Source organism: Phyllostomus discolor, chromosome 5, assembly GCF_004126475.2.
Source record: "Phyllostomus discolor isolate MPI-MPIP mPhyDis1 chromosome 5, mPhyDis1.pri.v3, whole genome shotgun sequence".
Lineage (NCBI taxonomy): Eukaryota > Metazoa > Chordata > Mammalia > Chiroptera > Phyllostomidae > Phyllostomus > Phyllostomus discolor.
Genome location: NC_040907.2, coordinates 62,937,187 through 63,009,275, shown reverse-complemented (window position 1 = coordinate 63,009,275; position 72,089 = coordinate 62,937,187). Strand labels below are relative to the sequence as shown.

The 72,089-nt window shown below is 40.1% G+C and overlaps 1 long non-coding RNA gene across 1 annotated transcript; it reads right to left on the bottom strand.

Annotated features, from left to right (window-relative positions):
- Nucleotides 1-16,534: 16,534 nt before the first annotated feature.
- Nucleotides 16,535-21,800, bottom strand: LOC118500439. The gene is made up of 3 exons (XR_004902999.1): nt 21,049-21,800; nt 20,206-20,265; nt 16,535-16,605 (listed from the first exon to the last, which is right to left on the bottom strand). It is a non-coding gene; the product is annotated as an uncharacterized LOC118500439 (long non-coding RNA).
- Between the last annotated feature and the right edge of the window lie 50,289 nt (nt 21,801-72,089).

The following is a 72,089-nucleotide window of genomic DNA, read 5'->3' as shown; positions in this document are numbered from 1 at the left end:
ATTCTTCTGTCTGCCCGAATACCATGAACCTGATAGGCCCTGAATGGTCACAACGCATCTATCTGTACAATTGGTTCTTTGAGCCTTAGTTTAATTCATTTTAACCAGATTAAATCTGTGCTGGCTAGAGGTGTCTTACTGAACCAGCCAGTGTCTAATGTTCCAGATCTTAATTCTGTTGCCTAACGCCTGCACTATACTTCTCAGCTTTGCATCAACCACAAATCTGATCAGTATGTTGTCCATTTCCTCATCCTAATTGTTAATAAATATACTGCAGGTGTTTCATTAGCCAGGCTCTTGGAGTCCTTTGGAGTTGTACGCTCACGTGTATTCACACAACACTCAGATGTTCAAAGAAAATGTAGGTTATTTCTAATAACTGATCTAATCTTTCTCATGAGCATCCCACCCCAGTGTGTGGCAGGTAAAAATAGCTTTATTTTAAACTTTCCAGTCCAAAATGTCTCAGTTTTTGTGAATCTAAATAGTTTTGTTTTGAACTCAGTGTAGAGGGGGGTAAATGCTCAATTTTTCAGAATTGCTTTCCTCCCAGGCTCTTCATCCCAATGGCACTTAAATGACCTTGTGGACTTGGGTTGCTGGAGGGTGGGGGATTGGGTGGGGGTGTGAATGCTATTAACCTCATGCTGGTCCTTGGGTTGGTCCCCACTGTGGTAGGGAGGTGGGTGCTCAGTTCAAAGTGTGCCTGGTGGCTCTCTGCTGAAGTGTAGTAGTGCCAGCCTCATACTCTGCTGTGGTCCATACTGATGTTGATGGCTGATGCAATGCTATCTGTTTTCTGGCATAGTTAAATCTCCCAGAGAACTCAACCACTTCCATTGCTGACTTGGGCCCACTTTGTTCCACCCCGGTTCCGTGGACACTAAAATTTAGCTCTGATTTCCACTGGGTCTCAGGTTCAGAAGCCCAGTTTATACCTTTGACCATGGGGTCACTATATACCTGTGGCTCAATCCCCCATGCAGATTTTCTAAGTTCTAGGTGCCCTTCTGGGGAAACTGAAGACTTCTGATTAGGAGCATGGATTCTGGAGCCAGCCTGCTTAAGTCTGAGGTCCAATGCTACCACTTACCAGCTGAGTGACTTCAAACAAGCTACTTAAGATAAATGAGTCTCCATTTGCTGATCTATAAAATGGAGTTAAAAATAATGCCTGTCTTCTAGGTAGGATCCTTGGTCAAGTTAAATGAGTTAATGCACATAAAGTGCTTATAATTGTGCTTGGTAACCACAGGGTTGATGGTTGGTATTAACTAGTAGAAAAGTAGAAAATGGGATGTGGCAAGTTATTTAATCTCTCCATGCTTGTATTTCCTATATGTGAAAAAAAGATCATAATCATAACTCACAACCTGGCCAGGTGCTCAGTTGGTTGGAGCATCGTCCTGCATACCAAAAGGTTATAGGTTCGGTCCCTGGTCAGGGTGCATATGGGAGGCAATTGATCGATGTTTCTCTTTCACATTGATATCTCTCTTTCAAATCAATAAACATGTCTTTGGATGAGGATTTAAAAAACTCCTTTATAGGTTTATTGTAAAAATTAAAGGATTAATATGCAGAGGACTTAGAATATAGTTTGGCACAAAATAAATCCTTATCATCATTATTTTATTGTTGTTCCCAGACCACAGGAGAGCTCAGGAGTGTCAACCCAGATTCATTCTCTGTCTATCATGCTGCTGCTGGCCTAGTGGACAGCTGGGACAGTAAGGACTAAAGTCCCTACTCTGCCTGAATTTAGCTTCCCCCTCAATCTAGTGTCATGTCATGCCCTTCACAGATGTCAGCCAGTAGCCATGCCTTTCATGGCTAGCTTCCACTTCCTGTCTCCCATTTCCTTTCAATCCCGACCAATGGGATAAGCTCTCCTGTTCACTTTCTTCCTGGAAGTTACTTTCCTTAAGTAAAACTGTTATCAAGTTGCTCATGTCTGACTGTTTGTTTGTTAGTGGAAACTTAAATTAGGATTCTTTTTTCTCTCCATATCAATTTGATGCTCAATTCTACCTCCAGTCTGTTGACTCAAAACAGAAATCAACTTTGAAATGATGATTCTCAAATGGGTAAATATCATTAATTTAATGAGGGAGATTCACAACATAATGGAATATATGGGAGATGAAGATATATATATTGAAGTATTTTTTTTTAGAATATCCTACTACAGTTGAGAATAATGCCATTTAAGAATTTCTCTTATACCTTCTTTGTAACTGCTATATCATCACTTGGGAAATATGCCATAGAGTGGCTGAACAAGGATAGGAATGAGTTTTATAATCACAGAACATCTGGGAATCAGGATTTATTTCCTGCTTCTGCAATAAAAATTGGAAAATAATATTAAATCAATAGCTCTTCAGTGTCATGCACTATACTTGGGGTTCAAATGTATTCATTCACTAATTGAGCCTCTTATGTATCCCATGTGGTTTATAAGGCACCAGGGATGTAGTGGTGAAAGAGACATTTTCAAAGAACTAACAATAGCTCTATGTGGTAGTATTATTATCTTTATTTATAGAATGGAGGAATGAAAATGTTGAGAAGTTTAGCAACTCAGTTGACTTCATGGAGCCAGTAGGTAGTAGGTTTGGACCTCTCTCCATGGGCTCTGCCCTTTTCACATGGTGTCATCATGGGCTTGGCTCTTGCAGCAGGCTCACAGAGATTCCAGGGATGTGGATTCTGGAAACTATGAAAGGAAAAATAAAAAGAATACTCTGAAATTTAATGCATAGTAATGCTTGTATGTTGATATATGCATCTTTTTTTCTGGAGAGGATCTGTCGTTTTCATCAGATTCTCATAGAAGCCCTGTCAGTAAAGAGCTGATTTTTCCTTGAGTGTTAGCAGATAACTTCATTTTGGCATTACCATTGCTCTAAATATGTATTATCTAGGTCCATTGGAGGGTACAGTTCTAAGCAGATGAGGTTGTTCAGCAGTAACGGGGAAACCCAAAAGATGGGGAGGAAGTGGCTCTAGAAATTAATGCTCAAATAAAGTACTGAGTCATGTGTATAGACCAACTCTAACCACTAAAAGGGTAGGATCATCACCTGTCTTCCACATGCTGCCTGCTTGAATGCCACTGTCAGTGCTCACTGTAGCCTTGTCTCCCTACATAAAAAAGGGTGTGTGTGTGTGTGTGTGTGTGTGTGTGTGTGTGTTGATTTGCAACAATGGTGAAAAGAAAAATAATATGATTAGTTTCACATCCTGTTTGGGCTGGTCTGGACTATGTCCTAGCAACTTTATGATATGTGTGAATGAGACTCTTCGGAAAAAAAGAAAGAGGCTCTGTCTGGGGCAAAAGACCAGGTCCCATTGGCTGCCGATCCTCCTTATGTTGCCAAGAGCTGCCTACTTAACATCTGAAAGTGACTGACCACACTTTCTTAAATAGTATTCTGCCTGTGGACTGGGCATCAGGGGCAGATCAGGGACACGAAAGGAGCAATAGTTTCTGCTCTGAAGTGCAGAGGGCATGTTTGTAAACTTCCAGATAGAAAGAGAAAGCCAGAACTGATTGTTTATCCTGAAGTCTCCTGGAGGGTACCTCCAAGTGACCTGTTTATTATTATTGTTATTCTTTATATCTTCTTATTCCTTCCTTCCCTAGCATAAGGCTAAATATTTATGGATAATTGCCATATATTACCAACTGACTAGTGACATTATCTATCACATTCTTTAGTTTAAAATATCATATCACTTGAGTGCTTAATATACTATTTGGATGGGTAACTTTTAAAAACAATATTATTATAGTTGTTTACTTCTCTAAGTATCTCTAAATATAGAGAATAGCAACAACAAAACCTTCAGCCCTTTTATTCTTAGAAATATGATTTAACCCAGCCAATGTTTATTGTAGCATAAGATCTAAAACAATTAGAGATGTCACATATATTTGCATTTTTGATGACATTTGCAATGTAAATGACAGAATAATGGGAGACTTTGGGAGAGACATTTGTTCCTCTATATGCCCTGTGTACTTCTTCCCACAGAGGACACCAATTTATGGACAGCAGCTCCAAAAACAGAACAGATAATAGAGGTGAGAATGTTATTTTAATTCTGGATTGATGCATTTCTCATTTACTGGATGAGGTAGGAAAGCATAGGACATATGTCCCCAAAATGACAGGTGTTAAATGACATCACCGTGTGTGTGCAGTTGTCTGGGCATGTCGATAGTGGAGGGGCATGTCTTCAGAGATGTGTTCATGTCTTGGGGCACCTGTGGCTGTTTTGAGTGTGTCTTTGCATGCATGTCTGTGGCTGTCCAGGTGATAGGTCGTTGGCTGTTGGTGAGGTCTAGAATAATTTTTTTTCTAGAATATCTATGTGTATCTATGGTGGTGGCAGTTTATATATAAGCATTTGTTTTTCATAGGTCAATGAGTGGCTGCTAACCAGGAACAAAGCCTTAAAATTATAGTCTCTAATAACTAGAGAGGGCTTTACAGCTCATTGAATGTGATCTCCTAAAATAGAAATCCTTTGTTTGTTGGGAGCTATAATAAATAACCAAAAGTTGAGTACTAGCCAGTGAATGGATGTTCGATAAGCACCCACTATTTATCAGACACAATTCTTGACAAGAGACATATGTGGTGAGGAATGAGGTAGTCCCAGTCCTCAGCAAGGTTTATGGTATAGGGGAAGGACACAGTTATTCAACATCAACAACAAAAAGCAATAATTTAATTATGAGTATAAAGTGCTATGGAGGAAAAAACACTGCAGTATTCAAAGGAAGCATATAACCCAACTTGAACAGTGGGATTAGGAAATGCTTGCAAGAAAAAGTGACATTTAAACTGAGAAATCCCCAGTCACCTTGTATGATAGTGGTGATTCATACCACTCTGCCCCCACCCTGTATAAGAGCAGGAATTAATGCCCCCCACACCACCCCTGCCTCCCATCTGTGCTACGGTAGCCCTGTTCCACTCAAAGTCCTTAGAAATTTTCTGCCCTACAGGCCCTCATAGCCCACTTATTTTGGTAATCTAATTGAAGAGCTTATGTGTCTTAGAGTTGGCCAACTGCCAAAGCAAACAACAAGCTAAAATTTCACAATAAAGGGTGATTTCTTGTTTATGCAACAATCAAAACTTGGTGCTTTTGGTTTGGTGCTCTCTGGATTCATTTCATTTCTGCAGTGACCAGGACCCAGGCTCTTTCCATATGGAGCCTCTGCTTTACACCTAGGAGGACGATAAGGAAAGTGAATGGAGCATGCCGCATGGAGGTTTTATGGGCTGGACCTTCCAGTGAAGTACATTGTGCTGGTCCCGTCTCTGTAGCTATATTTTAGTCACATGGTCTATGCAACTTCAGGGAATACTGGGACTATCATCCCGCTGCCTACTCAGGAGGAGCAAGTTTTGGTGACTGCTTGAGTCAGTCTTCACCAGCCTATGGCTGTCTCTAGACAATGCCTGAGGGAGATTGTAGCCGTGACTGTGGTCTGAAATGGAGAGCCGAGTGCCCACTTTTTAGCTGGGAATTACAGATGGATAAAATGACTTTGCTGCACTAAGACCTGAACTAATTGCTATAATAGTACAGATGTTATCTCAGCTTTCAGAGGACTTTCATTCTATCTTGCATCTTGTAGACAATAAAATCTTTGGAGAGGAAAAACACAATAATTTGTATTTCAAAAATGTGACACATCTGTGAATCTGGTGGGAAAAAATTCACTGTGTATAAAGATCCTATACCAGTATTTTACTAGTTATGCTATAAATCCTGTTACGAAACCACATCATACCCATCCTCTTTTCTCTTTGTCAGTATTATTGGCATACACACTAACAATTCCTGTATGCTTCTGGTTTAAAAGCATTTCAAAGGGATATTGAAATGTTGATAAAGAGCCATGACCCTCAGAAGAAAGATGCCTTATTCCAGTAAGCAACAGAATTTCCATGTACTCAACTATTAGGTGGCATAGTATTTGTAGCTTGTTTTCTAAACGGATAATAATACCACTACTCAAAGAGAAAACAAGTTCCTTCCAATCTACCTGATAAACTGCATTCACTCTGCTCATCAAATCAGCTCATCGTCTCTTTGTCAAACTTTCTCAGACTCACTTGAGTCGGGTTGAGCATTCCTTCCTTAGTGCCCACCTTGTTCCTGGAACCCATTGAATTCTACCATGTATTTTTATGTCTGTTTTCACAATAAGCATGTGAACTTGGCAACAACAAAAGTATTATTATTCTACCTTAAAGATTTCAAGTTCCTATTTTGAGGAACTTTTTCCCTTTCAAATGTCTGGTGTAGTAGGAGCTCAGGAAATATTTAATGAATAAATGAGTGGGCTGTTGAATGAAATAGAATGGTTTACAGGCAGCTTTAATTGCAGAAAATAAACATGCCTCAGATGTTCAGCCCTGTGTCTACACTTTCCTGACTCCTTCCTTTGGGTACCAGGCCTATGAAAAGAGGATCCGCAGTTTCTGAGCCAGCAGCTAGGCCGGCATCCAGGCCAGCATCCCTGGCCTGCCTCACCTGTGCAAAGAATCACACTCACAGCGGCTCCACATGCATTTATACTGCCCTGTCTGGCAAACCGTAGTTCACAAAGTAGGACACAGCAGAAAAAAAGAAAGGAAGGGAGTGTGGCCTTTTTTCTAGAAACTTTTCCTTTAAGATGGTGTGTGAGGTCTTGCCAGATTTGGATGACCTCTACTGTAAAAATAGTGACTCCAGCATGACGTTGTGATGAGAATGAATCTACGTAAAAGGTTCAGCATAAAACTTGGCATGAAGTAGGCATTCATTCAATGCTGGCCATGCTTCCTCTGAGGTGGTCACCACTACTTGTTTTATTATTTTAACACAGGCTTAACCAGAATCCCTATCTAATCTGCACACTCTGATTCCAGAGAGTGGGGGGAACAAAGTCGGGTTCCTCCCCTGTGGTAAATCACATTTCGTGAGGATTAGTTGTCGATCACCATGGTGCTCATTACCGACTGCAGTAAAATACTCTCAGTAACAGGCTGAAAAATCTCGCTTCCTGACAGCCATTTGATGGGTGTCCGAATTTAACACTCTTAGATGATAAGTTGGTTCAAAACTCCACCCAATCATTGTATCTGGGTAGCCTGTGATTGTGCTGAAATACGGAAATTCTAGCTTGACTTGAAGTTAATAAAACTGTGTGACACCGAAAGCTCTATGATGGATGGCAACCAATAGTCCGATACTGTTTTATTCTCTCTAATATACTGTTTCTCTGCAAAGGCCAAGAAATTAAAGAACGGTTTTATTCTTCCCTTCCAGCCTGTGCAGGGTAATTATGTATTATTAATAATGCAGCAGCACAAATGATATTAAATGAACTACATTTGTTAATGCAGATCTTATCTAACTGCTTTTTCCATCAGTGAACTGTTTCTCATCAGGGGGTACTAATTAGCTGTAATATGTAGAAAGATGGGACAGAAATCCAATCAGATAAATGGGATCTATTTGGAGAGATCCAGGAAGGAAAAAGAAAGGCATTCATGATTCTGCAAGAATTACTACAAGTAGAAAAGATGAAAATTTCTGCTGCTTCAACTTCATTTACATTTTGTGGCCACAGAAGTGAAAATGCAGTGCCACTGGATTGCCCAAGCTGCAAAGACCTGCAAATAATTTTATTTATCAGGGCTGTAACAGTGTTGTCTTTTGCAGTAATAAAAGTGCATATGGCTCTATAAAATTTTTGAATGGTTCACATGGCCCTAGCAAACATTAAGCCTAATGTATTAGGGTAAAAACAAATGTTCTCCAGGTTTCTCCAACAAATGTGAACTTGCAGAAAACATTTGGCCTCTAAACATTTTTTTCTTAGAGAAAAAATCACCTGAAATCCCCAGATGCTATATTCTTGATAAATCCCAGATTACCCATAAATGTATCTGCCAGATTCTCACCCTTTGTAAATCTTCTGAAAAAGTCCCCATGGCAAAGAGCTGATCAGTTAGGTCCTTTAAAGTTTCCCAACACCTAAGTTAGGTGGATATGTGGCACAACTCCAAATATGAGAGCGGTACTCTCTACCCTGCCTACTCACGGAGCAGACCCACACTCACCACTGACGGACCCATGAGTGTCCCAGTTACAAGTGGAGTGCCTTACTGACCCAACAACAGACAGCATAGCACTGCCCCTGGGGCACTGTGGTCTCTTTAGGCCACCTTGAGTGAGCTGGGGACTGCAAGGGGAAGGGCTCATATTCTCATTGTGAATACAGGTATAAAAATGAATGACTTCATTTTGGCTAGCTCAATTCCTCAGATGTAGAGGAGGGCTTGTCCCTCACTACTCAAAAGCTTGCTAAGAGGTAGGCTGATCATTAATTTTTAGACTAAGCCTTTTATTTCTTTTTTGGGCTGCCTCTTTAGACGTCCCCACCCCAATGATACCTTCTACTCCTTTCCAAATCCTAACCCAGTAGGCACCCAAACATTCGACTTTCATATATTAAAAAAACACATTTCTGGGAACTACTGTCTCATCATGGGAGCACCCTGATCAGAGCTCAGCATGCACGATGAACGCCTGAAACTCCTGGACTGCAGTGTTACATGTGAGCCTTTCAGTGTTTGAGCTTGCTTTATGAACGCTTAATGATTGATTACCCATTGGAAACATTTATTTTTTCAGTTCTTGGTAGCTCTGCAAAATGGCACACTCACTTATTATTGAAAAAATTGTGCTCATGCTTTAATTGCCTTTAAAAAGTAACATTATCATTAATTGGAACAAGTGTGGGATGGACACAAAAGACTTTATTAGCTGAGACCCCACTGAACATTGGAAAGGAATGAAATGTGACCTGGTCAGACAGAGTGAGAGCTGATGTCTCAGCAATCTACAAATATTCAACATCTTTTTAGCAAAGTAATCATAAAAATTCAGGAGACATCATTATAATATAAAATCATCCAGGCATCAAGGGAAATATATTTGTATACCTCATGACAAAAGTTGAGTGGAAACTCAGGAGTCCTATTTACATTCATATATACTTATATCATGTAATTAAAGCCAACAGATAAACACATCAATATGTTAAAACAGATGTAAAAATATATAGAGAGACATATTGCACTGGAACCTTGATATTGCATCCAAATGAAATCCTGTATTCCAAATATGCCCCGTAGGAGTTTTGCTCAAGGCTGTGCTTAGGTATACTTGAAAATTCCTGATAGCAAGTCACCAGGGAAAACATGTTCTTTTACAGATAATTGCTACTGGCAGCCAGAGACCTAGAGAATTTGATGTGCAGTAATGTGACCTGACTATGTATTAAACTTTTTTGAAGGACATGTGTAAAGTAATTTTTATGTCTCTCACATACCTTGGATTTTCCCACCACTTGCCAGCACATTTTAAAACAACTTTCCTAGTTTTAATATATCTGTTAGGGTTTTTTTAAAAAATAGTTTTCAAACATAAAATATATGAGTATTGTTTTCTTCAAAAAATAAAGAAAGGAAGAAATAAAGAAAGCAATCTGGAAACAAGGAAAAATTCCATCTGAGTTGTAAGGAATATGTAAATAAAGCAAAGTTATGTTATTGGTGATGAACTTTAGGAAAAATGTGAGAAATAATAGTTGCTTGCTCATAGATGAGAAATTAGAGATTAACTGATTTCCCTAAGGTTGGGAGGCATCTCTGCTGCTATTTAAGGTGATAATCACAAGCTTTTCATTAAATCTAGGGATGTTTAGGAGACAGTTCCTGAGGTACTTTAAAGATACTGCTTCAGAAGCTATAATTAATAATAATTTGAAAATATTATAAATTGGCAAGGACACATATGTGCAATGATACAATTCAATGAACAAGTATCATCATTGCTAATTACTTTGCTTCTATCTTTTTTGTGTTATTATGCCATCTACATTTTATTGTTCAATATTAACATGTAAACCTTAATTAAGCATAATGTCAGAAGGTTCTGGGAATATTGCTAAAGATTTTGAAAGGTAGTTCAGAGACTTGTTTGGAAAGAATCCCTGGACCAACCAGGGAGTGTAATCTATAAAAAATGTACTTCTGTGTTGAGAGTTACATGAATCATTATGGACTGACATTGGAAATTAGCTTTTAAGAACAAAAAACCAGAGGGGAAAAATGAACTCTAACCAGCATGTAGTACAAAACCTAGGAATGTCACATTAGTTTCTTTAATGACAGGCAGCAGTTCATAGATTTACATGCCTATATTCTGGTGCCAGAAAGATGAAAATCCAAAATGACAAGTTATCAGGAAAATGATATATTTCTAGTTTCCATTAAGATCATTAAAAGCCACATTCTCTCTTCATATATGCAAATGAATTTTCCATAGAAAGCCATGAACAAGGGTAAGATTTGGCCTGTGTTCAATAAAAAACTGCAAAGAAAGTACTAGTAGAAAGTTCTAGATACTTGATGGACCATCCAGGCCGCATGTTTGTACTACCATGTCTTGTGTTTTGGTTATTTTAGGGTTAGTTAATGTTAGTGTAGGCAGCTAGTTAGTTACTAAGAAGAGAGAAGGGAGAAAGCTGGCTAAGATTGGTTAGTTAAGTGGGGAAGCTACAGCCTCCTAGGCACCCTAGGGGACAGCCACACCCTCTTCCAGAGGGGCCAAAGGGACGTTAGTCGCCGAATAGGCAGGAAAGACTGTCCAGTTTCCCCAGGGAACACCTGGCTCTTTTGCCTGCATAAGGGAGGAAGGGGTGGCGGGTAAACAGTGAAGGGAGATTTCTCTTCTGAGGCATGTGAAGCAGAAGCCAAGATGGTGCAGAGGGAGGTCCTACTATGAAGCATGTACAGCAGGAGCCACAATGGTGACCTTAAAGGGGAAGATTCTAGCCAGGGAAAATCTGGGAAAGTAACTGAATAGGACAAGAGCATGAAACCCTGGAAGATCAAGAGAGGGATTGGATATTTTGGAAAAAGATGTCTGCTGTCTCTCAAGCCCACGGAAACAGAATCAAAGCTTCACAAAGGCCTGGGTCTGGTGGGTTCTCCCTCCTTTTAGCAGCAGCACTGGCCAAAGCATTGCTGGCTGGACATGAACAGAGACTACGCTGGACTACGGAGCCTTGGATGCTGGGCTGATGGCACATCGGCTCTGGGTCCTGGCCTTCCTCCTAGGCTTGATGGGCACAAGTGTGGGCCTGCAGGCTCAGAGGCTACATTTCTTTTGCAGTGAAATGGAGCCAAGCCACCCAGTTTGGATGAAACTTTAGGCACGGCATACCTGGGGGCAGTCCTTTGTTTTCACTCCAGTAAATCTTGCCACTATACCTCAGATCCACACATGTGTCCCTGAAATGCCTTTCCTGCAATATCGTGGAAGAATTCTTTTCCTCTGCAACAGTAGTACTTATGCAAAGGAAAACACGGTGAAGCTAAGGTGAATAATTTTGTCACACAGTAGTTCCTGGTAAAAGATGCGATGAGATACAACCAATGGCAAAGCAGCATTTTGAGAGATAGTCCCTCACATTTCAGGTGGACTTCAAAGTTTATCAGACAAAAACAAGGATGGAGCTGTCATGACGAACCATCTATATCACGGCAATGACACAGTCTGGGGCAGGGTAAAGAACTAGCCTTTGCAGACAGAGTGCTTGACTGTGACTCTGTACATGCCATTAGCCGTGTGACCCTGCACAGTTTACTCAGCCTCTCTATGATGTTTCTGCGTCATAGAATTCATTTGAGTATTATATGAGCTCTCAAATGTGGAGAATTTAGTAGTACATAGTAAGTGCTATATAAATGCTCACTAGTAATATTTTTCAAATCCTGGAAAATATCTTTTGGGATCTCACAAATCTGTGATTTGTGTCAATAGGCTTTCATGCTCAGCAGTGAAGCCATAGTGTTTCTTTGGGTTAAACTTTGTTATAAAAATCACTACCCCAAAACATGCACAAAATATGATGAAACTATAATCCATACCACACACCCCTTTCTTCCTTTTAATACTTAAAACTTGGTCTCTTAAAGTTCTATGTACAAAGCCCTGGCTGGCGTAGCTCAGTGGATTGAGTGTGGGCTGCAAACCAAAGTATCGAAGGTTCGACTCCCAGTCAGGGCACATGCCTGGGTTGCAGGCCACGGCCCCCGGCAACCACACATTGATGTTTCTCTCTCTTTCTCCCTCCCTCCCCTCTAGAAAAATAAACACATAAATAAATAAATAAATAAACAAAATCTTTAAAAAATTCTATGTACAGAGGAAGTTTGACTTTCTCAGTTTTCTTCTCAGGATTTTCATCTTTCTCAGTTTTTGTTCACTAGGAGTATGTTCTCCTTGAGGGCAGGGAGTATGCTGTAAGTTCTTGTACAAACTGGGAGTGCCTCACAAATGTTAAACTAATCTCAGAACAGATGGAGCTTGCTGGATGGAAAGGCAGCATATGAACAAAAGAAACCGGACTCTATTAAGGAAAAGTCAGTCTATAAAAATGGAAAGCAGTTTTTCAAAAAAGAGATTAACTAAGTTCATTAAAAATAATGTGTCTACAGTTTATAAAAACTGCTTCCAGTAACCGAGTGTTATGTCAAATATATTGAAGAAAAACTAAAGAATAATATATTATTCAAATTCAGTATTTTGGAGTGGTAGAAAAACAAAAATCTCAAGTGTCATCCCTTAACCAACTTCTAGAACAGCAGTGTCCAATAGAAATGTAATTGGAGCTATGTTATTTTGAATTTTCTTTTAGTCATGATGAAAAAAGTCAAAAGAAACTGGTGAAATTAATTTTAAGTAGCCTTTCCTATTGAACTCAATACGTCCAAAATGTTTTCATTTCTCATGTAATCATGAAAAATTGATCAATGAGATAGTTCACATTCATCTAGTAAATCTTAAAAAAAATCTGGTATGTTTTCATAATTACAACACATCTCAGCTTGGACCATCCACATTTCAAGTGCTTGGTAGCCTCATATAGCGAAAGCAACCAGATTACAGGACACAATTTTATAACAAGCTGTACTTTTAGAAAGTGGCAGGATAGCATTTGTTGACCTCCACAAAAGAGGTGCTTCAAGTCTCTACTTAAAGAGATTTTACTATGGCCTTTGGCTTTGGTGTCATTGGTGCTGGACACATCATTTCTGTTTGTTAATTTTCCTTTTAAGTGTGTACAGAGTACTCATGTGCCTTTCTGACATTTTGTAGTGAGGTCTGTTCTCTTGAAACAAATGGAAATTGGCTTTGGAATTCATGTGCCTGACTCGACAGCTGCAGGGGCAGATTCAAGCACACGCACAAGGTGAAAGAAAGCCACCTGGGATTTTTTTTTAATGTATACTAGGGGTGGAATAAGGAGATGCAGGAATGCCTTCTTACAGTGCCAGATGAGACAAACAGGTGGCACAAGGAAGGAACAAATAAAGGATGAAGGGAAGAGCAGCAGGTTAAGGCCTCAGGCAGAGCAAACACAAGATTCAGCTGCTGCAGGTTCAAGCCTGAGGCAGGATAATAGAGCTGACTGTGGCAGAAAGGAAATCAGACCTGTCAACAGTGCAGTTTATCCATGAATGTGTGAGGGTAGAATACTGCAGTGAGGAATTCAGGCCGTTCAGCCTCAGTGTTCAGCCTTAGGATCTGTGAAAGCCACACCACCTCAGAAAGAAGCTTGGGCCCCTCCATTATTAATCAGATGAGATCTATGAACCTGATCTTATGATGGGATCACAAAGCTTCTATTGTTTAAATATTTCTTTTCTAACTTTGCACACCAAGGGATACAGGCAGCCGGCCCCAAATGCAAGCAAATACATCGTAACTAGGAAAAAATATGAAGAGAAATAAAAATGTTTCTAAAAATATTTCTCTGTGAGGGGCCCTACATATAAATGAGGAAAAACCAATAACCTTCCTCTTCCACACAAATAAATCATCACAGAGCCAACCCCAGTGCCTTCTGAAATGAAGCCTGACACTAAAAAAATGCAAGTCCCTAACACATAGAAAATATATGTGAAACTTATCATAGCTCAGAGAGAAAAGCAAGGTTTTCTTTTTCTTCCAGTACTTACTTCCTGAACATCCACACACACTCAAGGGATATAGGAACATAACCTGCAGAGAAACCGATGCTGAGGTGCTTTTCAATGGGCAAGAAAGCCCTGGTGGGAAGGGCTGGTGAGAGCTGTGGGTCTTGCCTCCTCACAGGAACCCAACAACGTGCGGCTATACTGATGGTTTCAAATTACCCTCACCAAATTTCATGGCCAAGCAGTTCTTCAAAAGGCCCAAAGGTAAAAGTATGCTTGGCCTGAAACTTAGAGAAATAACCTGGTCTCAAAGCAAAGAAAGAGTAGTGTTGAGTTTTGGGATGAGTCCAAAAATCCTGCATGGAATTAGTTATGTTTTCATTGTTGGTTCTTTCTTTAAAAAAAGAAGAGAGAGAGAGGACCTGGCTAAGCTAGCCGACCTTCCTTCAGTCCATTCTATCTCCTTTTCTCTGAGTCCTTCCCTTGCAAGAATGGCCTCTTAGGAGGTTCTTTAATTTCACGCATGAACCCTGGAGAACAGGATTTCCCTCTTAGAAGACTTCTCACAGCCACTTAAAACTGTGAACAGCTTTGCAGGAGAAGGGGCTTCTTTACCCACCTACACTGCAGGAATGGGTGAGTGGTGGTTCAACTTCCACTTGGAAGCCAGTCAGAGGAGGATGGAGAGAACTTGAACCAAAAGCCCTCAGTGTGTCCCCTGGGAGAGAGGGGCCAATACATGGCTGGCATCCGTCTGGCAGTGTCAGTGCCCAGTAATTGCCAGCCAACTTCGCTCCCTCACTCTCCTCCCTTAGGGGAATTAGGGAGACTCTCACACCCTTTCCTTAGAATCCTAGTATTTTAGAGCAAGCCTGTAACTTTAGAGGTCAAGGTTTCCATTTTAGAGGTAAGAAAACTGAGGTCCGAGGGATGTACATTGTCTGGGATACAGTCCCCATGCCGTTAGTTTCACAACCAGGAACCAGATCACAGGAGCTGGCTATTCCCCAATGCCCCTTCCAAGCACATAAAGCGGCTTCCAAGTGTCTGAGCCAAACATGTAGTTGTGGGTAGAGGTGGGGAGTTATGTCAAATAAGAGAGAAGGAAGATTAGGTAGAAGCTAGAAAGACCCTGGGTGGACAGGAGAATGGCCTGCAAAGGTGTGCACACACTAATCTTGGAACCTAGGAATATGTTACTTTACTTGACCAAAGGGATTTACAAATGTGATTAAGATTAAGGACCTTGAGATGACATCCTGGTTTACAGAGGGCGGCTCAGTTTGATCCTGTTAATTTTTGCAAACAGAGAACTTTCTCAGGCTGCATGGAAGCACAGAAATGGTGGCATGATGGGTAGGTCCAAGTCCTCTGGCTTTGAAAATGGAGGAAGGGAGAAGCTTCTACCAGATGGAAAATACAAGAAGATAACCCTCCCCTGGCACCTCTAGAAGGAACACTGGCTGTTCATCTTGTTAGTCCCAGGAGTCCTAGGCCAAAGGTCCATTCTACAGGGCTGTCACAAACAAGACCCACAAACATCAAAAGAACGTGAGACATTAGGATATCTCTTTCTGAAGCAGTTACTGGAATCCTCAGAAAAGTGTCTAATTCCCCTGAGAGATGGGTCATGATTCTGGAACATGGGTTGGGGCAAAACATGTCCATTTGGGGAAACAGCACTAACGTGTTATTGTCCTGGAAATGTGATGAGCAAAATGCATTACCAAAAGTAATTAAAACAACATGAAGGAACCAACTTCCCCAGTTAATTTATTCCAAGCAAAGAGAAAAATCTCAGGATGGAATTTAGTGTTGGAACATTTTAAGTTGGTTTGCCTTTCTTGAATGGGAGCTAATTTGTAGTTTGGATTATTCTGAAAGTTCTCTTTGTCATCAGCGACTTAAAAATACTGCTACTGGGCAAAAGCAATCAACGATCTCTACATTGCAGGCTGAGTAATTATATAATAATGATTTGCATTAATGAAGAGACAAGTTGGTCCAGATCCAGATGTGCCAGTGACCACAGTTCCCTGCGACGTCTAAGCAGAATGCTGAGGTCAGAGAAATTTCATTGTCGGTTGTGAGACAAAACGACTGGTTAAAAAGTCTTTCCTAATCAACATCACTTAATGGCTCTTTAATGACTGACTCATCATTTTTCTCTAAGTAAAAGTACATTTAAATTTCAAAATAAAGCAAATTTTACTTATATCTGTGGCACAGGAGCAGATGTTTCCCTGACATGTGCACGCAAGCTGTTGAGTGTGACCTTGCAGGATAAAGCAGTTTTGAAAATGAGCTTTTGTCTCCCAATCTGGGGAAAACAATGCTGCAGTGAAGATTTAATAAAAAGTCATAGCTTCTCATAGAAGCTTATTTCAGCAAAGTAAACTATTAATTAAAATAACAAATGTCAGCTGTTTCCCAGGCTGACAGTTAACACAACGCAGCATTTGCTTACCTTGACGTACAGGATGCATGGGACACTGGATGGATCCATAATTCATTCTAGGTATGGCTCTCTCATGCCCTAATATAGTGATAACAGAGTGATAAATTAGCTCCTGTTCAGCAGTTTTGTTAGCAAAAGTACTTGGGGACTTGGGGAAAAGCCACCTAGAGAGGGCCTTTTGGCAGACTGAAGGAATACACACTCGAACAGCTTGAGTGAAAGTTTCATGGAATTCCTGGAGAACTTGAGTACCAAGAAAAACAGGTGGTGAAAATGTAAAACTAGGTGAGAGAAAGAGGAAGAGAGACAGCGTGCCAGTGCATTACAATCTGCTTTTAGCCACAGAGGGGAAAAATTATTAAGTAGAGGAAGGACCATATCACTCCCAAGAGGTTAGGGGAAAAAAAAGTCCAATTTCAGACCCAGAACTGGGAGTAGAGGCGGGAAAGGAAGGGTAATTGACAAACACCTTCCACTGTCTCTACAGTCAACAATTTAAAGTAATTGGGTTTGGGGGAGGGCAGGCGGGGCCTGAGCACATCATGGGGGAAATTGGCTCTAAGCAGATTCCCGATGATACAAAGGTGAGAGAAATAAATATAAAAAGTTACACCAAGTCTATGAAGCATATTGGTGAAGTCTGTTTTAGGGCTTTTCTACTCAGATAGCTCAGTAATACATTTATTAGAAAATTATAAAGGGAAGAAAAGCCCATTTTGCTAGGGCACACTGTAAAAATGAGTATGGGAAGCCTGATGAGGTGAGAAGTGGAAATGAAAAGGTGAGCTGGAGGAAATGTCTGGGTAAAGCGGATTAGGGGGCAGAGGGGGTGGGGTGTTGAGGGCCTGCCGGCTGCTGTTCAGGGAAAAGCAGTTTACTATCAAGATGGGAAATGCACACCTCTTCAAGCGAACATTGTTCTGGTGCTTCCCTCAGTGTCACGGAAGGCAGAACAAAAGCATGTATTCCACAGTTCAGGTATACAGTGTTTTTAAAAGAAAAGAGAGATACTAAAGAGCAGCCATTTAAATTAGGAGCTGGATGCATGAGGTACCAGCTATTCATTTTCTCTTTCATAAAACCCATGATGGGCCAATGAGGTTTTTTCTTTTGTGCGTTTTGTTTTGTTTCCTTGCCTTTTTTCATTTCTAGGACTGTTTTAATGCTGTTACGGTGGAGGCATCTACATTTTATATTTTGCTTATTATCATTTCTTCCAGCGTTAAAACTTAGTGCATCACTGAGCGCGATCCAGTTCACTAGTTTAAAATGAACCAATAACAATTAGAGTTTTCAGCAACGCTTGTGCATTCTTCCTGTTGCTCATTATTCTCTGTTTCCTCATTGGCTAGGGGGCATCAGCTAAGATATGGCTGTAGATGAAAGGTATTTGGCATTCATAAAAATGAAGAACCCCAGAGGCATATAAATAAGTCTTTTGGTCATGGACATGGGCTTCAATCAAGCTAAAAGCCTGCCCCAGATTGACAACCAAAATCAATGTGCAAGGCAGAAAGGAGGGTGAGCCAGTACGGATGAAATTCTTTCTGACCCTTTATTACAAATACAAAGCAAGCAGAATCTTTTTTTAAATGATCAGAGAGGGTCAGCAACCTTCAACCCAGAAATTTCTCGTCGGGAGCCAAAATACTTAGGTACCAGGTCTTAGTAAGTGTGATGGAGCTGGGCCTGAGTGGAAGCAACAGAGACTTGCTCCCTCAGAGGAAGCCTGCGCCAGGCACAAAGGACCTGCAGGGTCTTATGGGCCACCTGCTAGGCTTGAAGTCCCCAAGCAGGGAGATCAACTTTTGTATCTAGTGTAAATTTGGTGTGGGCCTCATGTACATCTTCAAGATGATCCTATCAACTCACACCCCAATGTAAGCATTCCTTTCCCGCACAGCCCGCATTTTCCCCTTAACGCTGCACGTGGAAGTCTTAAGGCAAGTTGGGTCTGCATAGTGTTATCACAAACTCCCAGAGCACTGGAGAGAATCCACATTCTCATATGAGTCCATGGGAAGCAACCTAAATCAAGGGCAGCCAGTACTGGAGGATTGCTACTTTCTCCCTTCTCCTTCTTCTCTGTAAATGCTTTTGTGGCACTAAGTTGGACCACTTGATGGGCAATTTGCTTCTGTGCTGTGCTGCCATTAGCACTTGGCTCCAAGGGCCTTCTTCTCCCTCAAGGGCTTTTCTATCAGAGTTCAAATCTATGGCAGAGTGCTGGCTGCAACTGTGGGCTTAATGCTTCTGTAAGATATGCAAAAAGAAAAAAAATGGTGAAATGCCATTAAAAAACTAGGACATGGCTATCTTAGTATAGAGTTTATTTAGGGAGGAAAATGGAATTCTGTCACTGTTGCAGTTTGTGGATGCTTTACCTCTGTGTAATTGCCGAGAAATTAATGTGATTTAATAGCCACAACAATAAATACAGACTTGACAGGGTGATTATCCCATAAGACTAAAATCATGATATAGCATAAATCAATACCAGCCTTAAGTATATCTCTGAAAGGCGTGGTATATATTTCTACATTCACTGCTAGGTGTTGAACTAATTTGGGAATTAGAAGCTGTGTGAAATGCAAAAGCTATTTTTCTAAGTGAAAAATTACAGAATATGTATGGCGATCACTCAGAATACATATTGCTTATAAAATGAGTAGAAGGAAAGGAGAGTAGTAGAACTTCTAAAGCTAGTTCAAGTACAAGTCTCTCTGCTCCTTGGGGCATGCTTCTTTTCACTCCAAACCAATCCAGGTCAGCTGAGCCCCCCATTATGCTGTTTTTGCCCCGTTTGTAGACCGGTAGCCCCTCCAAGAGACCCTTCTTTACAGGGATGAGCCCTTTCAGCCTCCTCCACTAAAGCAAGCCAATTGATTTGCCTGCTTGAGAGACCTCTGCCTAGCACAAAGCCCTCTTAGAGTCTCTCTGGCTGGAGTTGAGTCATACAGAAAAAGAGGGTATTGATCAGGAACAATCTGGCTTGGGTCTGTGCAGGTTTCCTTGGGGACATAGGCACTTCTCCATTGTGGAGGTCAATATTAGTGACTCTCTTAGCTGTCCTCTGAGGTAATCCCATTTGAGCTATTTTTTTTTCTGGAAGCCTGTTTCTGTGCATTTCAACCACCCCCAACCTCCAGGGAATCGTGTGGGAGCTTATTTGGAGGCAAACTGCTCCTCAATCCTGTCAGTCCTGCTCGGAGAGACACTTGAGACTCTCCCACGCCTGGCTGCCACTGCTATGCCTCCACCTCACTGGTGGGTACCAGACCCCTCCCAGCCTCCAGAGCAGCTCTTGCTTAGTGAAGAGGGCCCTAAAAAACTATTTAAAGCCTTAATATATGAAGTGCCTTCTCTCAGAGCTGAGTTCACCACTGCCAGATAAGTGCTGCCTTAACTACATTTTTGTGAAGTAGCTACAGTGGCACTTGATAGCTGATTATGTTAATCCTTCAGGGATATTCAAGAAAATATCTGCAGATTCTACCTGGAGGAGAGTAATCAGGATTGGATCCGGGTATCAACCACCAGACAGGCCTTCTAACTTACATGTTCACAGTGTGTCACATATTGTATTTTGACTTTTCAATATTGTACATTTGCCCCTTTTGCTGCCCCCCCACAGTGCACACAAAGATTTCCTTAGTCACAAAGGATTAAATAACTCACCTGTGAAGAATCCTTTTAAAGCATCAGTGCCTGTCTTGAAAATTGCCTCCCTCCTTTTTCCTTTTTAACAGAACAAAGAAAAGTGTTAATCTTTTGATAATTGACTCTATTTTTACTGGAAACTTCTCTAGTAATTATTTAATACATCTCCAGTCGATTTCAGACAGTACCTGTTTTCAGCACACATCTCTAACCAGAGACACGTTGTCCAAGCAGAGGAACCAGGGAAGGTTGGTTTGGCAGAAACCAAATCCTAATGCAATAATGAATGCGGCCCAAGCACACTGTTTGAAAATGAAATTGGCATTACTTATTTAGACAAAGGGACAAATGTCCTTGCAGCTTCATTTACCATGCAGAGCTCTTACAGGGTGTCTGTCTGCAAAGGGACAGAGGACTTCCTACTCTGATGGGCGTGTCAGTAGGGATTTAATTTGTGTCTTCCTGTAAATGCAGGAAAGCTCCACTATCGATGGCTTTAATTCTACAGGCACTGGTGGCTTGTATTTAGCCTGAGAAATAACATTATGAGAGCTGATTTGATGGCCCCAGACAGGTTTAGCCAAGCTCCGGATGGACCCGGTAAAGTGTAACTACATGGTCCTTCTGGAACCTCTCCCACCCCTCCACCCCTCTTACCCCTACCCTTCACCCCCACCCCAAGCCACCCCCAGCTGCCACTTCACCCGCCTCTTTTTCTTTTCAGAGATGTAGAGAATTTAAGAGTACACTACTTCCTTCATTATTTACGCTAATGCTATCGATTCAGTCAGTGCTGTGAAAATCTGTATTAACACATGGGTTAAAGGGAAAAATATTTATTGAATGCTTTTGTTTACTCACCTCCTGCTCCTGACCCTGGGAAACACACAGGGGCAGCGGAGGCCCCAGCCGGGCTCTGTCTGGCTTCTTCCTGGGTTAATCACATTTCACACGTCCCCACTTCTGTCAGATGCAGCACCTGACCTCCCCTTTGTCCCTCTCTGGATGAAAGTGTGAGGCTCCGTAATTTCCCTCAGGCACAAGGACAGTTTGCTTTACTGCTGGAGGTGAAACTGACACCCCGAGAAATCACAGCTGGGGCTTTTATCTACGCTTCAGCCAGTCCCCAGCGCTGATCTCTTTCACTTTGCATGAAAATAAAGGCTGAGGCTGGAGCTGCTAAACTGGGTTCTTCGGCAAAAGTTGGGAGCGAGAGCGGGGGTGGAAAGAACCTTGGGGGCTTGGCTCCCAGCGTAAGGAGTGCAGCGGCTCCTCAGAAAGGAGGTGGTGAGTGCTCCCGACAGGGGCCGCGTTGTGCCGATAAACAGGGGCAGCAAATGAAACGTGCTTTGCAGGAGTGACAGTGCTGGCACAGCTGTGAGAGCTTTAGAAACTCCTTAAGGATAGGAGGTGGAAGGGACAGGTCTGTGGCAAGAACTTGCAGAGCACGAATGGCCATGAGCTCACTTAACAAGGGCACTGCACACTCTGGACAGCTCAGAATTTTTCCCGGAGACATCTCTCTCCCTTCTCTTCTCACTGTTTTAAAGGCTCAGTAGTAGCTGGCCGACCCTTGCTTTCCATGGGTTGGCTCGCTGCGAAGTCAGAAGCCCGTTCTCTGTGGGACCGAAGTCAGCAGATCCATTAAGTTGACTAATGGGGATGGAAGGATCTGTGGCCAGGGTGACATTTATATTTGGATACCCTGTTTTTCCTGGCGGGCCTCTGAGTTGCTTGGTAAATGTTCTGGGAGCCGAGGCTGTGAAGCACCTCCCTGGGAGGGTGGCAGAAGTGGGAGGTGAACTATGGCAGGGAGTGAGTCCAAGTGGCAGCTTTGCAGTGGAGACCGTGCCCAGTGGCAGCCGCTTGCAGTTCTCCTGGCAGTGGAAAGCCATGTCCTAAGGTATTCTGCCGACATCCACCAGAGCAGCTGGCGCCTGGTGGAAGGCAGATGGTGTTGGATCCCCCAAGTGTTGCTGTCTAGCAAGATGCCATGTCCACTGATTAAAAATAATTAAACATTCCTTCCTCCAGTGAAGGAGAATGGCACGCACGCCACGCAGGGAGGTTGACAATGGTATTACTCAGCAAGACATGCATGGTAGCAGCAGTGAGTGCCTAGGGTAGCAGGTGCGCCTGGTTTGGAGAAGGTGGAGTGGGAGTGGGGCGCTTGGTTTAGCAGTAACAGCAGGAAGAGTTTAGTGAGGATGCATATGTATGAGGGATGTGTGAATGGGATCATATTGGATGAATTTCTACTGCTCAGTCTAGTTTATGGAGAACACTTTCTAATTTCTCAATGAAAATAACAAGTTTAATGTTCATGAACTAATCAGTATGCCTGATCACCTGGGGTGTGTGTGTGTGTGTGTGTGTGTGTGTATAACCAGATGAGGGGCTGTGGTCAGAATATATGAGTATTAATGGATGATTGTGTTCATGTCTTTATTGTCCTTACAGCTGAATTTACCCACTTTGTTTCTTCATAAGCATGTTGTTTCTTCTGCAATAAGAGAGTCCTGGAAAGTTTGACAAATGGTTGAATATACTGATACCCCTCAGTTGTACTGTCATGTTTAATGGTTCAGTTGTATCACCATAAATGAGACTGTTTCCAGATCTGCCTAGGCTCTCGTATCCCTGTCCGGCTGCCTTCCCCGCACCTCACTCCCATCCCCACAACAGACCCCTTCCCATTCATAGACAAGTTCCTAAATGTTGTCAGGAACCTACATCATTTCACTGCATTTTCCTCAATTATTTCAATTTGTAAATAGATAACCTGTTACCCCCAATTTTTAAATCATAGAAAACATTTTCATTTGGACTGAATAAATTTGGCTCCCAGCCAATGGAAACGTTCAAATTTCCTTTAAACTCCAAAAGGAAGTTTCCTCTTCCTCTTACCTGTATTTGAAATGATCAGTATTTATTTGATAAATATCCGTTGTGTGAGTGCTATGTGACACTTCATTGTGAGAGCAGTGTTGCAAGAACAATGAGGCATGCATATGAACAAAAAGTAAATTCTTATAAATCCAATATCACTCTTCAAGGGGGAAATTGAGGAATTCTGCAGTGAAGGAATGATTACGATATAACAGTATTACTTAGGAAAGTGAGGAATAAGCTGTCTCTTGAAATCTGGGGTTGCACACATATTTGTGGTAAAGAATAGTAGAGTTTTCCAGGAATGGAAGACAGATTTCAGCAAAGGCATGAAGAAAGCAGTGAGTGAACCAGAAGTTTGCCTTGGCTAACGAAGAGAACCCACATTTGTTAGAAGGAGACCAGCAAGAGAGTACTTCTCTGAATAAGGACAACTGTTTACATCTTACAGTGCCCTCTAAAGAGTGAATGAGGGATACAGGAACATTGAAATCTCAGAATTCCTTTGAGGTGCACTCTGTAGTTGGCTCTTTGAGTACACACTCAAAATGGTTGCCTAGCTTGATTGTTAAATCCCAGATACTTGGGAAACTAAAATCTTCAGTTCCCCAAATCCTTCATAGCTAAGGTTTTACACAGTATCTTACTACTGCCCCAAAAGATACCCTCTTGTGAGACTTGGAAGTGAGATGAGCTCCATGAAGCAACAGATGCCAGAGGGGAGACCTGATCATCGGAGAGCCCAAAGACAGAAACATCTGGTCCTTTAGGGATGCCAGGGCAGAATTTCTAAAGTTGCCACCAAGTAGCACCAAGCAGCACTAGTTTGGCGGCAGTGGTGACTCTGAAACGGTCCTCAGTGATTGGATAATTTTCCAAGGTGTTCTGATACTGATGACAAATTGTCCAAGCATGGTTTTCTGGTTCTACCAGATATTTTGAAAGCTATATACTTTTCACTAAAACTTTTTTCAAACCTTAAATTAGGTAGATCTTGTTATCCACAAATAAGAACACTGGTTATTATAGTTCCCTTATGAGTGTTCCTTCCAGGGTTCCAGCTAAATGAGAAGATAGTAAGGTATTAGGTGCCAGTGTGACACCACACCCCACCTTGGACATAGCTGATTGGACCAGCAGAGGGCACCTAACCCAAGGAGCAAATTGACTAATTGACTAGTAGCCTAAGGGGTGGACTTAAAAGAGACATGTGCCAAATAGGGCCAATAATTGCACATTGAACCAACCAGATCCTCTTTATCAAGAATTTGAAATGCCAGTGTGGAAAAAGTCAGTTGAGATACGAAAAAGAAATATGCAAGACTTACAGAAAAAAGAAGGCAGACAGTTAGGCCAGCAAGGAAGTAGTAGCCATAGGTAACAAGAAACCAAAAGCACATAGAGAATACAGTGTTCTTTGGTTAATAGCAGCAGGACTAGTAAAAGAATATTAATGGCTTTAAGGAGATTCAATTCAATGTGGAGCCTGCTTACCCAATTTCCATTCTAGATGACTCTACCTCACCCATAGGTAGAGACATGCTTCAGAGAGCAGGGCTGGTCCATTCTCTTTTTCAGAGAGTCACAAAATTGGACCAAGGATCCCATCTGCAGGCTAGCAGGTAGTTCATGGGATCACTGGTATGAAGGCCTCACAACAGTAACCACTAGAACTACTCGCCAAACCAACCAGACCAATATATTTTTGTGTTGCACTGGCATGTCAGTAATGAGAGGAGAATAGAACAGACATGAACAAAAAGCAGATTTGTGAGAAAGAGAAGGAGAACAAGCCAAGTGGATTCATAAGCAGCTTCACTTTGGCAAGGTTTTTCCATCCCAGTCCACCTATCTCTCTCGGGCACAGCCCCTCTGTGCCCCTTTGCTGAAGGTGGTATGAGGGGGCCCGTTCTTCCTGCCGAGGAGGAGGAGGCCTGAAGAGATGGCCCTACTTGTAGAGTGGTGCTGGATCCTCAGTAACTGGCCAGTCTCCGGACGTGCCTGGCTCAGCAAGAACAGCTCCACATGGTTTCTCCTCTGACAAACTGCTTGTTCAACTTTCTATGTTTGTTATGTATATATGTGTTTATTTATTTAGAGACCTGGTTACCCACTGAGATTCTTGCCTTCTTATCATGAAGACACCTGAGGTTCTGTTCCCACCTCACCCACAGCACTTAAGATACCTCAAGCTTTTGCTTCTGGCATCTTCATGGGCTCAGGTAATGTAGTACATTCAACTTAAAAAGGAAGGAGACTATTGTTCCCCTGCCTTGCTCACTTGGAAATTTCAGAAGTAGAAAGAACAAGAGGAAAAACATCCTTGACTTGAATTTAGAAAAATCAGCAATGACTTAATTTTAGTTCTTTAACATTTGCAGTCAGGTGAATAATCCTTGGAAACAAAATATTGCCCAACTGATATGTGGGCCACTATTTAAATAACCCTTTAAATGTACCACTTGATTACCACGTCTACTGAATAAGATCTCATAACTGACATTATTGTCAGTAGAAGGCACATGAGCAGATCTTGACACAAGAGTGGTAATATACCCTTAAATTAAACTATTTTGTCCATTTTGAAAGTCAAACCATTTTTAGTAAGTGTTTTCTGGAGCCTCATTATTATTATTATGTGATACTAATATATACATATATGATGCATTCTGACTTAGTGTTCTGTGAACATTAAGTGTCAGAATCCTCTCACCCACCTGGAGACCAGCATAGCAGCTGCTCCACAGCACTTGGCAATGTCTTGGGTCTGGCAAGGAGCAGAAAAAATGGCTGTAAATATGCCACTTACATCAGGAAGGTGGGACCTTCTTTCAAAATGGAGTTTGATGTTGACAAGTGGGTTCAGCTGTTGGGAGGATTGTGCTTCTTTGCCACACCTATCATTCATCCTGGCCTGGTTGATGCAGAAAGACACCCATCAGGGCCTTGCAATTTTGGCTGACCATTAGAGTCTTCTGAGAACTTTAAAAAATACGTATGCTCAGGTCTTTCCCCGGCCACCGGATACTGTCTCTGAAGGTGAGGTCTGGGCTGGAGTGTTTTAAAAATTCGTAGATCACTGTAGTGGACAACTGAATTTGAGACCCACTGCCCTCCAGCACTGATTTGCAAATTTTGGTTTTCATCAGAACCACTGAGGAAAACTCTAGCCCTAACGACAGGGTCAGGTGATTCTGATGCACAACAATGTTTGCAAACCACAAATTTACACAGAAAGAATTTGTTTCTTTTTGCCCCGGCTCTTTCTTCCCACCTTCCCCCATATCCGGTTCCTGTCCTGGCAATAACTACCATCACATATCCTGGTAAAAATGCGATGAGGTTAATTGGAGTAATGACATATCAAACTAACCAGCCATCACAAAAGTGTTTTCAGCAGAGAGCAGGGCCCCAAAGGAATGGACATAGGCTGGGTAGATTCTGTGAAACAACAGAATATTGATGTCCTCTGTCTTCAGCAGATTCCTAAAACGTCCAGTGGTCACTGCCCTCCACAAACACTGACTCATGGCTCTTTTTCTCCTGGGGACAATAGAAAAATATTTGTTATTTCTTAAGGACTTACTCCAGTACTAGAACAGTGCTGGTATTAATCTCATTCTCCTCTTCCCATAACCTCGTGAGGCATATATAATTATTTTAAGGACCCAGATGAGAAATTGGAATTTCAGAGAACGGAAGCACCAATCTGAAGATATGTAACTGGTGACATTATTAAAGATCTGACCATAAGTCCAAGGCTGTTCTCTCCACTTCCATATTATCTTTCATCTGAAACATACTATAACCAGAAAGGAAATCTGGGTTTAAATCTTTACAAGGCTGCTATGGAGGAAGCATGCCTAGTCTGTGTTGCTCAGTAAGTAGAAGTTCAAGAGAGGCATATTTCACCTTAATCTATCATAATTAATAGTAATTAAACTACTAATCATAGCTATTTCTTGAACACTTTGTGTTCAGCGCTGAACTTTGAGTGTTTAAATCAGTGCATCTCACCTGCTCATTAAAACAACCTCGTGGTGACAGAGATACTCTTCTTATTAACCCTATTTCGTAGGTCAGGAAACTGAGTCTCAGAGACATGAAAGAACCTGTCAGAGGTCACAGGAACTACACTGGTGGCTGTGGTTGTGGAACCAGATGATGTGTGAAAGAGAGAGAGTGTTCAACCCCGGCTCCTCAGGTCATTCAAGAGGAGTTCAGAATTCCTCCCAAAGCCCTCGTTCCTGTTCACTAAGCTGGAAATTTCTAACAAGAGGATTGTCAAAGAACTACTTTGTGAAATCATGAGCTTCTTGTCAGTCCCTGAAAGTACTTGAAAGAGGATAAATGACCATTAGGCATTCGGCCTTCCCTTCATCGCTGACTTCTTCAGGTTGTAACCCTGTAGGTTACTGGACCAAGAGTGGGTTTCTTCTCCAGAAATTCAAAATTCATATCTAGAGGGAGTTAGTCTTTGTGAAGCATGTGAATTTGGTTGCTGTGAGTGCTTTCTTCAATCGCCAGATAAACTGAGCATGCCTGTAGCAGATTCTCTTTTTAGATCTCACCAGCCGAAAGGGATTTCTGCTTGACCTATCCAAAGGAGTATGGATATCATGAAATTCAGAACTTAAAACTAAATATAAAAATATGCTTAAATTGAAGTGTCTTCCAGACCACAACAGGGTCCGTGCTACCTAACACTGACCAGCCCCACTACCTTCAACATTGGGATAGTAATTTAACCCTCCCCATCTTGAGGATGAGTCCAAAATTGGGTATTTTGTCTGAGCTGAGCAGTCTTTCACCTAGCATTTTAAAACAGCACTCTTAGCTAAGGTCATGACACTGAAAGATTATCATTCCAGGATCCCTTCCAACCCTGTTCTCTACCATGTGGAGAAAGTCTGTTGACAGAAAGCTGAACATACAGGGAAGCAGAAGTGAGAGATGGTTGGAGATGGAGGGTCAGAGAGGACCAGACAGAGACAGGAGTAGGAAGCTGAGAACGGCCCAGAAGGGGAGGATAGGCCCCAGCAGAATTGCCCACCATACTCTGGTGGCATTGATTCTGCTAGGTGCCCTCCCCAGCGTCCAACCTGACACCAGTTCCCCAGGGGGCCTTCTCCCCAGGCTGTTAAATGCTTTTCACACTCAACTGTTGGGTCTTAACTTTCACAAATAAAAAGTTTCTTTAGGATTCATCTTCCCCACATACTGAGCAAAGGAGGTTCTGCTGCTTCAGCAGGAACAGCAGTGATGACCTATGGCCTGGTGCACTTATCCCACCCACAGAGGGCCCAGCAGCATTTGGGAAATCCTGCCACTGGGGCCTTCTGGAAAGCCTTCCTTTAATTTGTGTCCACGTGGAAACAGACAGCATTGTTCTGTGAACTGAGGAACAGACATAACAGGAAACTTCGTGGTGGGCTCAAAGAGGCATACAATGATTACCTGCCCTATTCTCCTGTCTTAAAATTTGTTTCTGCCGTTTTGCTACAGGAGCTTCCAACCTGTTCACTCCGGGCTTTCTGAGCTTTCCTGTGAGAGTACACCTAAAAGTACAGGAGAAAAGTACTCACCTTCAGTGGTTGCTTCAGCTAAGGCTTTTCACCCAAAACCAAGTGTTGTGTTTCAAAAGTTCTTATGAGTTTACATATATACGCATATATATACTTGCTATAAAAATAATTGTTTTCTATTTTTGAGTAAAATTTGTCTGTTAGCATCTATGTTTCCTTTGCAAGTAGTGTGTACCCCCGACAGGCTGAAGTTTAGCTTCAAGACAGCATGGCTACTGTTTAACATCCTGTGTCTTGCTGAATATCCTGTTAAAATGCCACATTTATGGAGGAGATGTAGTAAGTCTTGATGCTTTAGCCTATATCTGCTTTTGTTTTCTAAAGTAATTTGTGTATTTTAAAAATATTATATATATATATCACTAAAAATATCAAATATTAAGAAATGTTCTAGCCCCTCTGTGCTGTGGGTTCTCTCTTGACAGCCCCGTCGATTCTTACTAAATAATGAGCCCTTGAAAATATTCCCCTTTAACTAGGGTGACTACACATTCCAGACAGCCCTGATTTATGCCTCATCCCCGTATAGATGATGATGATTATTCACTCCAAAGTATCTCGATTTGGATGTCAAATTACATGGTGCCTGGACCTACCTAGAGGCTGCCACTTTCTGTGTTTGCTTTCTAACCATCACTGCCATGTGTTTAAATGTATGGTTATGCCCACATTTCTTGATGTTATATCTAATTTAGACATTCCCCATTGTCTGTCTGCTCACATGTATCCCCATCTCCTTTCCTCACTTCCTCTGAATAAATGTATTGCTCTTTAGTTCCTCTGTTGATTACCTTTGCAGCTCTATCTCTTGTCCCATTAGTTACAGATAATTTCTTGACTTTCTAGTTCATAAGGTAAAGATATTAGTGCCTCCACACTTTTCTTTACCTGTCTTCTCCCTTTCACCCCACTCTTGTACTTTTACTTTTCCATTGTCAAAGTTGGTAACATTTACATTCTGTCCTATAACCAAAAATTAATCCTCTGCTTAACCTATGAGATAACTCTGTGTTGAAGGTCCATTGGCAGCATGTGCTATAATAGTCATGCATCACAAATGACATTTTGGTCAATGATTGGCCACACATGTGACAGGGGTCCCATGAGATTATAATGAACTAAACAATTCTTACTGCCTAGTGATGGTGTGATTGTGAGGTTGTAGCACAGTGTGCTGCTCATGCGTTTGTGCTGTTGCTAGTATAAGCAAACCTACTACACTGTATGAGAGTATAGCACACACAATTACAGTAGTAGGCTGCACCATCTAGTTGTGTGAAAGTGCACTCCATGGAGCTTGCACAGTGACCAAATTGCCAAATGACACATTTCTCAGAACATATCCTCATCATTGAGTGGAGTGTGACTGTATGTCTGTGTCTTTATTTACTGCTAAATAATATAACAGTGATTGTATTTCAGTCTTTTTAAATCATCCTCTTCAGCATATTCCTTCTTGCATTCTCTGCCTTCATTATACTTATGAGTTCTTCTAATGTCCCTGATGTACTAGTTATTGTATGAAGTCACCTCTTTTCTCAGTGTCTTCCTTTCTAGAACCATCCCTGCCTCTGCTCCAGTCTGGGCATCATGCTGTCCAGGTCTGTCACCATGATCACTTCAGAACAACAAGTTGTAGAGAGAAGAATTTATCTTTTGCAAAGAGAGGGCTGACCTCTGTCCTTGGCTGCTGGGTGGTGATCTCTAGGCCACTGCAGCATCTTGCCTGGCAGGAGTGTCTTTGTTGGCCTGGGGTCTGGCCACCAGACAGTCTAACAATGTGATATATGACTTATGAAGAGGGCTTTGGGTCATGTGGCATTAGTTTCAACCTCTGAAGAAAAGGGACATCAGCCTGACCACTGGAATGCCTGGAGACTGAAGGCTAGCCATGTGGACAGAATACTGACAGTAAAGAGAATACTAACAGTAAAGCCACCCATAGGATAGAAGTGGAGCTCGGAGGAGAAAAGTACATGGGTATATGCCCCTCAGACAGCAGTCAGCACACACATGTTTAACTTGGAGTTTTTATTCAGGAGACACCAGGACTTCTGCCTTCTCTCAGCTTGCCCTTTACAACTGTTTGAGGTCCTCCTGTGCTCGTTCGTCTTTTTGCATACGTCTAGGACAGTGGGTCTCATTTCTAGTTGCAGTGACTTAAATGAGACCAGACTGGGTTGACTCGAGGGCCATGTTGCTGTCACTTTCAACTTTATAGTTGATGTGAATTATGGCACAAGGGGAGGTTGTGACGAGATTGTCGAAGGAGCTATATGTGTCATGTGTGGCAGCATCTGGTCCCACTGCCCTAGACCATGCTGAACACAATTTCTATGCAGCTGACCTTTAATCTGAGTATGGAGATGAAGCCGTGTTGACACTGTGCTTTGTCAGCCATCCTCCCAAAGGACATCCTGGCCTATTGATACAATTTTCCTCGAATGTAACTCATAATCTGTCATTGTTCTCTCAAGGAAGTGAAAACAGTAGCCATTTCAATTCTCTATTTCTAACAGTGATATTGGGTTTCCTTAGTGCTAAGTGGTACATGATGTGTTTCTTAGATGACTAGGCCATGGCTTTTGACAAGGTCTTCAAACTGGTTTAGAATTTGCCAGTTTGTCTTGGTGTTTTTGGCTTCAGAACATTGCAGAAAACTGTAATAAACTGAATTATTTGTCAATTCCTTTGCCAAGGAATCCCGTTGGATTCCTTTATTCATCAAACATTTATCAGGAATCTTCTCTGTCCAGTGAAGTATGTACTTGCGATCTTCTGAAATTTACCTTTTAGTTGATGATGTTTTCATGTTTTAAAGCTGAATAAAATAGAACATGTGACTAATTGTAACTTAGCTTTTCATTAGTTTGCTATATGGTAACACTGATATATATGTATATATCTGTATATAAGTGTACACACATATGTATGTATGCATTGCTAATACCAATATCCCACAAAAGTGTAGAGTATATTTTTGATTAGTAAATACGTTAGCACACTTTTAAAACTAAATTGATCTTCAGTAACTCTGAGAGGTGTTGGGATATGCATGATATTGAAATATGAAGCCTCACATAGGTTTCAGAGTGGATAAGTATGTTGTCCAAGGGGATATAGAACCAGGAGTGTCAAAGCTGTGTTACGCTGGTTCTAAATGTGGTCTTTTCAAAAAAAGGTTATGGTTTAGGTGTTTGTTATTTAAGACCTGCATACACATACTAACTTCTTAAACACTGCTTGCCATTGTGTAATTATGTGCCCATTGCAAAATAAATGCAGCATTTAAAAAAAATAAGATAACTTAGCACTGTCTAGAGTATTTGAAGAGCTTTATGGAAAAGTGGTACAACTTGAGGAAGCAATATGCTCTGGGGTGAGGAAATACAATTAGATAAATCTAGTGAGAAGAGAAAGTGCGCAGTCTTGAAAATCGGACTGAGAACTATGGAGCTGTATTTTCTAATTAGCAGTAACACATTAAGGGTATATGAGTAGATAAGTAGCTTGTCACAATAGATAGCTTCTCTATTTGTAGAAAGGATTAGAGTAAGAGGACTCTGGAGTATTTGAGTTTCATTGTACTAGAGAGTAATGACAATATTATGCTGGCCCATCTCTAACCTTTTCTGTCGTCCATTTATCCCCAATTGTGGCCATTTGGGGCCTGCTCTGTCTGCTGAGCCCTGCCTGGCTGGGCCTTGGGTCTCCACCTTTTGAGTGTCTCCATTCCTGGGCAGTGCACCAGAGCAAGCCTGTCTCTGCCTGAAATATGACTGTACCATGAACTTTGCCTGTAAATGCCAAGACAGCATCAAGTCTCGGTGTCTTGATGAACTGCTCAGAGCATCCAGGCTAATTTACTAGGGGATAGATTCTAAATTTATCAGTACTGACAAATGGGACAAGTACACAAGCTTGAACACGTTTTTGGTAGGTCTTGATTAAAATCAATCCTTGTAGGATCTTTTTAAAATTTAATATTGCAGGATTTCCCCAATATTACTACAGTTAGCTTAATTTTCTTTTTTTTTTCCTTAAAGGTAAAAGTCTAGTATTTTCAAACACTGATGACATTCATATTGTACTAATTGGCTGAAGAACAATGTTAGTACATATTTAAGTGAACCCTGTCAGTTTTTCTCACAGGCCTCAGTTGGCAGACATCATTCACCCCATATGGATGTGTGCCAAGGAGAGGGGCATGCAAGCACACAATGCAGCATTACAGTCATGGGTGATGGGTGTTGCACTTGATTCATGTAGGGCCTCTTTAGGGACTTCAGAAAAAAGAATGATGTTTAGTTTATCTATGGAGATGATAGAGGACCACTGACAGGTACTTCATGAGGCAACGATGCTATCAGACTGGATTTCAGAAATCACCATGGATGATGGAGTAGATAGGAGGAATGAGAGAGGGGGCCTGCAGATAGGAGAGCAGTTAGCCACTGTATTAGTTAGTGTTCTACAGAGAAACAGGATTACTAGGACATTTGTGTGCGTGTACACATGCACACACACATGAGAAAGGTAGACCAGCAGACTGGAGACCAAGGAAGAATTGATGTTGTAGCTTAAGTCCAAATGCAGTGTGGAGGCAAAGTGCTATTTTATTTGGGGGATATTAGTCTTTTTTTTCTCTTGAGGCCTTTAGTTGATCAAATGAGGTTTATTCATATGATAGAAGTTAATCTTCTTTACTTAAAGTCTACTAATTTAAATGCTGATTTCATCTAAAAATACCTTCACGACAACATCTAGATTAATGTTCTACCAAATAACTGGGTACCACAGCCTTGCCGTACTGATGTAAAGAAGTTTAATATCACAAGAGCCAATGAAGTTTTATCCTCTAGGTAGAAGAAGAGGAAGAAGTATACCAGAATTTAATTGTGTGGACTTGTTGAGCAATTGGATGAAAGTTGTGAAAGGGTGCAATCTAACACCTGGGTGTGGATGCTTAAAACAGATATTCCTGTCAGTTCGTCCAGAGAGGTGATCTGGTGTGGTGAGCAGGACTAATAAAACAGTGTTGTTCCGGACAAGAGAGCACGAAGTACATAAAACAAAATGGAGTCACTCATGCCAATCAAGACGGCTGCCAGTCAGCCACGACAATTTGGTTCAAGAGGAAAACTGTAAATCATGCTAGACACATCTGTCAAGAAGACACACCTAAGTTAGCTGCACATGTGACCAGAATAGGCATGTCTGCAGAGTGGGACCACCCACAGATAGTGCCTGGGGAAATTTCCCATTTGCCATCAGGGGTGCCAAGAGACTTATCAAGAGACCAAGAACGGTGGAGTATACCATTCTTAACATATAACTGAGGCAGGCTCTAGGCCACTGCTGAGACAGCTGAGCTCCACACCCCAGAGTGCGGCTCTACACCTGCTGATCTCCCTGGGCATCAGCCATGGGAGGCTCTGCCCTGCTGGACCGAAGACTTTGTCTGCCCTGCTGCTCACCTGGCTCTGGAGGTCCTTCCTTGCAAGATGCTGGGGGGCTCTCTTGCTCACCATGCTGTCTCCTGAACCTGTAAACAGACTCAGGGACTTGGGTTCTTCATACCCCAGTTCTCTTGTGTGATGTTACTGATTGTTTCTGAGTGATTAATATTGCTATTAGGTTAGCATAGATTTGGATTAAATGTGCTCTAATAAAAGCTGAGTGAACCCGCATTAATAAAGTTCAAGTGAATAGCATGGTCACCTGTGTTGATTCCCTGTTATTTCTCAGAGCTGGTGGCGCCTGTAGGGCTGGTGGTCATACAAGTGGCTTGGCACTTTTGGTTCTTAAGGACCAGATCAGCTGATCCAAGCAGGGACAGGAGACTCACTTATAGGAAAGACTATATTGTGAACGTATGCTCTCGACATCTGGCATCTTCTCCACTTTACTCCTTAGTTCACTTCTCCATCTCTTGAGTAACAATGTTCTAGGCACTCTGCTAGGAACAGGAGACACAGAAGTTGCTAGATCACATCGTTTACCTGAGAGGGTCTCACAATCTATTCACAGCTCTGTATTGCAGCTTTGCAAATGAGACTAATAGCCACTTCATACATTTAGTCTACTCATGTTACTCAGGATTTTCCTGAAAGTGAGGGCAAGACTGCATGGTGAAAAAGAAAACCCAAAAAACAAAAACCAAAAACATAACAAACAAGAAAACTAAAAGGAAAGCTCAACCTTGCTTACACTGCTTCCAGTACCTCTCTGTTTCTGGTGAGGTGAAGCCACTTTTGCTCTGTTCTTACATGATGCCTGAAAGTTGATAACAACTCATTAGTCCTGCAGGGGAGCCTTGGCTGGTGCCTCCCCACCACCATTGCCTCCCCACTCCCAAGGACCAAACAGGCTTGCTCACTAAACAAGGGTTATGATGCAGGATTCTACACATTTCCTATAAAAATAGAATCTCTGTGAACTCTTTTGTCCTGGTCCCAAAGAGGCTTGCAGAAGTTGCAATGAAAATGACAAGAATAGAAGCTGGAGAAAAAAAAAAAAGCTTCTTTGGGGAAAGATATACTTTAAATCGTTTAGTTTAATATTATATAGGAATCCACATCTGGTTTTTCTACATTTATCATGCCAATTAAAACATGCACCTGTTCTTTTTTCATCACAAGCCCATATTTCTCATCTGTCTAGTTTGACCTTGTCACAAGACATTTCCCTTTTAGCACTCACTTGTATTTCTGTACTGAGTGGAAGTTGGAAGTGATTGCAAAGGAAGGCAATTTTTTTTGACATCTTATGTATGACCCACTTATCTCCTTGTGGAATATAAGGAAAATGCTGAAAGGGAGCACTAGACAATAAGCAATATTTCTACAAGTGCACAGGACTCCAGTTTCATCTTAGGTATGTCTTAATGATTTTAACTGAAGAATGTGGTATAATGACTTATGTGCGTATTTGGATCTGGAGATTTTGTATGCCTTGTGGGAGGGACAGAATGGGAGGCAAACCATTTCCTAGGTCCCTATTACTGGCTTTTTAAATTCTGTCATTTACTTTTTGTGATGGAAAAATGTAAACACATAGGAAAGTAGAGGAAAGAGCATCATGCACCCACATGTACCCATCATTAGCTTCAGTAATCATCAAAAAGCGACAGACTTGTTACATCTCTTATGACCCCCAAATCCATTTGGATTTAGAAGCAAATCCTAGATATCATTTCACTGAAAAATTCTTCAATATACAAATCCCTAAAAGATAAGCACTTTTTTATAACTTAACTAAGCACCATTATTACACCTAAAACACAGTTTCCTTAATATTATTAAATAGCCAGCCAATATTCAAACTTTCTTGATTGTATCATTTGCTCAAATCAGAATCCAAACAAGGTCCAAACAGTATAACTGGTATTTCATAAGTTCCTTGACATCTAACTCCTTACTTTTTTAACCGTGCAATTTCTATGTTAAAGGAAGTAGAACATTTGTCCAGCAGAGCTTCTCGTATTCTGGTGTGCTGATTGAATCTGCGCTTTTCCTCCTGTAAACTATTGATTTAGAAGCTTGATCAGATTCAGGTGTGAATTTTTGGCAGGACTATTTCGTAGGTGGTATGGCATCATTCCTTCTTTGATCAGTGGGAGACTCTGTTGATTCCCAAGTCTTTTCGATGTGACCAGAGATTTTAATTTAAGTAGAAAGGATTGAATTTCTATAAATGATGCAGACATATGTAACACTGCCACACCAAACGAAAAGTCCAACAGCGCTGACAGTTTCTTAAAGCAAGAGTTTAACTCGCCAGGACTTGAGGGAAAATTTTGTTAGATAAATGTTTAACTCCACAAATAACACAAAAGACACACACACGAGAAAGGCAGGGGGGAATTAAATGGCCATTTGTAGGTGTAAAACCTGAACAGTAATACTAAGGCAAGCTGCCAAGGAAAGTGCCATTGATTTAAAAAATTAGCAACTCCAAATGTCTAACTGTGGTAACTTGATTCCAATGTGTGAAGCAAAATTATAAAGGTGAACACAATACTGTCTTTCCTGCTTTTCTGTTGATTCACTAGAGTTTATGTGTGGATAACTCAAACAAAGGCAAAATTTACTCTGGCTTTAAAGAATTTTAGGGCTGAAATGCATATATTGAAGTGGTGAAATGTATGATATGTATGGTTTACATTTTGTCTTTCTGAGTGATTCTAATCATTGTACCTCATAGACATTCAATACTTTAGAGTGATTTCCTATGGTTCATTTTCTTGACCTTATAAATTTTCCTTTGAATATGACAGCTATTTATAAGTTCTGTCTGCATCAACTTTTGTTGACATTGAGCCAAGCCTTATATGAACGCTTCTCTTATCACCTGCAATTTATCGGATGTGGGAGATTTATCAGATGAGAGCACTTTAAGTTGCTGTTTAACACATTGGACAGTGGTGGTCACATCTGTAGTGTTAGGGAACTTGACCTGTTCACTCTAATATTGCATCAGCTGGCACGTATGGAAAGAGGGTGAAAGGCAGACAGCTCTTAAACACCTTTAAGAATCATGTGTATCGCACATTTTAATTTATTTAATTTCCCCATATTTGAGTGGTTAGGGAATGCATAACAATACCACTAGACTCCCACTCTTGCTAGATACTTTTACATAGGCTAGGTTTTTAAAATCATCAGTGATAAATATTTGTATAGTTATAGTCATTTTGGAGACAAGGAAACAGACACTCAGAGCATAAACTGTGTAATTTTAATGAACTAATCAAGAACAGAAACATACATTTTTAAAAGATGTATTTATGTATTTTTAGAGAGAGGGGAAGGGAGGAAGTGAGGGAGAAAAATATCAATGTGTGGTTGCCTCTCACAGCCCCCATCTGGAGACCTGGCCTGCAGCCCATGCAAATACCCTGACGGGGAATTGAACTGGTGATCCTTTGGTTCACAGGCTGGTGCTCAATCCACTGAGCCACACCAGCCAGGGCCAGAGATAGATTTGAACATGCACATCTGTTCAACTAACAGTCTGGCTTCTTCCCCTACCTCCCCTGCCTGCTAGCCATTTCAAACTAGCTCATTTTTCAGAAAATGTGCTCAATCATTCATTTAACAAAGATTTCACAATGACTGGATGTCAGCATATACTTTTTTTTCCTTTCCCAAGAATACACTGTTTAGGAGAGAGGGTCTGACAAGAAGGTGCATGTTGCTTGGGTTGTCCCCTCACTGGAAATATTATAGAATGTAGAATTGCATAAAGGAGGGTAACCTGGTATGGTGCTAGGTGAAATGGAATTCTGTAAGCTCTGGCCCAAGCAGAAAGTCAATACATTAAGAACCAGAAATCACTAAGGAGCTATGTGCTTGGAAACTCAATACAGCAATAAGTAACTCAGTATTGTGTCCATGAAAGATCCCTTATTGTCCACCAAAAATGTTAATGCACTCCCCCTGGTGTCAGTTAGTCCTGAATTTTAAAATAAACACATAAAAGAAATCAATGAGAGGATTTTTCTTCCTTGATGTTTGCTGCACAGTCTCAATGATATTATCAAGGCAAAACTCTATGGGAGTATTTAACAACCCTGGACGTTTTTGTTATAAAATTAAAATTAAATTGAGTACATTCAGAAAATGCATTTTTTGTGTGAGGCTTATAATCACATACATATAATTAAAAATTAGATTAAAATACACTAGTTCTCTCTATACAAGATACTATGCCTCTGTTATCACATCACTATATAAGTGGCAATTATAAGCACAGCCAATAACAGATGCTCTGCATTTCATAGCTTTGAATAAACAGTCACTGGCCTAACTTAATCAAGACTCTCGATTACACCATGTATTTATGGAGTGTCTACTATGTGCCACGCTTTTGCTAGGCTGTAGGGAAACAATGAAAAGTAAGAGAAATTCCTTTCTTGCCCTGGAGTGCACATTGTAGGTGAAGAGAGACAAATGAACAATCAATTATAATACTGTATAATAAGTATTTTGATATTTTCAGAAACATATAATAAAGCCACCAAATATAACCAGAGGCAGGGGTAAGAAGAGAGTTTTGAGAAAATTCTTGTAAGAGAAAGTGACATTAAGCTGAGAGAAGGATAGCTTGGAGTTCATCAGGCGACAGGTTGCAAATTGGAATGAATAGGGTAGGGAGAGGAGGCGTGCATGTTCTGGACAAAGTGAATAGTATATGAGAAGTCCTAGAAGCTAGAGAGAACATGGGGTATTTAGCAAACTCAAGGACAGTCGGCAAGGTGGGAGTGAGGCTGATGGGAAATATAAAGGGATGACCTTAGAATGCTAAGTGATGACCTGAGGCTAGAAAAGTCATGAAGAACCTGGTAAACCATGTTCAGATGATTGGACTTGACTCTGAGAACAATTGAAGGGAAGTAAAGAGAAAGTCACACTGTTCAGTTTGTGTTTTAAAAGGGCCATCTGGCTGCTGGTGGGAGAGTGGATGGGAGCTGGGAGGCTTTGCAGCATTCCAGGTGAAAGACAATAGTGCCTCACCTGGAGGACCAGCAGTGGCAAACAGAATGGACAAGAATGGACAGGATTGATAGTTGACGGGACATAGTTGACATGACATGGTTGACATGACAGGTGATTGTTTGGATGAGAGTGGTGAGAAAGGGACTCGGAGCCAGGACAATGCCTGATTCTGGCTTGGGTAACTAACTGAGTCCGTTGCTGATAAAGACCACAGGAGGAGGATCTGGTTTGCAGCAGGAAGTGTTGAGTTCATTACTGGACATGTTGAGTTTGAAGTACCAGGAATCAACTCTCTTCATCTTCTAGTATTTTCCAAAGTGCACTATCCCTGTGAAATAACTGGGATAGACAAACTCATCTAAGTGTCTATGTAGATGAAATGGCATTCAGCAGTCATATGACACTTTCTGACAGTCTTCTCAGGCTGACCATAGATACACATGTAGCCTCTCACTATTCATGAGGAATACATTTGAATGGTCCCAGAATCTATGTGGCTAAGAAGGATAAAAATAACAAGCTCAGATGGCAGTGAAAGATAAAGGTACCACTCCCCTGTGTTTCTCTCCCTCTTTCTCTTCTTTTTCAGGGAAAACTGGGGATTTGTTGGGAAAGACCTGGGCCTGCACTCAGGTGGTTGTGACTCACTATCTAGTGTAAGGCAGCATGAGGGAGCTCCCTGAAGACAGTGGTTGTTGGTTTTATTTAATTGTTTAAAACAGCTTTATTAAGATTTAATCTGTATGCCATATAATTAATATGCTTAAAGTATACAATTCAGTGGTTTTTATTATATACACAGATGTGTGCAATAATCACTACATTCAATTTTAGAATATTTGCGTTATCTTAAGAAGAAACCCCTTATTCTTTAGCTATCACTTTTGTCCCCACTCCCCTCCAACTCTAAGCAACCACTAATCTATCTCTTGTCTCTACAGATTTCCCTGCTTTGAAATTCATATGAATGGAATCTGTGTAGTGTTTTAGTCTGTTGCAACTAGCTTCTTTCCCTGAGCATAATGTTTTCATGGTGTATTGGTGTTGTAGTATGTATCCCCACTTCATTCCTTTCTTTAAGGCTGAATAATACTTCATTGTGTGGATATGCCACGTTTTGTTTATCCATTTGTTTGTTGATAGACATTTGAGTTGTTTCTACCCTTTGGCTACTGTGATAATGCTGCTGTAAATATCTGTGTGTACAGTGATTGCCTTTTATTTATCGGAGCCTCCAAGGCTAGCACAAGGAAGGATTAACTGCTCTACCACTGCTACCAACTCAGAGCTCAGTAGCTTCCAGGCAGCTCCTGGGATTCTAGGCACAAATGTGAAGCAGGAACATTTATTCTTGTTTATTCCTTGATGTATGCACCTGTTTCTTGTTCCCTCCTTGTTTCAGTACCGGAAAAGTCAAAGAAAGTCTTGATCCCTTTAAGGGGCTGCTTTCTAGAATGCAGAAACTTTTGCTATTCCTGTCTGCTCTGATCCAAGTGTCATTCTTTAGTTATGGCTGAATATCTGATGAATTAATGTGAAGGTGTGAATGAGGTCTCAGATAAACATCCCCAGAGTTGGCCCAAATGAATCTCATTGTAAGAGGGGACATTTTTTTACAATGTGAGTATGGGGAACTGCTTAGTTGCCTAGACTGCTTCCACAGATTTCCTTACTCCATATCTCCTAAAACCCCTTCTGCTCTTTGTAGTAATTCCGAGACTTAAACCATATTTGGCATGAGTGCCTACAGAAAGTTTACAAGAAAAAGTAATTCAAGGGCCACAGTTCATGAATCTGGGAATGCAACCAAAGTCTTATACAATTTTAAATAATAACACTGAAACAGGATAATCAAGGATTTTGTGTTTGTGTGTTTTCCATGATGAAAGTTATGATCTATAACCCCTGGAAAATACCCATGTATAGAAACACTTATCCCTAAAAATCTGATTAGCTTTGGCTGAATGTGAAGAAAGATTTAGCAGCCTTTCTTTCTTTTTAAAATAATTTTATTTTAATTATTGTTCAAGTACAATTTTCTATCTTTTTTGGGTGCCAATTTCAGGGGTCCCATTTTAGCTAATAAAGCAAAATCTCTTGGGTGAGTGTGGCCCAGGGATCTATCCTTTGAGCAAGCTTCCCAGGTGATTCTTATGCACATTCATTCATGTATTAGGGCCATTCAGAATTATTAGGGCTTCAATTATATGCATGCTACATAAGTAGGGATGACCATCATATTTTTCATTCCAACTTTGGAGAGGGATAAGTGTTGTTAATAATTATGCTGAGAGTACAAGTATAAATTAGGAGTACGCTGGCAAACCAGAACAAAAGGTCACCTTGCAAATAAATACCAGAAATTATTCTGCCACCTTCCTCTGACTTTGTAACTCATCAGGGCCACATTCTCAAAGCCTGACTACTTTGTGAGTATTGCATGTCCATGACTTTCCTACTTTTGATTGAAGTTGACTTCACTGTGGATGCCATTAGTGCTGCTCTTTGTTCCTGGTCTTCCCTTTTTTTGTTATAGACAGGGCAGACTTTCTGTTCCACTTGTAGTTGGGTAAGGTCATGAGTCTGGCCTGGCCAGTGGGAGGAATATTGAGTCAGCATGGGAGACCCCACACTCAGAGTGCCCCAGGGTGGAGAATATGAGGAGCATTTTTTTCAGTTCTGCAAATCTGGTATGTTACTGAAGTTTATTTAGTATTTAGTTCTCAGTATACCAACTAGTGCAGAGTGAAGCTCAGATGCAATTCTGAATTTGTCATAGAGGTCAAATGTAGTATCTAGTAGTGCAAACAAGACTCAGAATCATACTTGTTTTCCCCTGTATGTCTCCCTCTTCCTCAATCTGTTTATTATTTACAAAAGAGAAACATTTCAGAGATTTAGTCATTCCATATTTGGATTAGTTCCCCGTGGTTGCTGTAAGACACTACTTTAACTTGAGTGGCTTAAAAACAATAGAAATGTGTCCTGTCATAGTTCTGGAGGTCAGAGTCTGACATCAGTATCACTAGGCTGAAAACAAAGTGTCGGCAGGGTCACACTCCTTCTGAAGACTGTAAAGGAGAATTTGTTCCTTACTTCATCCAGCTTCTAGTGTCTGCCCACATCCTTTGGCTTGTGGCTACATCACTTTAATCTTTAAAACAAGCATCTTCAGATCTCTGTCTTCACCTTCACATCATCCACTCTTCTGTGTGTGTGTGTGTCTAATCTCTCTTTGTCTTACTCTTATAAGGATACATGTGGTTGCATTGAGGGTCCACCTTAACTTAATCAAATCTACAAAGACCCTTTCTCCAAATGATATAACAATTACAGGTTCCAGGAATCAGGATCCAATATCTTTGAGGCCATTATCAGCCAATCACAATATTTAGTAAACCTTTGGGCTGGTACATGCAGACATGCCTCATCATCTTCATTTCACAGTCAAAGAAGTTGAAGTTCAGAGAATTTAAGTGACTTCCACAAGGTCATGAGCCTGTCCAGTGGCCTCTCTGGACAAGGGACTAGACATACTGTGCAGTTCTTTTAAGCTGTGCAGTTATCTCAAGAAGGCCCAGAATGGATGGCTTCTTGTCCTGCGCAACCACTGGACAGTGTGATTCAAGAATATAGCATAAGAAATGAATCCTGCACTGACATGCTGATGAGAACCTTATCCTGTGTAGGGCTTCCTTGGTAACATTAGGAACCAGGGAAAAGCCTTGTACAGAAATCTGAATCCAGCTGTGCCATTAATGAGTTGTGTGAGCCTCGTGTTTAAGATCAGGGCATTGGGCCAGAAAATAATATGTTACAATCTAGATATCATTTATTGAATACCCACAGTGTGCTAAGAACCTTCATGCTAGACTAGGTACTTGCCCTATATTATTTCATGCATCCCCGTAAGAAAGGTACAGCTAGTATACCCATTTTACTGATAAGACTTCTTAGACTAAATAATTTTACCAAAACCCAAATATAATTAATCAGTTTGACTCTAAAGTCCTTCTCTGACCTTCTGTCACCGGAATCTCTCCATACTCCCCATTCCTACCACTGTGATACCATGATGCCACCATGACATGGAGACATGGCCCATATAATGGCCACATACCCACTAAGCCAAATTTCACATGACACAACCCACTTGTCTCCACTATTTTCATAGGAGCTAGCTGATGGGTTGCAACCAAATACAGGATAGTCCTTGATTTGGGACATTGTATGAAAAAGATGTGGTTCTGTGAGATGCCAAGAATGTCTAGGGCATGCTCCCTCATGGGAATGTGACAGGAAGTAGAAATCTGTGGAACTCAGGCTAACAGCAGTCTGATTTGGTCTAAAACCCTAGGTTCTTTCTCTGTAATTTTTGAGGCAGCTTTCTAGAATCATTGTCTATCAGGGCTGGGAGAAGCCTGGAGACAGGGTAGTCCCACCTCTACATTTTGTATTGAAGAAACAGCAGCATAATTGAGTGAATTCATTGATCCAGCAAACATTTCATGAAAGCCCATATTTCAGAATAGTGCTAAGCACCAGGATGCAGAAATGAAACAACTTGATCACTGTTCTAGGATCTCTGTGCCTAGTGGGCAAAGCAAGCCCACAAACCCATAATTTTAATAAGTATGGTAAACACTGCCATTGTGCTGAGAGTTCTACGGGAGCCTAAGGGGATCAGCAGAGACTGATGTTTGAGCTAAAAGGGGAAAGAGGAAAAAGACAAACCAGGCAGAGGAAACAGGACCTCGGATGGACTGAGTGTGTTCAGAGAAGGATGGTGAGCAGTTTGTGGTAGCTGCAACCTGAGATGGTGTGAGAGGAGCTCACTGAGGCTGGCGTGAGGCTTACCCAAAGTCAAACAACTTCTGGCCAGTTGAAACGCAAGTGTTTCAGTCTATACCCTCAAGTAGGTTTTAATGCCATTTTCCTTTTACTGGGTCTATTCTGTACAACTTGGTTTTACTTGGCTAGACTCAGCATCCTTTACCCAGGACAGGAGATCACTTTCACGTGCTGTGGAATGTCTTAGAGCAGCCAGCGTGTCTGCTGAGCACATGGGATAGTTTTGTGATGTGTGTGAACCAGCTCAGGCCTTTGTACCTTATTTTGTTTTTGTTTCTAGCCTGCAGCAAAGTTATAGCCTCCCCCAGCATGGAGGTCTCAAGTTACACTGTGATTCTGAGAATACCTGCTACACCTGTGGGTACATATGATTGGAAATTCCTTCAGAATAAAGTCATTGTGTTTCAAGCACCAGAGAAAAATAATTAAAAATGCGGAGATTTGGGAATGTTTTCTCTTCTATGAAAAAGAGGAGAAGAAAGATGTGTTGCTCCTTTCTCAATTTTAACCTTAATCTACTGGCCTTTCACCCAGCTTCCAGATTTTCCCCATGCCAGTGGTGCCTCCATATATATTTGATGTACTTTTACCAGCTGACTGAACAATGATGGGAATGAAGGTGAAGGTCCATGCTACTAGTCGTCCCATGGCATTCCTTTGTGCCCTAAAATTGGAGGATCTTGTGAAATTCCTTTCTATTAATTATAATAAAATAATAACAAAACTTCTTTGGGGGTGTTATCTTTGCCTTTATAGTGCAGTACTTTCTCTCCTATGTTCCCCCTAGGACATTTTGTGTTTAATGAGATGTAGTGATGATACACATTGTTCCTTGCTGTGTTTCTTTGAATGAGTGTGTTTTTTTTTTTGTACCTACAAAGGCCTAGAGTGCCAAAAAAAGAATCCTTAAAGAAGGAGAGACAATACTGAGGCTGAAAGTGTGAACTTGAAAATCTTATTTTCTCCCGTTAGTATTTCCTGATGCCCTATGCTAGATTTCAACAGTGTAAAGATAAATCAGTCCATGTTCACAAGGAGATGAATTGAGTGCAGGAGACTAATGAATGAACCAACACACACACGGGCAGAAAGGATGGGCATCCCCAAAGGGTGGTGGGGGTGTGGGAGAAGGACCACTTAGCCTGCATGGAGGGTGGGAAAACACTTCCAGGGGTGTGTTGGGTTGATTCTTAAACTATAAAATTAAGTAAGTACTGGATAGAAAATTATGGAAGAAGGGGAGGAGAGAGAATAGAGGAGGAAAGGTTGACACAAAGGGTGGTGGACTACAGCTAACATCATTTACAAAGAACTGGGGGTCAGAGACTGGCACAGAAGAGCATGAGTAAAGTAATGTGGTAAGGAGAGGGTCACCAACTCTCATATACCATTATCTCATGAATGCTGGTTAGATACACGACATTGGTAGATATTCTTATATCTAGAGAAGAACACTTTAGGCCAGCAATTTTCAACCTTTTACATCTCATGGCACACATAAACTAATTACTAAAATTCTGTGGCACATCAAAAATATACTTTCTGCTAATCTGACCAAAGAAAAATAGGTATAATTTTGATTTATTCACACCAGACGGCTATTCCTATGTTTACAGGTGTCATTTTTTTATTTGACAATCTAAGAGAAGAAACACCAGTGTCCCTTACTAAGTAATCAGGTTTTGCATGTTTTAAATTTTTTTGCAGTGCACTAGTGTACCTCTTGTGGCACACTGGTTGAAATTGCTGCTCTAAGCCAAAGACATTACATCATTTTTGCAAGTCCTTGCAGCCACCTAATAAGTGAAATAGCTGGGATTTGACGCTGCTCCTCTGGCTGTTGGTCTGGACATCTGCAGCTGTCTCCCAGTTAGGCATCTGTTCTCAAAAGGAAGGCTTGATACTACTACATGAATTAGCAACCATATTCTCCAGGACTTTGAGGAAGCTTTTATAATGTGTGCCAGTATAAGTAAGAAGAGGGAAAAAACTGGCTCTTTATTGTATTATTTTCCATTACCATTTATCTCCCTTATACCCCCTCTCCCCAATCACCACACTGTTGCTTGTATCCATGAGTCCTTTTTCCTTTTTGCTCCATCTCTCCACCCCCTAACCACCCGCCCCCCCGAGAGCTGTCAGCCTGCTCTCTATCAATGAATAAGTCTGTTTTGCTTGTTAGATTCCACAGATGAGTGAAATCATACAGTATTTGTCTTTCTTTGACTGGCTCATTTCACTTAGCAAAATGTTCTCAAAGTCCTTCCATGCTGTCACAAAGGGTAAAGTTTTCTTCTTTTTTATGGCCAAGTAGTATTCTATTGCTTAAATGTACCATGGTTATTTTATCTATTCACCTACTGATGGACAGTTGGACTACTTCCATATCATGGCAATTGTAAGAATGCTGCAATGAAGACAGGGGCACTTATGTTCTTTTGAATTAGTGTTTTGGGTTACTTTAGATAAAGTCCCAGAAGTGGAATGGCTGGATCATAAGGTAGTTCCATTTTCAATTTTTCCAAGTATCTCCATACTGCTTTCCACACTGGCTGTACCAATCTGCATTCCCACCAACAGCGCAAAAGGGTTTTTCTTTCTCCACAACTTCACCAGCACTTGTTGTTTTATTGTTGGTAGCCATTCTGAACAGTGTAAGGTGATATCTCATTGTTGTTTTAATTTGCATTTCTGTGATTATTAGTGATGATGAGCATCTTTTCATACATCTCTTGGCCATGTTTATGTCCTCTTTGGAAAAGTGTCTATTCAGGTCCTTTGACCATTTTTTAAATTGGATTGTTTTTGTGGTATTGAGTTTTATAAGTTCTTTATAAATTTTGGATATTAACCTCTTATCAGATGTCTCAGCAAATATCTCCTCTCATTCGGTAGGTTGTCTCTTTATTTTATTGATCATTTCCTTTGCTGTACAAAAACATTTTAGTTTCATGTAGTCATGTTTTTGTTTCCTTTTGTCTCCCTTATATGAGCAGAGACATCAGAAAAAATATTGCTACAAGCAATGTCCGAAATTTTACTGGTCGGGGTTTTCTTCTAGGATTTTTATGGTTTCAGGTCTAACATTTAAGTCTTTAATCTACTTTGAATTTATTCTTGTGTGGGGGGTAAGAAAGTAGTCTCTAGTTTCATTCTTCTGCACATCTCTGTCCAATTTTCTCAATACCATTTATTGAATAAACTATCTTTAGATTATTTACAATAAATCAATAAACCATTGTATGTGCTTGCTTCCTCTGTCAAATATTAATTGACTATAAAGTCATGGTTTTATGTCTGGGCTCTCTTTTTTTGTTCTATTGTTCTATGTGTCTGTTTTTATGCCAGTACCATGCTGTTTTTATTACTATGGACTTGTAATATAATTTGATATTAGGTAGTAAGATTCCTCCAACTTTGTTCTTCTTTTTCAAGGTTACTGTTGCTATTTGGGGCCTTTGGTGGTTTCATCTAAATTTTTGAAATATTTGGTCTAGTTCTGTGAAACATCATTAGTATCTTGATAGGAACTGCATTGAATTTATAGATTGCTTTGGGTAATGTGAACATTTTAATGATGTTAATTCTTTCTATCCATGAACATGGTATGTACTTCTACTTATTTGTATCTTCTTCACTTTCTTCCTTCAGTATCTTACAATTTTCTGAATACAGATCTTTTACATCCTCAGTTAGGTTTTTTTCCTAGGTATTTTTTTCTTTTTGAAGCAATTATGAGTTGATTGTTTTCCTAATTTCCCTTTTGGATAGTTCATTATTAGCGTATAAAAATGCAACTGATTTCTGGATATTAATTTTATATCCTGCTACTTTACTGAATTCACTTATTAGTTTTAGTAGTTTCTTGGTGGAGTCTTTAGGGTTTTCTATGTACAGTATAATGCCATCTACAAATAAAGAAAGTTTTACTGCTTCCTTTCCAATTTGGATACCTTTTATTTTTTCTTCTTGTCTGATTGCTGTGGCTAGGACTTTCAGTACTGTGTTAAAAAAGACAGGTGAAAACAGACATTTTTGTTTTGTTCTTGATCTGAAGGAGAATATTGTAGTTTTTGCCCATTGAGTATGGTGCTGGCAGTGGGTTTGTCATATATGGCCTCCATTGTGTTTAGGTGTCTTCCCTCTAGTCCCACTTGCTAAAAGTTTTTATCAAAAATGGGTACTAAATTTTATCAAAAGCCTTTTCTTCATAATCATGTGGTTTTTATCCTTCCTTTAGTTTATGTCGTGAATCATATTTATTGCTTTGTGAATGATGTACTAATCTTGATTCCTAGGATAAATCCTACTTGATCATGGTGTTTGATCTTTTCAATATATTACTGTATTAGGTTTGTTAATATTTTGTTGAGGATTTTAGTATCTATGTTTATCAGGGATATTAGCTTATAATTTTCTTTTTCTATAGTGCCTTTATCTGGTTTTGGAATTAGGGTAATGCTGGCTTCATAAAATGAGCTTGGTAGCCTTCCCTCCTCTTGAATATTTTGAAATAGTTTGAGAAGTAGAGATGTTAGTTCCTCTTAGAATGTTTGATAAAATTCACATGTGAAGGCATTTGGTTCAGGGCTTTTGTTTTTTGGAGTTTTTTAAATTAGCATTTCAATTTCACTAGGTATAATCTGTCTGTTCAGATTCTCTGATTCTTCCTGATTTAGTTTTGGAAGATTGTGTGTTTCTAGAAGTATATCTATTTTGTCCAGTTTGTTGGCATATGGTTGTTCATAGTATTTTCTTTTCTTTTTTTAAAGATTTTATTTTATTTATTTTTAGAGAGGGAAGGGAGGGGGGAGAGAGAGAGAGAGATTGAGAGAGAGAGAGAGAGAGAGAGAGAGAGAGAGAGAGAGAGAGAGAGAGAGAGAGAGAGAGAGAGAGAGACATCAGTGTGCGGTTGCTGGGGGTCATGGCCTGCAACCCAGGCATGTACCCTGACTGGGAATCGAACCTGCGACACTTTGGTTCACAGCCTGCACTCAATCCACTGAGCTATGCCAGCCAGGCATAGTATTTTCTTATAATCTTTTTTATTTCTTTGATGTCACTTGTTATTTCTCTTCTTCGTTTCTGATTTTACTAATTTTGGTTCTTTTTTTTTTTCTTAATGAGTGGTTAAAGGGTTGTCAATTTTGTTTATCTTTTCTAAGAACCAGCTCTTGGATTCCTTAATCTTTTGTATTATTTTCTTTAGACTCTATTTCATTTACTTTTGCTCTGATCTTTATTATTTCCTTCCTTGTACCCACTTTGGGCTCTGTCTGTTTTTTTAAAAGATTTTTAAAATTTATTTAAAAATCTTATTTAGAGAATTTATTTAGAGAGAGGGTAAGGGAAGGAGAAAGAAAGGGAGAGAAATATCAGTGTGTGGTTGCTTGTCACACAACCCCCACTGGGGACCTGGCTTGCAACCCAGGCATGTGCCCTGACTGGGAATCAAACTGGTGAACCAAATGATCACAGGTCAGCCTACAATCCACTGAGCCACTCCAGCCAGGGATGTCTGTTGTTCTTTTTCAATCCCCTTTACATGTAAATATAGATGGTTTATGTGGGCTTTTCTTATTTCTTGAATTTGCTTCTCAAGATTTGTTTCCCTGTGTCCCACCAATTTATGATCATTGTGTTCTCATTTTTATTAGTTTCAAGGTATGTCTTAATTTCTTCCTTTATCTTGTTGATCCATACATTGTTTAATAATATGTTTTAGCTTCCACATCTTTGCACGTTTCTCAGTGTTCTTTTTGTGATTGATTTCTAGTTTCATAGCACTGTGTTCAGAGAGGATACTTGATATTTCAATCTTATTAAATTTATTGAGACTTGTTTTGTGTCCTGACATGTGGTTTATCCTAGAAAAGTTTCCATGTGCACTTGAAAAGAATTATATTCTGCTGCTTTGGGATGAAATGCTCTGTAGGTATCAATGAAGTCCATTAGATCTGTTGTGTAATTTAAGGCCACTATCTCTTTACTGATTTTGTACCTGGAAGATCTATCAGTTGAAGTCAATGGGGTGTTAACATCCACTACTATGACTATGGTTCTGTAGATCTCTCCCTTGATGTACAATGAGATTTGTTTTACATATTTAGGTGCTCCTATGTTGGGTGCATAAATGTTTACTAGGATTATATCCTTTTATTGCATTACCTTTATCATTATATAGTGTCCTTGTTTGTCTCTAACTCTAGCCTTGGTTTTAAAGTCTATTTTGTTGGAGAACCAACTGTATGGGAAAGCATATTTGCCAATGATACCTCAGACAAGGGTTTGATCTACAAAATATATAAAGAACTCACATAGCTCCATTCTAAGAAGACAAGCAACCAATTAAAAACTGGGCAAAGGGCTTGAACAGACACTTCTCCAAGGAGGATATACAGAGGGTCCAGAGACATATGAAAAGATGCTCAGTATCATTAGCCATCAGACAGATGCAAACTGAAACCACAATGAGATACCACTTCACACTGGTGAGAATGGCCATCATAAAGCAACAAACAAGTGTTGGAGAGGTTGTGAAGGAAAGGGAACCCTAGTGCACTGTTGGTGGGATTGCAGACTGGTGCAACCACTATGGAAAACAGTGTTGAATTTCCTCAGAAAACTAAAAATGAAACTTCCTTTTGACCTGGCAATTTTACTGCTAGGATTATATCCTAAGAAACCTGAAATACCAATTCAAAAGAACCTATGTACCCCAATGTTCATAGCAGCACAATTTACAATAGCCAAGTGCTGGAAGCAATCTAAGTGCACATCAGTAAATGAACGGATCAAAAAACTATGGTACATTTACACAGTGGAATTCTATGCAGCAGAAAGAAAGAAGGAGCTCCTACCCTTAGAGACAGCATGGATGGAACTGGAGAGCACTATGCTAAGTTAAGTAAGCCAGGTGGTGAAAGACAAATACCACATGATCTCAAATTTAACTGGAACCTAGTCAACAAAACGAACAAGCAAGCAAAATATAACCAAAGACACTGAAACAGAGAACAGGCTGATAGTGACCAGAGGGGAGAGGGGAGGGGATAATGAAGAGAAAGGGTGAAGGGTTTACAGGAACAATTATAAAAGACACATGGACAGTAACAAGGGTGGGTAGAAACAGGGGAAGGAGGTGGGCATGGCTGGGGTGATAGGGAGGGGTGGGGGGAAAAGGCAGAAAACTGTACTTGAACAACAATAAAAAAATAAATGAATAAAGTCTATTTTGTTGGATATAAGTATTGCTACCCCAGGATTTTTCCTTTTCATTTGCATAAAATATCTTTCTCTAACCATTTACTTTTGTTCTGTGTGTATCTTTCATTCTGTGGTGGGTCTCTTGGAGACAGCATATATATGGGTCTTGTCTCTTATTCAATTAGCTACCCTATGTCTTTTGATTGGAGCACTTAAGCTATTTACATTTAATGTGATTATTGATAGATTCATATTTATTGCCTCTTTATTTTTTAACCATTTTCCTTCTTCTCCTTAAAGCAAGCCCTTTAACATTTGTGGCAGTACTGGTTTTGTGTTAACAAACTCCTTTAGCTTTTTCTTGTATGGAGAGCTATTTATTTATCCTTCAGTTTTAAATGATAGCCTTGCTGGGTAAAGTAGCTTTAGTTGTAGGTCCTTGCTTTTCTTAATTATGAACATTTCATGCCAATCCCTTCTGGCCTGAAGTGTTTCTGTTGCAAAATCAGAAGATAGGCAAAAGGGAAATCCCTCATAGATAATTAACTGCTTTTCTCTTGCAGATTTTAAGATTCTCTCATTGTCTTTATGCTTTGCCATTTTAATTATGATGTGTCATGGTGTGGGCTTTGTTAGGTCCATCTTGTTCGGGATTATCTGTGCTTCTTGAACTTGTGTGTCTTTTTCCTTCACCAGGTTAGGGAAGCTTTCAGTAATTATTTCTTCAGATAGGTTTTCAATCCCTTGCCCACTCTTTTCTCCTTCTTGTATTCCCATGATATGGGTGCTGTTAAGCCTCATGTTGTCCCAAAGGTTTCTTAAACTCTCCTCATTTTTAAATATTTCTTTTCTCTTTTGACTGCTCTGCTTGATTTGTATTTTCCTATCCTGTCTTCCAAATCACTGATTTGATCTTCTGTGTCATCTAATCTACTGTTTATTCCTTCCAGTGTGTTGCTTATTTTAGATATTGCAGCCTTTATTTCTGACTCATCCTTTTTTATGGTTTTTATGTCTTTTTTCATGCTATTGGGTATTCTCATAATCATTACTCTAAACTCTATATCTGATAAATTGCTTACCTACATTTCATTTAGTTCTTTTTCTGGAGAATTCTCTTGTTCTTTCATTTGGGGCCTGTTCCTTTGTCTTCCCATTTTGGCTGCCTCTTTGTGTTTGTTTCCATGTAGTAGGAGATCCGTAGAGACTCTGATGCATACCTACATCAGATGCCACCTGTGACTGACCCTGGGCAACCTTTTTGGAGCTATCAGTGATCCACAGCTTATGCCTGACCCCCTGCTGGGCTTGGGTGTGTGCAGACAGAACTAAGCTGTGTCTCAAGGCCAGCTGTTACCAGAATTAGGTCTGGGGAAGGGTCAGCTAAATTCTCAGATATCCTAGAGATTGGCCTTGGTCTACAGGCTTTCTATTAGGCGTTGTCTCTGAAATAGCCTCTAGCTATACTCTTCAGCTGCTAGCTTAAGTTCCACAGGATAGGGTTCGAGGGATTCCTGCAGGTGGGGCTATTGCTTTCCCTCAGGCTGATACTATTTGGAAGGGATGCTCTGCCTAAGAAAGATGACTCTTGCAGTGTGGGGAATGATTAGCACAGGGATCCTGGTGGCTGACTATTCAGTTCTCTCTCTAGGGCCACCCACCCAGACTCTCCTCATGTTTCTTTAGTCCACTCTACCTTCCCTGCACCAGCAGTTAGGGTAAGTGGCTACAAATGTGTTGGCCATTTAAGAGGCTCTCTGCATCTCTTGCTGTCTATTGCTGGCAGACTGAAACCCTGTTGCTTTTCACAGCCAGGTGTTATCTGGGTCCCTTTCCTGGTTCTGGTGCTCTAGAATGGGGAGACCAGCTTTGGGTTTAGAACCCACAGTTCTCAGGGGGGTATCCTGGCCACTGAAATATCCCTCTGGCACTTCAGCCACTGCCCCTGGGAGCCATGCCAGGCCTCTTGCACCTCTACACTTCCTACCATATGTCTTTGGTTATAAGGCTTTTCTCTGGCTAGCGTTCAGTTGGTTATACAGGATAATTTATCTACACTTTTGTTGTAATTCTAGTTTGGTCCTGAGAGTAGGTTAGTGTAGTTTTTACCTACTCTGCCACCATCTTAGATCACACAAAAAAAGCCATGGTTCCTTAAAGGAGAGCAGTGGATGAGCCCAAAAGAGAAACCAAGGATGAAGAAGTTTAAACAATGATGAGGAAAAGGAGGAGAGAAATTAGAGTTCAGTGAGCTAAAGATAGAATGTAAAGACTCTTCAGGAAGGATCCAAGATGGGAATGAAACAGATTAGATTGCAAGGTTTCTACTAGCTGGTGAGAAGAGATGTAGGGCAAATCAAAGGACTATTACAATTCAATAGAATTTTATATTATGGTAGGAAATTGAGTAATAGTCCATTAACTGCAAAGCTTGGGATCAAGAGGAGAACTAAAAGAGCACGTTCTGGAAGTCTGAAGGGTCTCAGAGATCATCTCCTATGATCTCCTCACTTTGTAGCTGAGAAAGCTGAGGTCAGAGAGATGGTGTTCATTCTACATGTAATTGAGCCTATTGCTAAGCAGAAACTTGACTATAAGCTTCCACCATTTAATTCAGTGCTTCTTACAAGAATGTGAATTTCATATCAGGGCTTTACAAAAGTTGTTAAAACACCAATCCTCTCTACCCACAGGCCAACTATAGATTATAGATTATGGAATCAGGGATCTGAATGGCAAAGAACAACTTGCATTGCATATTTGAAAGATGCTAAGAGAGATCTTTAAAGTTGTCACCATAAGAAAAAAATTGGAACTATGTGTGCTGATGAATCTTAACTAGACTTATTGTGAGAATCACTTCGCAATACATACAATATTGAATTATGTTGTACACCTGAAACTAATATAATGTTATATATCAATTACATCTCAATAAAAAAAGATAATTTTGTGAAAGAACCTGGCTTATTGGAAAGAATAAATGTTTGCTTATCTTAGCAGTGAAGGCACCATGAATGAATTTCAGGAGCTTGTGTATTGCGTTTTCTCCCAAAGAATCTTTAACAAAGTTATTGGGATTTGCATGATAGCCTCATACAACTGAGGGTAGCCTGGCCTGCTCCACATTTCCAGGAAGTTCTAGCCATCTTAGCGATAGGTGTGGTTAAACTAGGGCATCATTCAGTCCCATTTACTTCTATTCAAGGAGTTAGGTAAGGTACCAAATTATGAGTTGTGAACCATAATCAGAGCAATGACAACCAGTTACTATCAAGAAATATATAACAACCAGTTACTTTTAAGTACCCCAGATTAGAAATCACCCTAACTAATACAAAATAATCATCTATCTCAACTTTTAATAATTTTGTGTCTCAAACACCTCTATTGTTCTGTGCAGGCAATGAATACTTTCAATTTTTTAGCAGTTACAGGAGAAATAATTTAATTGATATTTTAATTACCACCACACTCATTTGGGTAGATGGAAATGTAACTTTTACACATATTTTTAAACAATAGTCTAGGATTGAGTATAGTTATTTTCAAAGCCCTCTTGGGCAATTTTCTTTAACTGCACTCCACAGGTACTTTAATCTTGTCATTTTTGCTTGAGGACCAGCAGTGCCTCCCTATTGATCCTTAAATTCAATACTAGTATCTTCACCTACTGGCAATCACTCAGCCCATCTTTTCAATATAAATTTCATTATAACTCAGCATTAAGACTCTGGATTGTCAAATTAACTTGGTTCTTACTTCCCAAAAAGCCAATTAAAAAATTACAGGGTGTTTTTGGATAGACCATCTAGTTCACTCCCTTCTTTCCAGATGGAGACAGGCTGAGGCAGGCTAAGGCAGACGGCTGACTACTAACAGGGCTGGCCTTCGGCCCAGGCCACCTTATCCCTCACTTGGTAGTCTTTTGCTCAGACTGTGCTGCTTCCTGACTCTCATCTTCACCTTTCTGCCACAGGTCAAAACTTGTGCTTCTAAAATGCCATCTGCTTTCCTTTTAAAATGTATGTCTTTCCATCATTCCAGAAGACTGTTTCAAAGCTCAGCTCTGCTAGAACCCTTGCTCTTTAACCCCAGGCACCTCTCACCTGCCTTCATTGCATGCCAGAATCTCTCCCCAGATCCCAGCAACCCTTCCTTCTGCTTGCACACATGAATGAATTCAAGTCAAACTCAGAGCACTTTGAGTTTATTCTGCTCCCTGATAGTATTATTTGTTTTTTTGTTTGTTTGTTTCTCTAATGATGAACTCCTTAATAGAGTTTTTCTCATCATTTCTCTCCACTTCCTCTTCTGGTGCTAAACACAGTTGTTCTTTACACACAGAGTAGTTCAATATCTATTGACAGAACAGGAGAAGGGGTAGGAACAAGTTGCCTCATCTTGTTTATAGCCTATTGCTTTAGAATACACAGAATTCTCTCTCTGTGCTGATGCAGTGCCTGTTAAGGCATTCATGTTCGACCAAATATATTCTATGTCGATTCTTCTTGGCCTTGGAGCTGTGACATGGTTAAAAGGTGTATTGCAAGTAAATTGTTACTAATAATACAATAGTTATAGCACCGACATTTGGAAATGATTTACATTTTTTTAAGTAGAGAAAATTCAAAGTTATTGCTACAGTATCACCCTTTCCACTCACATTCTTAAATGGTTAGAAAGGGGTGGAGTTACAGCTTAAGATCAGCCACTGTCTTTCAAGGTAACTTTACATAGCTCTGCTCTGCTATATCATATGTCAATTTCTAGTTCATTGTACTCCTCATATTTGTCCCTTCTCAGGGAGGTGTAGTATGTCAAGAACAGTGAAGGCTCTGAGATTCGACCCTGTTTGAAATCTACCAAGTTAGCCTACCACAGCTTAATGGAGGCTGGTAGAAGACAGCAGACTCCTGGGTCAGAGAGAAAGAACAGTTTGTTGCTTACAGCTATAGCAGTAGCCAAAGTATTAGCATTTATCCCAGTTCCCAAGCTCCGTTGGCCATAGTGTGATATAACAAGAGTGAAGTGACACCTCTACACACAGTGTGTTGTGTTACAGAAGAATGCTGAGTTTAGGAAATCCTAATCCTTTATGATGGTCTATGCTATGAACAAATCTACACTATACAAACTTTTCCCTCAAGGGGGACATTATCAGTACAAAAACATCCTTGAAAAGGTAGTCCAAACAAAAAGCCATTAATACCTCTGCTCATAAGACATAAGGAAGCAGGACAGAACCACAGAGTATTGTCTGTGAACAGAGCTCATTATGATCTTTGTATCAAATACATGGCTCTTGTTCATAGATCAAAGCCATGTAAACACCTCTGATGGACCACAAGGGCCACAAAGAAGGTGTTATGGCCATGTCAAGAAAAGGACTCTGGATAAACCTTTACAACTGAAGGGTAGGAGAAGTGACATCTTTCTCAGCTAAAAAGACAAAAGAAAGGCAATTGTTAACAAATTGCTCTGTATAAAGTAGTTTTTGACCATTCCAGTGAACACCATTCATCTGATGATGAACAGTACATGGTCCATAGGGAATAAGTGTTAGTACTGAAAAGGAATGATGGGCTAACTGTGCAGGAACTAAAAGACCTGGGAGGAGAAATGAAGAAATGCAGAAGGCGAAGAAGAGAAGAGGCAGAAGAGATGGGGACAGAGGGTAAAATGTTGATGGATGACAAAGGAAAAGCAAAACTCATCAGCACTTATTTTGCTTCCATCTGCCTCAGTTAGGACAATATTCACAGTAGAACTGAATATATCAGGGGTCAGCAAAGTAAGGCCTGTTTTCTGAATCCTTCCTGCTGTTTATTTTTATAAGTAAAGTTTTATTGGACCACAGCCACTACCCCCACCCCTTTTACATATTGTGTATGGCTACTTTTGTGTTGCGAGGGCAGAGATGAGTTGTTGCTTCAGAGACCACATGAACTCAAAGTTTATTGTGTGTCTTATGTAAAATTTGGTGACTCTTGATTAGTTATAATATTTGTGGTCGAATCAAAGTTGGGGTGGATAATAAATACGGTAAGTAATATTTACAACGATCTTTGTAGCTTAATACTAAACAAAATTCAATGAGATGAATATAAAGTTCCATATATGAGCCTCAAAGCCCAGTGTTACTAAGTAGAGGGTACACAGCTGGACAGATTTCAAATTAACACAGGAAAAAACTTTCTAATAACCAGAGCCATTATCTAGAAATAAAATACAGTATCCTGAGAGGATATGTGTTATCCTCACTGGAGCTTTCAAGGCAAGGCTGGGACGCCCATGGATGCAGGCTGGAGGATGGGGCCTGCCAGCACAGGTGGTCTGTGACTCGATGGGGAGGATTAGAGTGGCGCGGAGATGCTTGGGCCTGGAGGGCAAGAAGAGCTGGATTCCCAGTGAGCAGGATGGCAGGCTCAGAGCACCAGCAAAGTAGGGGGATCTCTTGATAGAAAAAAAAAAACATTTCTAGAAGCATTTAATAGAAACTATTTCCAAAAATAGATTCCAGATTAATCCTTATGGGAAAAATTAGAACATCACAGCACCTCATTATACTTTCCTTACTGTTTTTATGCTGAATGACATATGTGGCTGTCACCACAATCTTTTGAGAGTTTACTGGCATCTCTGATGATCTTAATCTGGCCCTGATTAGTATATATAGGTCTTGATCTTGGTTTTGTCTTTGATTCACTATGTGCTTTAGGCTGCTGTTTCTTTTTCTTAAAAATTCTGTGCTTGAGTAGATAATCAGTCAGAAGCTGTGATGGCCTAAGTCATTCCCTTTCTCCACCACCCCACTGAGGACCAGGGTGTCCTCCCCTGCCCTTCATCCCCGTGGAGTGCCAGCAACTTTTAGGCTTGGGCCAGAGACCTCCAGCCTGTGGTGAAAGGGAGCAGGCTCTCCTGGTTCTGCCAAACTTTAGGCTACATTAAACATTTTCATTTATATTAAAAAATAAATCTGGAGCTGTTTAACATTCCCAAGCTAGTTGTGTGTGTGTGCTTGCACGTGTGTATGTGTTTGTGCGTGTGTGCAAACATGCAAAACTTGAAAGCTGAGAGTTTCAGCTGGCCCAGAATTTGCCATCTCCATCCAGCTGTTGGCCTTGTGCCTCACAACAGACTTACAGCCCATTTTAATAGCTCCCATGAATATGCCCTATTCTTTTACCCAGGCAACAAGATTCCCAACGGCTGTAGGGAACATCTTTTGACCCAACAACAGACAAATAAGATTCTTCATCTGGTAGGGAAGTGGGGCCAGTGTGTGAGAAACAACACTGAGATCTTTCTTCTCACAGAATCAATGTAACTTGGTTAATTACTAGAAAAAATAAGATTCTGCCAAGATTCTATGTGAAATACAAAACTTTTTAAAATCCTCACTTGAGGATATGTTTTTATTGATGTGTGTGTATGTGTGTGTGTATGTGTGGATGAGAGAGAGAGAGAGAGAGAGAGAGAGAGATAGTCTCCCACGTCCTCCCCAACTGAGAATCAAACCCACAATCTAGGCACGTGCCCTGAATGGGGACCAAACCCACAACGTTTTGGGGTACAGAACAACATTCTTAACTAATTGAGCCATTGGCCAGGGCTGGAATACAAAACTTTGTAGTTTATGTTTCATTCCTCAGTCATGATGTTCCTTTCTTATGAAAGTCACAGATTTATTCACATCACGACTTAAAGGAAGAGACAGTAGAATGAAAACTAGCCACTTCTCAGCTTCTAGGATGTCATCTTAGGGAAACAAGCAATATTTTAGGCAGGATTGCTGTTACCAAGCTTTCAGTTAAAAATGATTAATAAGAGGATGGCAGAGGCAGGAGAAAAAGGTGTAGTTTTTGCCTCTGCTATTGTTCTACTGTCGTCCCCACGATGTTAGGAAAGACACTTAATCAGTCAGACCCCTGTTTATCTGCTCACCCAGGACAGACCCTGGGATTTATTTTGTCAATAAGCCTTGTTGCCTTTCAGCAGACTCCATTCCAAAGAAGAGCATTTGCTACTTGGCTCTCTGAACAATGCCCGAAAACTGAATAATAGCTTGTAGCTTTTTATCCATATCCACATTTTCTGTCTCGCCCACGTTTTTGAAGATTGAGCTGAGTGAAATGTTTGCACTCGTTGCAGCTCTGAACTCAAACAAGGCTCAGGATTTTTTGACTGGGACCAGAGACTGTCAGGCTAATTTGATAGGGTGCTGTTTGAAAAATTGAAATACATCTGTACAGGTATTTTTAGATCTTCATAGAAGAGCTCTCTCATCTCTCTTCAAGGGTCTTGATTCAATTAAAAAACAAAAACAAAATTCCACCTGGCTCCTCCTCTGTCAAAACCAGACTCACTGTTACTCTAAGATGTTACAGTGCTAACCAGTTGTTCTTTGGTTTTCAAGCTGTTCAGCCTCTGAGCACAAAAATCCATTGTTCTGCTCCAAATAACCTCTATATTTTGAAGACTCAAAGGCAACATAATTAGCTTATATACTTTTACTTTTAACTTAATTGTATGTCAATTTTTGTCACTTTCAAAAAATGTCACAGTAAATCTGAAATGATATTATCAGGAGTTTGTTGTTTGGATTCCCATGCTATATTTCAGTAATTATGCAAATTAATGAAGTAAGACAGCCTTATTTAGAAGCAATTCGCATGATAAATGGGAAATAAAGCAAGAACATAGTTAAACTCAAGTTAAACTCAATTTTCATTTTTACAAACTGTGTCTTATATTACCGGACTGAAACACAGACTTTCAGTGTAAAAAGCTGTATTTGTAACAAGTCAGATCATTATTAAAGTTAAACATTAAAGGGTATATTCTTTGCTCTTTCTTTATGCAGCTTGAGAGTATAATGTGTCCCTCAAATTGCAACCATATTGTTTTGAAATGCTTATCAATGTGAAGTGTCATTCAATTTCATGGGGTCCTCTGTTCCCATTCCCTCAATTGTAAACCAAACAAGAAAACAGATGTGTGATTGCAGCTCTTTTGAATATTAACTTTCAAGATGTGTATTTCCCTCAGATTCCAAATAACTTTTGTCCCGTTTTTTTAAAACTACCCTCCTTATTTTCATGACTAAGAGAGGCAATACTTAAATCAGTGCCATGAAAATTCATCTTTAAAACTCCTAGTCTTCTTTGGCCTTTCAGAGAGAATTATATCTCCATCCTCAGGAGCTCTGAGCTGTCTCCTGCGCTCTTCCACCTGTTAAAACCCATGCCTGGGAAAGAAGCTGACATCACTATTCCCTAGTGCAATTCGCATCCACGGTTCCAGCGGTATTTGCATTTACTATGCAGAGAATTAGCAACTCTACCTTGGAAGAGATCCTGGTGGCCTGATTATGCCATTTCGCTTTCAAAACTTCAAAGAAAGAAAATGCACTCTTTCCCCACTATTGTTGACGAGTTCTGCACATATATATTTTAAGAATGTTCTTTCTTTTGGTGAGCTAAAATCTACTTTTTAATTATCAACCTTAATTTTCCCTCTGGGGTAATACAGAATAAATCTAACTACATTTTCCACTTGACAGCTTTTCAAATATTTAAAGAGAGGGACCAGGTCTTTCCTTCATCTTCTTTTAGTCAAGTTAATCATTCCCAGTTCTTTCATTTGTTCCTTATTTGCCATGGTTTTCAGATTCTGCCAAGCATTTTCTCTCTCCACTGCCTGTGTTGATCACCAGCAGTGAACAAATTCCAATTCCCCAAGGCTCTAAAACATGGCATCCAAGACTGAACATGACACTGTAGTTCTCTAATAGATAGAAGAATAGCACAGAACCCGTAATTTGGTATACACACTTCCTTTTATGAAGTCCCCTGGCCATTCCAGCTTTCTCTCACTTAACAGTGTTTAGATCTACTTACTATGCATCAGTCATTGCCCTGGAAAGACAATAATGAACGAGAACCAGTTCTTGCCCTTGGAGAACCTATAATAGAGAATGAGCCGTGAACACAAACAATTGCAATGTGTAGTGAACACACAGTGGCAGGCATGGTTTAAGGTGCGGGAGTGAGAGATCAGAGTGATTGACTACAGAACTGTAGATGAAGTAGTACCAAGCAGAGATCTGATTGCTGCCAAGCCAGGTCGTTCCTACTGATGGCAGACTTTCAAATGTAAGTGTGCATTTTCCCTGGCAGCTGTCAAGTGACAGGCTTTGTTCATTGTCAAAGGAATGTCAGGGCTTCCTCTTCAGTGACTTCTGAAATTTCGGCTCCACCCCTCTCTGTGGTGAGAGCAGCACAGCCAGTGGGGCTGGAATTCTCTAGGCAGCAGACACAGATCTAGTAGTAGCTATCATTTTGTTACTTAAAACTTCTAGAACTTATACTTGAGATCATCTTTTTGGCTGCTACCAGCAGTCTTATTTCTCTAAAAAGTGATAACCAAAATTTAGACCCACAAATTCAACCATGCTCTTAAGAGAGTTACAAACCCAGATGCTACTCTGAAAGGAATGCACACATGGATTTATAGCAAAGACTTTGTCACGACATTTTGGTCATGTTATTTATCCCATGAATTAAGTGGCTATTTATTAATTTTATGCTTTTTTAATCTAAGGCTGAAAGCAGAGATAAACAGATAATCCCAAACTTCCTTTATTGCAAACTCTTCTCAAAAAACTGGAATCAGTTTCATAAGTATCTTATCACATCTCTTCTGTTCATTTGTAGCATTTTGTTCTTCCGATTAAATCTCCAGCCCCTCACACACTGGTCCATTTTGTTTTCAGTCTGTGTCATAGCTGCCCCTTATTAATGGCTGAGTGTGGATACAGAGGGAGGGTCGGTGAGAGACACAGTGAAGAGGGAGTGAGGGGTGGGGGGTAAGAGGTGGAGAGAGGTCTTAAAATATCCTTGATGGTAACTATTGCACCTGAAAACACTTCAGGGGGATTGCAGCCCAGCTTATTTCCCAGGGAACGGGACAAAAATGTCCTATTCTGTGTGACAAGATCTAGCCTATGGCATCATGGGAGAAAACACTGGTTGCTTGGCTGGCTTTCCCATGTATGGTTTACTTCCCCTTTTGCATGTACTACTGACCACATGGATCAAACAGGGAGACAAACAAAAACACCGAAGGAAATACTTTATTTATGTTGCCATTACCTCTGTAATCATGGGCATAGATCTTCTCTAACGTAGGCTTGAAATACAACTTCATCTTCCATTATTAATCTCAGAGAGATTGGAGTTTTATGGCTCTGAGCTTTAATTCTTTAGCTTCAGAGGTGACCTTGACAGGGCCAAGTTCTTTTTACGATAATGCCTTAAATTTGTGCAACACTTAACACTTTCATAAAATCTCAACACACATGATGCTACTTTGAGTTAAATAGAATGCTATTTCTATTTTACAGGAAATGAAACTGAGGCTCAGAGGGTGGTCAGAGTTGTTTCAAGGTCACAGGGAGGAGGTTATGAAGTTTGTAATATATGGTAGTTTATGCAAGTTTCTGTATTGTGGCTTCAGAATTTTCTCTATTGAACAATGCTGCCCGCAGCTGTAGTGGAGGTTGGAGTTTATCAGGTCCGAGCACACGTCTTACTGTAAGTGATCCTCATAATGGCCTTCTCTAAGGGAGGTTAGGCAGGCATCAGTAGGTAGATTGTTTTCTTTGCTCAACTAATTAATAGGCTAAACTAGAAAGGAATTATGCTAAACTGAAAGCTAAACAAACCTTTGGTATCTGTGATATTTTATTTTTCTTTTGAATTTCCAAGGCTCTATCGCACCGTCATTCATAGAGCATACCTAGTAATATTTAAGGAAGTTCTTGCTGCTGAGTGTAGGTCAGCAACTGTGGCTGTTAAAAAGAAAGACATGTTACTAAATAAGAATTGACACTCTGTGGTCTCTGGGTATGACTCCTGGCTGAATGTTGGCTGGCAAAGTGTAAAGTCACATAGTTAATCTTCTTTCTTTTCTTCACCTTTCATGTCTATACCCTTTTATCTCTAATAACACTTAAACTCAGTCACCGCTGCAGCTTGTGACTTGTCTACGCTTTGAGACAGTCACTCATCAGCAGAACACACTGACTGCCTCTGCATTTTCCCCTTGTGACTGCTAGCAGCCCCTACCAGATAAGGCTCTCTACAGACTGGCTTCATGGGCATGTCACATGTTCAGTTGTACAGGACATAATCCTTAGAAGGACCCAGTTGAAGGCTCTGCCATTACCAACTTGAAATTCTTATTAAGTTTTGGACAAGGTGCCCTGCATTTTATTTTGTCCTAGGTGCCACAAATTAGGTAGGTGGCCTTGGCTCTCTGACCAAACTCACTGCAACACACACCCAGAGGTCCACATTCTCGTTCCTTTCATTTATTTCTGAGGTGTAAACCTCTATCAGAGAGACCAGAGCTAGTCTCTAACTGAGTTTTATCTGAAAACATTTTCTAAAATGCGGGGACTTCTGGCCATATTTTCTTTCTTATAAGAAAATTGAGTTATGCAGCTATTGTTCAAAAGGGGCTCACCATACAACTAAGGTTTCTTTTTTATAAAAACATTGTACTAAATGTATGCCCTCTTGACAGAGCATGAAAGAGACTGAGGTAGAGACAGAGATAGGGAGAGAGAGAAAGAAAAAGAGAGGGAGAGAGAGAGAGAGAGAGAGAGAGAGAGAAGTGGGGAGGGACAGAATAGGGTTGAGGGCTGAAGAGCTCAGAAAACTGGAAAGAATAGAATATATTCTTACATGATAACAGAGGAAATGCTCATCTATTGATAGCAGGTAGAGTTGTACATGGCTCTGAATTTTGAATTCTATAGAGGGAACTGCTGAGTAGGGATTATTATGGGGTTAGGAAATGTGCAAATTTCCTTGCTGCACCCCTTTCTCTGGTGCTAACTTCTCAGTAATCCTATACATCATTTTTTTCTTTTCCTATTTTGTAGTTCCCCCTCAATTCCTTTTCCCCCCTTTCCTAGCTTTTTTCTCTCCTCCTTCCTCTCCCATTATGCATATTATTTTACTGACTATAAAGGCATGTCCTTGGTTCTTAATTTTAAAAGTATATGAAGTTTTTATTCATTCCCATACTGTTTGCTTTTTTCAAAGCACTAGCTGGAGAATAAACCAACTATAATTAACATTGAAAAGAAATATTTAAAACTTTGATTAGTGGATAAGTCTATGATTTTCTTTGTTTTCTCTCTAGATAATTATCAAAAGCTGAAATTGTTAGTAGAATTTTTTTGTATAAACTTTAACTTTTTTTCCTGTTTGTCAGTTGCCCTTCATTGGTTACCAGGTTCTTCAACTGAAATGTATTGCATTAGATTGTCTTATCCTTAAAGAAGTTTGATGATAGACTTAGTATTAGAACTTTAAACTGAGGGTGTCGTTACTGAGGTTCTACATCCATCTTTTCATTTGGACTTAATTCTTCCCTGTCTTTGTAAGTGTACCAAGAGAGGCATTGGAGTAGAAGATTCGAAGGCATGATCATGGGGAGCGATGGAAGGAAGGGGAAGGGACTAGTCAAAGAACATGTGTGAATGATGCATGAACATGGACAAAGGAGAGGGGATTGACTGTGGCCTAGAGGGGTGGGCTGGGTGGAAGTAGACAAAAGGGAAAAATCGGGACAACTGTAATAGAGTACACAACAAAAAAAGAAGAACAAAAAGGCATGATCTCTCTCTCTCTCAGGGAGTTTATAGAATTGTGGAGGAGAGTTACAACAATTACTGTACAACATGAGATTTGATAACTGGGGAGAGGAGCCACAGTACAGTTCCAGGGCTTTCAAAGGTGTATCTGTTGATTTATTGATAGTAGTCATTCTGACAGGTGTGACATGGTATCTCGTTGTGGTTTTAATTTGCATTTCTTTGACAATTAGTGACATTGAGCATCTTTTCATATGTCTACTGGCCATCTGTGTGTTTTCTTTGGAGAAGTGTCTATTCAGGTCCTTTGCCCACTTTTTAACTGCTTTGTTTTTTTGGTGTTGAGTTTTATAAGTTCTTTATAAATTTTGGATATTAACCCCTTATCAATTATATCAGTGAATATGTTCTCCCATTCAGTGGATTGTCCTTTTATTTTGTTGATGTTTTCCTTCCCTGTGCAAAAACTTTTTAGTTTGATGTGGTCCCATTTGTTTATTTTTCTTTTGGTTCCCTTGCCTGAGGAGATATACCAGAAAAAAATACTGCTCTGAGCAATGTCCAAGATTTCACTGGCTATGTTTTCTTCTAGGATTTTTATGGCTTCAGGTCTAACATTTAAGTCTTTAATCCATTTTGAATTTACACTTGTATGTGGTGTAAGAAGGTGGTCTAGTTTCATTCTTCTGTACATATCTGCCCAATTTTCCCAATGCCATTAATGGCAGCCGTGTCAAACTCATTTTCACCAAGGGCCACATCAGCCTCACTGTTGCCTTCAAAGGGCCAAATGTAATTTTAGGACTGTATAAATGGAACTGCTCCTTTACTAGGGGCAAGGAGCTTGGTGCTACTGCCAGGTAGAAGCAAGGTGCTGGGCCAGATAAAACAAGGTGGAGGGTGGGATTCAGCCCTCAAGCCTTGTGTTTGCCACTTGTGATTTATTGAATAAACTACCTTTAGTCTATTGTATGGGCTTGCTTCCACTGTCAAATATTGATTGACTATAAAGGCATGAGTTTATTTCTGGGCTGTCTATTCTATTCCATTGATCTGTGTTTGTTTTTATGCCAATACTATGCATCAACAAACAACGAGTGCTAGTGAGGATGTGGAGAAAGAAAAATCCTTTTGCACTGTTGGTGAGAATGCAAACTGGTACAGCCACTGTGGAAAGCAATGTGGAGCAAAAAATTAATACCTCAAAAAATTAATACCTCAAGCAATACCTGAAAAAATTAAAAATGGAACTGCTTTATGACCCAGCTAGTCCACTTCTGGGGATTTATCCAAAAGAACCCAAAACACTAATTCAAAATAATATAAACATCCCTAGGTTCATTGCAGCATTATTTACAATCACCAAGATTTGAAAGCAGCCCAAGTATCCATCAGTAGATGAACAGATTAAATATTATGGTACATTTACACAATGGAATACTACTTGGCCATAAAAGAAGAAAATTTAATCCTTTGCAAAAGCATGGATGGACCTGGAGAATATTATGCTAAATGAATTAAGCCAGTCAGAGAAAGAAAAACGCCTTATGATTTCACTCATATGTGGAATCTACTGAACAATCTGAACTAATGCGCAAAATAGAGGCAGACTCATACATAGTCGGCAGAGCAGGCTGACAGCTCCTGAAGAGGTGAGGGGGTGGAGGAATAAAGCAGAAAGAAAAAAGGACGCATGGACATGAACAACAGTGTGGTTACTGTGGAGGGGCAGAGGGATGGGTAGAGGTGGAAGAGGGTATAAGGGGCATAAATGGTGATGGAAAAAATATAATAACAATAATTTTTTAAAAATGTGAGTGTCACTGAAGGCCTGAGTGAGACCAGAGAAGGCTCTCAACCAGCATAATTGTAAGTACAGCGGAGGGGATTGGCATGACTTTTACTAATGTTCAAAGTTATGAAAATTAAAAAAAACACCTGTACATTTGGATTCTGATAGGAATGGACTTTTCCTACTGCTAAGAGTACAGGGAGATTTGATGAGCACTAGCTTATGAGACACTTTTGGGAAAGAGATAGGAAGTGGCATGGCTGACTAGCTTTCTCCTTGAGACAGTGACAAATGTCAGTAACTAATATGACTTAGGGTAAGATACCTAACCTCTCTATGCCATTATTTCTTACCTGTGACACGGTATGAGAACAGCATCTATCTTCTGTAGAGTTATTGTGAGAATTAAGAGAATTTATATGCTCAGCAGAATAAAAGTGTAGTAAATATTAACATTACTGTTATCTTGACAGCTTTAAATAAATGTCTGCGTTTAAAGGGACTTTCTTCATAAGCAATCAAACCAGACACAGCTTTTTCACTCATGCATCTTTTTAAAAGCTGAGTGTCAGGCAGGCAAATTAGAGGACAGTTTCTTAATCAGTAGCATTGATTTTCACTTTCTTAACATACCATTGCTCATTTGTATTGAGACATTACAGTGAATGCTAAAAAAATGTCAACCACTTGACTTGATTGCAGAGAGAGGGCCAGTGATTGAAGAGATGCTGGGAACCCCCGGGACTGCGAGCTGGGCCAGGAAAAGAGCATTCCCCATGGTTTGCACCTGACTGAGCCAGCCTGGGCTTTGAGCCTGGGAGCTGTGTGGCCTTGGGCAAGTCATTAAGCAGCTCTTGACCCTCAGTGGCTGCTCTTTAAATGGGAAATAAAGTTAAAAATAAAAGAAAGAAAATCTACTCTGTTTTCTTCACAGAGTTCTTTTGAGCTTTAAATGGAAAGATGTATATAAAAGTGGTGTATAATTTGGCATTTGAATTATACCTTTAATTTCCTTCTTTGATCAAGACCAAACCTGTGTACAAATAGTAAAATTTTGTTTGCCAATTTTTTTGTTAAATGTTTGACTCTTCCTGCGTATTTCTTGGTAATGGATCATCCAGGCCAGTGTCCAGCTACCCTGCAGCACATTGGAATCACCTCAGGGGCTTTTAAAAAAATACAGATGTGTGGGCACTACACCTGGGCCTCCTGATCTACCTGCCCTGAGTTCAGTTTAATTATTGGCAAGTACAGAACTAGTGAAGGAATAAAAAGTATATTTGCAAACCATTTAGGAAAGAGGCAGAGTTGGACAGCACTGTAACATTGACCTAACAGAAATTAACAATTGTGTGCTGCTTTCATTTCCTAAATCACCTTTATGGAAGCATGATACATGGATTAAACCAGGGCAGTGTGGACAGTTCCGCCATGTATTACAGCATTGCACTGGCTTCTCTAGTTTCACTTTTCACAGCTGTACTGAGAAAAGTGTGCCTTTTTACTATGTACTTAATTTCCATAGATGAATTAAAAGAACACTACACTATATAGTTGTTTTGCATGAAGGCTTTTTCAATGTCTTATTACTTACTACAGTATTTGTTTTGACTTAAAACCTCTCATTCTCCTTCTCTACGACAGGAAATTTGCCTTTATGAGCCTTTATTAACCTCCCTAAGGCATAGTGGGAATGCAAAATGGTATAGCCCCTTTGAAAGAAAATTTTGCAGTTTTTCACAAAATTAAACACAGTCTTAAGGTCTAGCAATAGTTCTCCTTGGTATTTATCCAAATGAACTGAAAACATGTTCACACAAAAACCTGAATGTGGATGTTTATTGCTATAAACATTCGAAATTTGAAATTAAATTTGAAATTGCTTAATTTATGATTGCCAGAACTTGGGAGCCACAAGATGTTTTCAGTAGGTGAATGAGTAAATAAACTGTGGTACAACCAAACAATGAAATATTATTCAGCACTAAAAAAAATGAACTATTTTTTTTCAAGCCATGGAAAGACATAGAGGAAACTTAAGGGCATATTACTAAGTGAAAGAAGCCAATCTGAAAATGCTACCTACTATATTATTCTAATTATATGACATTGTAAAAAGGAAGAAACTCTGTGGAAGGTTGATCTCCATACAGGGAATACATGTCATTTATGTATTTGTCCCAAACCCATAGAATGTACACAGCCCAGAGTGAACCCTGAGGTAAACTGCGGACTTTGGGTGATGATGTGCTCATGGAAGATCATTGAATGTGACGTGGGCACCATTGTGATGCAGGATGTTGATAGTGGGGGGTTGTGCAGGTATAGGACAAGGGGGTATATGGAAACTCTTCATAGTTTCTGCTCAATTTAAAGCTGCTCTGAAAAAAATTATTAATTTAAAAACCTAACCTAACTTTATATAAAGTCAATAGCATAACCACAACCCCCTCAAAACAGACACAAAAACCAGTTAGCATGCTTCATATTTTCCCTTCTTTGCACTCTGTTCTCTTCTTCCTACCTACTATTCAGAGAGTGGAAACAATGACATTCCCTCTGGACTCAAGGTTAGGCCTAGGTCAAGTGTAGGGATGATACATGAGAGGAGCTTTTAAAGTCCCAGTTCTGACATTGAATGCCATCTTCCATTGCAAGATATTCAGGAATCATTTCCCTGTAAGGGACAGGGTCTCCTCAGGGACAGACCTTCAGAAAGTGAGTAGTCAGTAATTTATTTCTGGACTTGGATGCCCAGAAAATCGGAGAGGCCTTCTTTGCCCACCATGATTTGTCATCCAGGATATAGGGCATGTTTTGATGGTCCTTGGTTCTCTGTGCTGAGAGGTTGGCTAAAACTTTGAGGAAGAACTAGTTTGTTGCCAAAAGCAGGTCATTTTTGATTTATTAGGACAAAGAGGAACTAAGGAGAGAAAGAAAACTGTATTTGGGAAGGGGAAAAGTTGCTTATAATCATAAAAGTAATCAATGTTAATTATAAAGAATTTAGGAAATGAAAGATGATATACAGAAATAAAATCATCTGAATATCCACCTGCAAAATAAAGATATTTGTTAGTACTTTGATGTTTTTCTATACATGTTGAATATTTTACAAAATTAGAAAAACACCAGATATGCAGTTTTATATACTATTTTTGACTTAACATTATCTTATTAATATATCCACATCCATAAGTATTGACTCAGATTTCCATTTTTTAAAAGATTCTAATTCAAGGATGTGTTCATTAGTTTTTAGAGAGAGGGGAAGGGGGAGAGAGAGAGGTGAGAGAGAAACATCGATTGGTTGCCTCAGGTATACACCCTGACTGGGACTGAACCTGTAACCTAGGTTTGTACTCCAACTGGAAATCGAATCAGTGGCCTTTCAGTGTACAGGATGACACTCCAGCCAACTGAGCCACACCCGTCAGGGCAACTTAAAATTCCTTTTGGTGACTGTATAATATTCTACTGCATGCATGCTCCATAATTTACTCAATTAAACTCATCTTTCTCAAATATTTGGGGGTTTTAGATTTAGTATAAATGAAGTCTAAAGTATAGCTGTACACAAACTACACAAAGTACACAAACTTTGTATGCTTTTCTCATTTACAGCTGTACAGCTGTACACAAACTACACAAAGTACACAAACTTTGTATGCTTTTCTCATTTAAAAATATATATTGTGTAAAATGGGACTCCTGTAAAGAAGGATTCAAGCTTTATGCACTCTCGGTACATATTCCCAGGCTCCACCAGGATAAGATCGACCAGTGGTACACCAGAGCACTTATTTCAATTTACTTTTGCTGAGCAATTATACCTCCTCTAAACCCCATTTTGGCTTTCCCCTAGGATGAGTTCTAGAAAGCTGGGCAAGAATTCTGAAATTGAAGACTACATTGATTATAAGATGTACTATTACACTATGCACACTGAGAAATAAAAAAATGCCAATTTTATTAGAATGCATCATCAATTGTAAGATACAACCCAATTCCAGAAATGTTGAAGTGTGAAAAAAAATGTGCAACTTTGAGTGAAAGAAATATGTATTTCATTTTATTCTCTTTGACGGTGCTCCCTTGGACCTTTTGTAAGCAGGTGCAGCTGGACATGACACCAAATAGAGGGAGGATGTCTGGCTTTTATCTGATGTGCTGATGGCACTGACAGTCCCTCCGCCTTCTCTCCATCTCTTCCCCACCCCAGCCCTCTCCCGGGTCCTTCCACTGTACCTGTCATGACAGTTCCTCTGATGGCCCTCTGAAGTTTCCCAGTCTCCCCATTACACTTCAGAACCACCGTACTGTAGTTAGTACAGTCATTTGAAGTGGTGGTGGGAGCAGGTATAGAATTTGCAGTTGGAGTTCTCTTGAAATTTTAACTGACCAATCTTTTACAGCATGCTCTTATTACTCAGTTATTTTGTATGATATCCATGTTAATCAGGCCTTTATTAGATTAGTTCCCATTTTTCTAAAAACACATTCCTCAATTTTATAATCATCCTTTCCTATTTACTTGGAGACAGAAATGCATATGCATACAATTTATAATATCCTCCCTCTTCTTTCTATGAGCATGTGCACATACTATATATTATACACGTGCCTGTATGCATACTTTAAAAAAGTACATATATGTGTGTGTATGTATATACCTATAAGTATATACTTTATACTATACACTTTATACTTGGAAAAAGGGGTAACTCATAATATGTCCACATTGAGAAACATATCCATACTTTATTATTATATATATTTAATTAAAAAACATACAAAGTATTTATTTACACTTAGTGCCATGGAAGAGATATAGTCTTTTTTGTTTGTTTGTTTTGTAAATGTCTTAATATATACTATTCTTCTTTTCCCTACAAGAGTCTGAACCAGTTGAGAGCAACAGAAAATAGTCAGATGAAGAGTACCAGAGTATCACAGTACCATTTTATTTCTGATAAAAGCTGAATGGAGAATGCTCTATGGGAGGAAAACCTAAGTCCAATGCTGAACCCAGGATTAAACTGACTCAACCATCAGCCATAGGCAACACTGGACCTCTGCAACGCTCCCTCCCCCTAAAGACAGGCATGGAGTTAATCACAAAGGTTACTGCATGGCCCAGAGTACACAAGAAGAGGTACTTTCTGCCAGCCAGCCAATTCCTAAACCTAGAGAGGGGGAAGGGGCCAAGCTGCCCATGTCTAGTTTCTCTGCCTACCTCACCAGTCACCCAAGTCATGCCACCACCTCGAGGGACAGTGCAGGAGATGAGGAGCATTTGAAAAAAATCTTTCCTCATGAAAACCTGATGAGTAAAAAACCCACCTCACTCATTTTTATTTTGCAAATAAAACTGAGACAAGAAAGTTTCACACACTTTGCCAGAATCACAC